Source organism: Pelophylax lessonae (genome assembly GCF_965119305.1).
Source record: "Pelophylax lessonae genome assembly, chromosome: 10".
Lineage (NCBI taxonomy): Eukaryota > Metazoa > Chordata > Amphibia > Anura > Ranidae > Pelophylax > Pelophylax lessonae.
This window is the reverse complement of record NC_138777.1, coordinates 106,606,598-106,678,686: the sequence shown is the minus strand read 5'-3', so window position 1 is coordinate 106,678,686 and position 72,089 is coordinate 106,606,598. Positions and strand designations below refer to the sequence as shown.

The 72,089-nt window shown below is 39.9% G+C and overlaps 1 protein-coding gene across 1 annotated transcript; it reads right to left on the bottom strand.

Moving 5' to 3' along the window:
• Nucleotides 1-24,613: 24,613 nt before the first annotated feature.
• On the bottom strand, nucleotides 24,614-45,591 carry SALL1 (spalt like transcription factor 1). Its single transcript, XM_082270176.1, has 4 exons — nucleotides 45,291-45,591; nucleotides 38,979-39,071; nucleotides 33,898-37,292; nucleotides 24,614-25,886 (listed from the first exon to the last, which is right to left on the bottom strand). The coding sequence occupies exons 1-4, from the start codon at nucleotides 45,364-45,366 to the stop codon at nucleotides 25,446-25,448; spliced, it is 4,005 nt and encodes a 1,334-aa protein (XP_082126302.1). The 5' UTR covers nucleotides 45,367-45,591; the 3' UTR covers nucleotides 24,614-25,445.
• Between the last annotated feature and the right edge of the window lie 26,498 nt (nucleotides 45,592-72,089).

Sequence of the window (72,089 nt, the reverse complement as noted above, 5' to 3'; positions counted from 1 at the left end):
TTTTTAGTAAGCATGGGAGGGCTAGGGATTCTGTCAGATTTGTGTTTCTTTCTGTGCCCCTGTTGCAGATTTATCCTCCATTTCTGTCTGGTGAGGTCAAACTTGTCAATTCAGCAGAACAGGAAGTGGTAGTAACTTAACTGAGCCCTGGATCGAAGGTAAAACCCAACAGGATTTATACTGTTTTATCCAAGAGAAAAAAGTTATTTAAAGAATACAAGCTTCTCTTTCCATCAGTACTTTGTGAAAGACAGACCTGGAACAAATATGTGCCTATTACATGTCCCTTTACTGCTTCCAAGCTTGGTTCAGGTTACTGACTGTAGGTATAAAAAGCAAGTATTAGAATGTCAGAAACAGAAATAACGCTATCACAAAAAAAAAAAAGGAAACTATGGCAGCTTCTATATTTCAGTTCTGACAGGTTCTCTTTAACCTTTTGATGACCGCCTCACTTACATTTACTGTGAGGCATCAGCTCCTCTGCGCAGAATCACATACCTATACGTGATTCTGCACTCCCTGGTCTGGGGCGTGCATGTGCGCAGCTGGCAACCCGCTCCCACTGTGATTTGACGCAGCAGGAGCCAATCAGCCAGTCTGGTGGACTTGATGTCCGCTGGCATCCAGCGATCATTCTGGAGGCAAGCAGAACAGCGATCTGCCTATGTAAACAAGGCAGGTCGCCGTTCTGTGATCCAGAGAAGGCTGGGATCCTGTGTTCCTTCAAAGTAGGAACACGGATCTTTGCCTTCCCACAGTAAAAGCATCCCACACAATTAGCAAGCACTCCCTAGGAACACATGTAACCCTTTGATCGCCCCTGTTAACCTCTTCCCTGCCAGTGTCATTAGTACAGTGACACCAGGGGAGGACTGGGCCAGGGGGCAGGGAGGCAATTGCCCCCTGGGCCGCGTTGATGTCCTGTAAACAGGCTGCACTGCTTCTGCTACAGACATGCCTAAAGAATTTCTGGTGAAGAGAAGTAAAAAGCCCCCACCACTGATCTACTGAGTGCGGGTTTAAGACAAGGACAGAGTGCAGGCCTCCCCCCACAGCATAGATGGTGTAAACTGTCTGAGCAGAGGCCGGTTCCATGCCCCACTGGAGACTCTCCTCCCCTGGCCAGCCCCAACCGAGCTGTCCCAGCTCCCCCCAACCGCCCCACTGTTGGCCAGGTTGGTAACCCAGATTCAGCCGGAGAGTAGAGAGTACCTGGAGCAGGGCTTCAGCCTAGAATGGGGGTCAGGAGGAGGACGGGAAGAGGGAGAGTGGTAGGGGGGCTTAGTCGCTGCACTGTGGGCTTCTGGTTTGTACTTGCCCCCTGGGCCGCAAGTTGCCAGTCTGCCCCTGAGTAACACTGCATATTTTTTAGCACTAATCACTGTAATAATGTCACTGGTCCTCAAAAAGTGTCACTTAGGCCCCTTTCACACTTACGCGACGCGATATTACCACGATTTTGCGGCGCGATTTTGCCGCGACTTTGCCGCAATTTTGACCCAATTTTGAAAGCTATGGCTCAAAACGCAATCAAATCGTGGCAAAGTAGTGCAGGAACTACTTTGAAGTCGGTGCGACTTCAAAACGCACTGATATGAATGGGGCTCATTGAAAATAATGGAAAACGACTTGTCATGCAATTTTGCGGTCCAAAATCGCGGAACAAGTCGCACTAGTGTGAAAGGGGGCTAAGTGTCCGACTTGTCTGCCACAATGTCGCAGTTCTGCTATAAGTCACTGATTACTGCCATTACTGATAAAAAAAATGAAAAAATTTAAATTCTATAAATCTATCCCATAGTTTGTAGACGCTATAACTTTTGCGCGAACCAATCATAATACGCTTATTGGGTTTTATTTTACCAAAAATATGTAGCAGAATACAAATTGGCTTAAATTTATGAAGAAATTCGATTTTTTACATTTATTTATTGGATATGTTTTTTAGCAGAAAGTAAGAAATATTGTTTTTTTCTTTACAAAATTGTCGGTCTTTTTTGGCTTATAGTGCACAAAAAATGCAAAGGTGATCAAATACCACCAAAAGAAAGCTCTATTTGTGGGGGGGAAAAGGACATCAATTTTATTTGGGTACAACGTCGCACAATTGCGCACCTGAAGTGGTTAAGCATCAGAAAATAGTATGGTTGACCAGTAGCAGCCAAAGTCTTCCTTTTCATTTGGGCATAATTTAAAGATGCCTGAACTATTTCACAAGAAATGCCATCCCTGCTCACCCAATCAGTCTGCAACCTTTTTTTCCTCAACATGTATATTTTTTTCTTTCAATGCAATACAAATGATTCTGTACGGAACATGGAGAAATCCTTTATCAGTTGCAGGAATAATCAGCCATTCATCTGATTGTTGTACTCAAGCACATTTTGCTCACCCCCTACAATACTTAATCTCAGTTGTCTTACTAGTTAACACTGTATGCATATTGTAAAGTCAGACTAAAACTAGAAAAATTCTAGAAATTTACTGGTTAAAATAAATGGTCTATTGAATAAAATGATTTGTACTGACACCAATAAGGATTCTCGAAATCCAGCTGAGTTGAAATAGCTCCTAATTATTTATTGCATGCTGTGAAAGGGACTTGTGGGATCTCTGCGAAATAGTTCATCATCCACATTTTCTATCTTCAGACATAGTATATCAAAAAACCAAAACTTTATTATGTTGCAATTTAGCAATCCTTAGATGTGGTGGCCTTACAACAACACAGTACCTGCGTTTGTGCAATGTGGTGTTATTCATTCTTAATGGCACTCCAATGAACCTTACTGATGGAAATGCATTGATGAATGGCAATGCACCTACAGTATCTCACAAAAGTGAGTACACCCCTCACGTTTTTGTAAATATTTTATTCTATCTTTTCATTGGACAACACTGAAGAAATGACACTTTGCTACAATGTAAAGTAGTGAGTGTACAGCTTGTATAACAGTGTAAATTTGCTGTCCCCTCAAAATAACTCAACACACAGCCATTAATGTCTAAACCGCTGGCAACAAACGTGAGTACACCCCTAAGTGAAAACATCCAAAATTGGGCCCAAAGTGTCAATATTTTGTGTGGCCACCATTATTTTCCAGCACTGCCTTAACCCTCTTGGGCATGGAGTTCACCAGAGCTTCACAGGTTGCCACTGGAGTCCTCTTCCACTCCTCCATGACATCATGGAGCTGGTGGATGTTTGAGACCTTGCTTTCCTCCACCTTCCATTTGAGGATGCCCCACAGGGGTGTACTCACTTTTGTAAGATACTGTATCAGTTACATATCATTTGCAATCAGTGTCGGGACAAGGTCATCTAGAGCCCAGGGTAAACATGCCAAATTGTGCCCCCCTCCTCCCCAAAGATGTATGATTATTGATTATGTGTCAGCAATACTCCAACCCCCCCCCCCCCCAAAAAAAAATATTGAGCACTAATCTGCATACTTGCCCCTAAGCATAAATCCACCTTCCTCCCAGTACAAATCCCTCCCCTATCCGCCTGCTGAAATTCCCTCTCCTGGGTCAAATACATGCCCCCACACCATCCCCCCAGCTCAAATCCTCTATCCCCATATGCCCTCAGCACAAATCCCCCCCCCCAAAAAAAAATTGAATTTCCCATTCTAGCACAAATCTTTTACCTCTCAAATCTCCCTTCCAAGCACAAATACTGTCCCCCAACTCCAAATCCCCCCTTCTAGCACAAAAAAACCCCAGTCATCCCTACTAGCATAAATCCCCCCCCCCCCCAACCCCATAAAAAACATTTAATCATAGCAAAAATCCCTCCACCCTGCCAAATTACCACAAACCCCCCCAAATCCCCCCCTCCTAGCACAAATTCTTTCACCCACCCCCTCTCAACACAAATACCCCCAAAAATCATCACTCCTAGAACAATTCTTACCCCCTGACACCAGGCCAAATTCCCTCCCCCAAATCTCCTTGTGGTGCCACACCACCTCACATGACACCACTGTGCCCAGGACAGCCACCCCTCCTGCCCTGCCCTGGCTGCAATGCTTTGCTAGAAAAGACACATTAATCTCTGTGGGTGCTGTTTAGGCAGCTTTTTCAAATAAATAGACTGCCTTAACCCAAAGCTCACTAATGTACTGCAACAGTATAAGCAAACAAATCTTGCATGCATTTAAGCTGCCCATACTCCATACAATTTTCTTGTTCAATTTTCTGTATATTTACCTTCAACTATATAGTGCAAGGGCCTGCCTGATTGCATACAAATTGAAAGTGTTTAGGTGTGACCTCAAATTATATGGTTTTGGTAAATCTAAAGGAAAATTGTACAAGAAAATTGTATAATGTATGGTCAGCCTCAGATTTATATCTTTGTCCAAGTGTTAGTCGTTAAAAGAACTCCTCCAGAAAACAAGTAAAATCAAGTAATCTGCTGATGAAGTAAAAAAAAAGAAGTTGTCAGAAGCTTCGCCTCTGACATGTTTCACATTGAAAAAGTGCTTTTCAGCACAGAACATGTCAGAGGTGACCCCTGCTACTATTCAATAAATAAGAAAAGTTGCTGCAGTTCAGAGTGAACGAATTCATTAATTTTTCTGGCTGGATGACATTTATTTTTCTAAAGTGCCATGGATCTTAATATTTTCTTCTTGAGTCTGCTTCAGCCCATACTATGTATCTACAGTACATGAATGCACTCCAGTGATGACATGTGTCATTTTTCAGGACAGACTTCTTTATGGTGACAGTGGTAGAATATGTCTGCATCTGAGTGACTTCACAAACATTTGTAGTTCCCTTTGGAGAAGAGAGCACCCAAACAAAGACCTTCATGGCAGTGTCAGTCATTATTACCTTAAAAAGATTTAAAATGACTTAATATTTTAAAGCATATTTTAGTAACTGGTTTTGGAGTCCTTTCACATGGTATAATCAGATAAGTCACATTTTTTTGTTAAAAGAAAACTGATGAATAGTGATTCAGGTTACATCTGTTTGCATACATCAGTTCAGTTCACATAATCTGACAGCTGGCCCCTTTCACACCAGTGGACCGATCGGGTCTGCCTGTTAGTTTTCCAGGTTGACCCAATGGGGCCATCCATTGTTCCCCACGGAACCACGGAAGTCAGCGGACCTTGTTAAAGGCACAATGGCACACTGGACACCCAGCATATACACTATATTACCAAAAGTATTGGGATGCATTCATGGGCATCCACAGAACTATTTTCGGGGGGGGGGGGGTAATTTCAAGGTCAACCATTCTCCGCCCCTTTTGAAAATGTCATGAAGGGGCGGGGCTTAGTCATTATCTCATAGAGCGCAGGCATTCAAAGGTTTGAGAAACCTGATACAGAAGCTTAATAGAAGAATCAAGCTGCCATTGTCTGATTAGCAATTTTGAATCTGTTTTTATGTTCACACTATTGACACTATTAAATGCACGCTGAATGTTCGCTGATCTCCCTTCCCTTCATCTGTTGGTCTGCCATGCCAGTCCCAGGTCTGCCAATAAGTACATGGAGCCCAGGAAACATGGCAGAGGTGCGCATGTGTGTGTGTGTGGGGGGTGGCTGGCACTAACAGGGGCGTGGAAGTGATCTGGTGGCTACACTGCTAATGGATTGTTTCCATATGACAGACAACACTTGGCTTGTCAGGTTTATACACAGTAAGTGAGATGCTTTCTTTTAGGCCTTGTTTTCATTTACGTTTTCAGGGCAGCAAAAATGCATTGCCAACATGGCATTGGGTATGTTTGTAAAACCCCCTGGCACCACTGTTGTACTATCTAGGACAGTGGCAGTGCCTTTGCAGCATAAAGGGGAGTGGTTGGGTGGTGGTAAACGTGGCTCAGCCATGCATTTTTACTGCCCTGAAAACATAAATTAAAACAAGGCCTAAAAAAAAGCATCTCACTTACTGTGTATAAACCTGACAAGCCAAGTGTTGTCTGTCATATGGAAACAATCCATTAGCAGTGTAGTCACCAGATCCCTTCCACACACTCCCAATAGTGCCAGCCACATCTATGCCACGTCAGTGCTCATTTGTGCCTCATCAGTGCTCATCTGTGTCACATCACTGCTCATCCGTGCCACATCCATGCCCCATTAGTGCCACTACAGTGCTTATCAGTGCCTCACAAAATTGTAATGGGAAGTCAGAAAATGATGGTGCTGCCTGCATGTTGGGCCTCTGTATGTGGCTAGGCTGTGTAAAAGTGTCACACATATGGTATCGCCGTACTCAGGATGAGCAGCAGAATGTATTTTGGGGTGTTGTTTTTGCTATGTACATGCTATGTGTTAGAAATATCTTATAAATGGACAACTTTGTGTAAAAAAAAAAGTGCGTTTTAACTTTCTTTCCACATTTTCCAAAAACTTGTGGGAAAAAAATCACATGTTCAAAAGACGCATTATGCCTCCTAGATTATGTGTTGGGGTGTTTGCTTTCCAAAATGGGGTCATTTTGTGGGCGTTTCCATTGTCCTGGTGCTCCAGGGCCTTCATAAGTGTGATAGGTTGTCAGGAAATGATACGTGTAATTTTTGCTCCTAGAACACCTGATGGTGCTACTTGGATGTTGGGCCTCTGTATGTGGTCAGGCTGTGGAAAAGTCCCACACATGTGGTATTGCCATACTCAGGAGGAGTATAATAATGTATTTTGTGGTGTAGGTGCAAGTATGCATATACTGTGTGTGAGAAATAACTTGGTAATATGACCATTTTGTGAAAAAAAAATCTTCATTTTGCAAAGATTTGTGGAAAAAAATTACAACTTCAGCAAACTCACCATGCCTCCTACTAAATGCCTTGGAATGTCTGCTTTCCCAAAAGGGGTCAGTTGGGGGTATTTGTACTTTACAGGCTTGTTATGGTCTCAAGAAATGAGATAGGCCGTCAGACATGGGGTGTGATCAATTTTCAATGATTGGCACCATAGCTTGTAGACTCTATAACTTTCACAAAAACCAAATAATATACACTTATTTGGGTTATTTTTACCAAAGATATGTAGCAGTATAAATTTTGGCCAAAATGTATGAAGAAAAATTACTAAATTTGCTAAATTTTTTTTACAAAATTTTCGGGCTTTTTTAATTTATAGCGCAAAAAATAAAAAACCCAACGATGATTACATATCACCAAAAGAAAGCTCTGCTTGTGTGAAAAAAAGGACGCAAATTTCATATGGGTACAGTGTTGCATGAAAACTGGTCTGGTTAGGAAGGGGTTTTAAGTGCCTAGTGGGTAAATTGGTAAGCATGCTGAGAACTTTTCAGAGAACATTTGTTTAAAAACCTCCAAGTGTAAGGCCAGCTTAAATCTTTCCTGAGAATGAGATTCTTTATGCTCTTTATAAATTAGTTGCGCTATTATAAAGCTTTTTACAGCATCCTTTTTGTGAACTAGTACCCAAAACTAATCTACATACTCAAGATAATGTAATAATAATAGTTTGTATATAAAGGCAGCATTTTAGTACAATAAGTTTATATTGCTCATTCTAAAAGCTGTGGCTGGTGATCTCCAGATCATTCTCCATCATTGACTCCCCCAGTTGTCACCCCCCTGGACTTCATAATGCACATCTTTCTAGCTGCCATATGCACATATTTTACTTTTATTAACATTTAAACATGTGCAATTCCTTTCGTTACAAATTTGTTTTCGGACGAAATAGGGTATATTCGTTCATTCAGGAGCATCCGAATGAATGAATGAAAGACACTTTTGACGAATGCATACAAAAACTAATGGTCAGAAAGAACGAAAATCCGGAAAAGCGAAAATATAAAAATCCAAAAGAACAAAAAACAATTCAGCCTACGAGTTTAACAAATCGATTACAATTTAGTTTTTCGTATTTTCATTCTGATTATTCATTGCTGCTGAATATAAAGAAATAATTGATTAATGCATTTGTATTTCTTTTGGATATATTCTGATTCATCTGATTTTCGTAGAGGCGATGTTGGATGTTACATGTGCAGGGATGACGCGCCTGCACCGGAAGTGACGAGCAGGGCATTCTGGGACTCCGACATCACCGAAGAGGACGCTCCAGCTTCAGCTGCCCACACAGCGCTGGACAAGATATTTTCAAGGTAAGTATTTCTTCTAAAAGGTAAGTGAAACAGTGGACAGATCAGAGGCTATTGTTGCTTAAATGCACTAGCCCTGACTGTCCCGGGGGTATTTTTATCTAAAAAAAAATGTTCAGGGTGGAACTCCACTTTAACATTAATGCAAAACTTCACACATATGCGGCCGTGGATTCAGCATGAGATTTGCAATAGTCTGCACTGCACTGCACCACACATTGCACCAATGTTTTGCTAGCGGTGATTTGCATTTTTGCAGTGTGGAAAAATGTAAGTTACCATACATAGTGTGAAAGAGCCCTTACTCATGGGCATCAAAAGGATTTCTGCGGCACAGTGTATTTATTGTAACATTTGCTTTGTGCTTATAATATTTGTTCATAGTTATTCTACAGCTACTTGTTCTTTTGAAGTGCCCCTGTACATACTATCTTACTTGGGAGTGTGCTGGAATAGACACTTTAGAGTTGAGCTCTAATATATACTAACACAAAAAGCAAGAGGCTGGACAATGAAAGAGTCTCAAGGAAATGATTGTGTGGCAATATAACAAACCATAAAAGAGGATTGCAAAAGTTGCAAAGTAAAAACCGAGAGACAAAATGGTAGCCCAATGGACTATACACATTGCCACTGATTACTAGCTAGAAGATGCAGCTTGAGACAGTGGGTGAATGCTGTGACACTGTGAAAATGAAAGGGAAAAGACAAGCGCAACCTCCATAGTGTAGTAAACAAGGTGACCAAACAAATTATTAAAAACACACTCACAAAGCAGTAAAAGTCAAAGCTGCTGCTGCTGCTGCTGCCTCTGGAGCCTGAAACCGCTATGGAATTCACCTGCTTTGGCGGTGAGCCGAGGGAGAAAAGCACAGACAGGAGGGAGCCGCTGCTGCAGGGAGACAACACAACCAGGGAGGAAAGCTGGAGCCTGGATGGAAATGATGACTGACACCGCTAGGAGCGCTGTGGCAGATAGGCACGCATTTTAAAGCATGTCGCTTCTTCTTCAGCCTCCTGTGTCTATGGGAATGTTTGACCATTCTTCCAGAAGCACATTTGTGAGGTCAGGCATTGATAATAGATGAGAAGGCCTGGCTCGCAAACTGCGCTCTAAGTCGTTCAAAAAGGTTTTCCATCAGGTTGAGGTTAGAACTCTGTGTAGGCCAGTCAAGTTCCTCCACCCCAAACTCCCTCATTTGTGTATTTATGGACCTTGCCTTGTGCACTGGTGCGCAGTCATGTTGGAACAGGAGGGGTCAACCCCAAACTGTCCACACAAAGTTGGGAGCATGAAATTGTCTTGGCATGCTGATGCCTTAAGAGTTCCCTTCACTGGAACTAAGGGGCCAAGCCCAACCCCTGCAAAAAAAACAACCCTACAACATAATTCCCCCTCTACCACATCATTTGGACCAATACACAAAGCAAGGTCCATTAAGATGTGGATGAGCGAGTTTGGGGTGGAGGAACTTGACTGGCCCGCACCTCAACCCAATAGAACATCTTTGGGAATTAGAGTGCAAACTGCGTGCCAAGCCTTCTCTGCAACATCAGTGCCTGACAACAAAAATGCCCTTCCGGAAGAATAGTTAAACATTCCCATAGACACACTCCACCTTGTGGACAGCCTTCCCAGAAGAGTTGAAGCTGGTATGGCTGCAAAGGGTGGGCCAACTAAATTTTGAACCCTACAGAATAAGATTGAGATGCCATTAAAATTCATGTGCGTATAAAGGCAGGTGACCAATACTTTTGGAAATATAGTTTATATAGGCCCAGATTGGCCATAGGGCGCACAGAGCATTAGCCAGGTGGCCTGGGGCTGCATGTCCTAACAAGAGCAGCCTGTTGATGACTGGGCCCCACAGTGGGAGTGACCACGGTCTAGAAATGGCTAAAAGAACGCAGTTGTCATTCACCTTCCGGGTTGCGACTATGCCTAGGTCTCCTCTCCCAGCTCTCCTGCTTCACCCATGATGTCATCCGATCAGCAGCGCAGGAGGCGGGAGGAACTTGAGATCTGCACAGAGAACGGAAGTCTTTTCATTATTAACAAGCAGGTAATCACCAGCTTGTTACTATGATTCAGATCTGCAGCTCCTCCCAACCCTGCCTTGCTAATAGGATGACATAGTCGGTTGAGTGGAGGATCCTGGAGAGGACAAACAGGCTGAATCCTCTCTTTGCCCTGCCGAAAGTAGGAATGGGCAGGGGAGGCAGAGAGTACAAGGGGGCGCTGTGACAAGGGGGGTTGCATGACTGCAAGGGGCACTGTAATGGGGGCTGTGATTGCTAGGGGCACTGTAATAAAAAAGGGGACTGCACTGTAAAGGGGCACTGTAATCATTACAGTGCCGTCCCCTTTATATTACAGTGCCCCTTTACATTACAGTGCGGAGGACTGACTCCCATCCCTGGAAAAAAATGTTGCCTGGTCTAATGAGTCTCAATTTCAGCAGGGACATTCAGATGGTAGGGTCAGAATTTGACAAAAACAACATGAAAGCATGGATTGATCCTGTCTTGTATCAACAGTACAGGCTGGTGGTGGTGGTGTAATGTGTGGAAAATATTTTCGTGGAACTCCTTGGGCACCTTAGTACCAATTGAGCTTTGTTTAAATGCCACAGCCTACTGGCGTATTATTATCCAATATGGTGACACCTCTGTGTGTGCTATTCCCTCACCTTACAGCTGTAAGGTTACAGTATAGATTGATATCTTTAAGCTGGATAGCATAGATTGATATCTTTAAGCTGGATAGTGTTATCTTACCAGGTGCCTCCTAAATGGGGATTCGGTATATGATGTCATTGTAGGCGAAACCTTGGGATCCAGTGATCACCAGTCAGTGTGGTTTAATATAAGAACTGTGAAAGAGTCACACCACACAAAAACAAAAGTTTTAGATTTTAGAAAAACAGACTTTTCAAAAATGAAATTAGTCATAAATGAGTCCTTATCAGACTGGTACGGATTACATGGAGTCCAGGAGAAATGGGACTACTTAAAAGGTGCATTATTGAAGGCAACAGAAAATTGCATTAGACTTGTCAGTAAAAGCAAAAAAAGGAAGAGACCACTGTGGTACTCAGCAGAAGTGGCCCAAATCATTAAAAATAAAAAGCTAGCATTTTGTAATTATAAAAAAACCCAGAGCAATGAAGATAAGGAAATCTACAAGATTAGGCAGAAAGAGGCCAAGCAAGTTATAAGAACTTCTAAAGCGCAGGCAGAAGAAAAACTAGCTCAGTCTATGAAAAAGGGGGATAAGACATTCTTCAGATATATAAATGAAAAAAGGAAATTAAAACAAGGAATAACTAAATTAAAAACAAAGGACGGAAGGTATGTAGAAGAGAATAAAGGGCTAGCCGACTGCCTTAATGAATACTTCTGTTCAGTTTTTACAGAAGAAAAAGGAGAAGGACCTCCACTTGAAAGGATGACTAATGAATCGTTTGATGCATGTGTCTTTACAGAGGAAAACGTTCTAAGATTGCTGTCTAAAGTGAAGACAAATAAGTCACAGGGTCCTGATGAGATACACCCAAAATTATTAAAAGAGCTTAGTGGTGAGCTGGCAAAACCATTAACAGATTTATTTAACCAATCATTAGTAACAGGAGTCGTCCCGGAAGATTGGAAATTGGCAAATGTCGTGCCCATTCACAAGAAAGGTAGTAGGGAGGAATCGAGCAACTATAGACCAGTGAGTCTGACATCAATAGTAGGCAAATTAATGGAAACCCTATTAAAGGATAGGATTGTGGAACATCTTAAATCCCATGGATTGCAAGATGAAAAACAACATGGGTTTACTTCAGGGAGATCATGTCAAACAAATCTTATAGATTTTTTTGACTGGGTGACTAAAATAATAGACGGTGGAGGTGCAGTAGACATTGCATATCTAGATTTTAGTAAGGCTTTTGACACTGTCCCACATAGAAGACTTATCAATAAACTGCAGTCATTGAGCATGGACTCCCATATTGTTGAGTGGATTAGGCAGTGGCTGAGTGACAGACAACAGAGGGTTGTAGTCAATGGAGAACATTCAGAACAAGGTCATGTTACCAGTGGGGTACCTCAGGGATCTGTACTGGGACCAATTTTGTTTAATATCTTAATAAGTGATATTGCAAAAGGCCTCAATGGTAAGGTTTGTCTTTTTGCTGATGACACAAAGATATGTAACAGGGTTGATGTTCCTGGAGGGAAACGCCAAATGGAAAAGGATTTAGGAAAACTAGAAGAATGGTCAGAACTCTGGCAACTGAAATTTAATGTGGATAAGTGCAAGATAATGCACCTGGGACGTAAAAACCCAAGGGCAGAATATTTGACACAGTCCTGACCTTAGTGTCTGAGGAAAGGGATTTAGGAGTAATTATTTCAGAAGACTTAAAGGTGGGAAGACAATGTAATAGAGCAGCACGAAATGCCAGCAGAATGCTTGGATGTATAGGGAGAGGTATAAGCAGTAGAAAGAGAGAAGTGCTTATGCCGCTGTACAGAACACTGGTGAGACCTCACTTGGAGTATTGTGCGCAGTACTGGAGGCCATATCTCCAGAAGGATATAGATACTCTGGAGAGAGTTCAGAGAAGAGCTACTAAACTAGTACATGGATTGCAGGAAAAAACTTACCAGGAAAGGTTAAAGGACCTTAACATGTATAGCTTGGAAGAAAGAAGAGACAGAGGGGATATGATAGAAACTTTTAAATACATAAAGGGAATCAACTCGGTAAAGGAGGAGAGCATATTTAAAAGAAGAAAAACTACCACAAGAGGACACAGTTTTAAATTAGAGGGGCAAAGGTTTAAAAGTAATATGAGGAAGTATTACTTTACTGAGAGAGTAGTGGATGCATGGAATAACCTTCCTGCAGAAGTGGTAGCTGCAAATACCGTGAAGGAGTTTAAGCATGCATGGGATAGGCATAAGGCTATCCTTCATATAAGATAGGGCCAGGGACTATTCATAGGATTCAGATATATTGGGCAGACTAGATGGGCCAAATGGTTCTTATCTGCCGACACATTCTATGTTTCTATGTTTCTAAGGCAGCCTCAATGGATGACCCTCTAAGTAGGTGATGTCTGGTCAGCAGTGGTCCATATACTGCCTCAATATGAATGGTGTATAAAAAGAGGAAGGCTCCACATAGTATGATACTGTTTCCTAAATTTATTAAAACAGCTAAAAACTCTCACTTTTACGAAATAGTAAGCAGGACGAATAATCCTGTCTACTATTTCAAAAAGTGTGTTTTTACCTGCTTTAATAAAATTTGGGAAACAGTATCACGCTATGTGGAGCCTTCCTCTTTTTATACACCATTCATATTGAGCCGATATCTGGACCATGCACAGACCACCACTGAGCAGACATCACCTACTTTAGAGGGTCATCAGTTGAGGCCACCTTGGGAGACCCCCAGAGGCACCAGGAAAGAGAACACCATCCACCTTAAAGATCTCAATCTATGCTGTAACCTTACAGCTGTAAGGTGAGGGAATAGCACCAACAGAAGTGTACCCATATTGGATAATTGAGACACCAGTCACCTTCTTTATTTGGTGTTGGGATTTCACACCGATTTGAATGCAGTTTCTACCATTTCCCTGTTTTGTACATGGACATGTTTTAATTTTTCTAGCAATGGACACTCATTGATCATTAGATGGTTTTATATGATTCTGGAAGGGCGATTGGAGTTTTTGTTTATGGTTTACTATTTTCACTGTAATCTATCGCCCGAACTTCGATTTATTGCACTTACCTAGGGCACTTTTATGTATGTTATCTGATGTTTATTTATACTTCCTTTTGCACACAATTGTATGCACGTTTTGTCACAGATAATATTGTTTATTGATCACTTTTATTAGTTGTCATTTGACAGCGCAGAACCAATACTTTATTATTTTGATTCCTTACGGCTACAGATTTGCTGATCGGTGCATGCGGCAGTCGGCCATTTGATTACTCCTTAGTGATAGCGCAAGAGTACCTTTTATATACTCATCATGGATGTGCAGCCAACAAAACTGGAGCAACTGCGTGATGCGTGAATCTCTGAGGAATGTTCTCAACACCTTGTCGAATGCCACAAAGAATTAAGACATCTGAAATGGGGGTCCAACCCAGTACTAGCAAAGTGTACTTAATAAGGTGGCCCATTAGTATATATAAATACACACACCCACACTATTTTTATATAGTTTTGGGTCAAAGCGACCCAAATGACCTTTTTTGAATACCAAGTGATTCTGCTGCTGTCAACACTATCATATTACAGTAGAATCAGCTATATACAATATGCAGCACTGTTTACAAAAAAAACAAAAAAAAAAAGATTTTTTGATTTTACTTTGGATTTATTATCTGGGGGGTCTAAAAGGTGTGCATGTGAAGTTTCAGCTCTGTAGCATGTCCAGAACCAGAAAAAAAAAAAAAGATTTTACTGTAAATGATTTCATTAGCGCAAGCATTTATTTCTGCTACTATCACACCTATATATGTCTAGGGGTATATATTCAGACATATATGTCTATATATACCCCCTATACACATGTTCAGATGTCATGTCTGACATCAAACATGTCCTCAAAAAAGCACTGGCAGTGGCAGCCCCTGCAGCATAAAAAATGCTTGGCTGGTGAGAAGCCATATGGGTGTGATGAAGCTATTCAGAGAAACGATCTTTTCTCTATAGCGGTCACCCTGCTATGGAAGGGTTTTGTCACCCTGTCATAGCAGTCACTGCCAGTTAACCCTACACTACACTACGGTCCCCTTACACTTAACACTTTCCCTACAGAAACTGAATTTTTGAAGCTAACTAAAGTGTAAAGGAGCACTCTAACTACACTATATATCCCTTTCCTCACACTAATAAATGCTAAATGACACTTTTAAAGTAAAATTCACAGAACTGCTTCCACTCTCTTCCATGTCCAGTATAACAATGCTAGGAATATGGCAGGGGCGATCTTATATACTGGGGGGCGTATTCACTAATGATTGGTCTAGGGACCCCCTAGTCACTCCAATCACATTCCTAGCATTCTCCTGCCCCCTCAATTGGCTTTTGCTAATGGTTCTGGTCCAATCACGGGCTTTTAAAGCCCATTTCCTGAAGCATTGCATTTTGGGCGGTTCTGGTTGCCGAATTCCGAACTTTTTGGGCAAAAAGTTCTAAATTCGGCCGAACCTCGAACACCCAATGTTCGGGCCGAACCGATGGTCGACCCTAACCATTCGATCATCTCTACTAATGACAGCGAGCCATGGATCTTTATCCTTGGAAAGAAAAAAAAAAAATGGGGCCATACAGGGCTCCGCCCACCTGGCCACATCATTAATTCACAGAGGGAAGCACTACAAGTACCAACAGTGTTTGCGGCTGTCACTGAGGATCTGCTTATCACAGGTGCAATACATTGCAGGCTCTTAGTTTAAAAAAAAAAAAATGTATACACCTCTTTAAAAAAAAAAAAAAAACTGCAAAAACATGTTCCATTTACTTTTTGACACAAAAAGGGGAACTTTAAAGCCTTAGACTTGTATCTGCTTTAAAGCCTAAAGCCCCATACACACGATCAGATTATGGAACGATCTGTCATCCATTTTTTTGTGGCATGCTAGTCTGATGTAGAAAGTGAAGAGGTTATTTTCATACGAATTTTCCCGAACGACAGAATTCTACTTCAGAAGTGATGTCATGTGTTGGATTGTTTTGTATGTGTTCTTTCGTCTCTGAGCATGCCTAGTCTTGCTCTTAAGTTTTTTTTTTTTGCCGTCAAAATCTGTACTAATGAGACGAAAATCGGACGTTGTTTTGACGGACGACAAAAAATTATATAGCCTGCACATCAGGATTTTGTCAGCCGAAAAGTCGGAGTTGGCTGTCGAAAGCACCATACTAACAATCCGAAAATCGACAGATCGGTCGTTGGACAAAATTTCCCTTCAGATTTTCTTATTGGGTGTACGGGCCTTTAGACTTGGTCTTTCAGGCCATTCCACTTATTGTGACCTTGTATCCACTTTACACAGGCTCTTTGCTTGAGGTAGGAAGTAGTCTTAACATACAGGGGAGTCTATAGGGAGGAAAGCGAAGAAAGGGAGGGGGGGGGGGGAACACAAACATTGTGTGCGTTGGGCTTTTTTTTTTTTTTCAACCCCCACTAATATTAATAAAATAATTAGTCCCCCTACATACACACACATTATATATATATATATATATAGTTTACTGTGATGGGGTGGTCTGATCGAGGAAGAAGAATGTCGATAATCTTCCTTCTTCCCCCTCAGTTCTCTAGAGATTCTGTCTTCGCTCCCTGATTCTCCACCTCCAGGCTGGTGAATTCGGGAGTGTGAATTCTGGCACAGATCGCCAGTGAAGTGCAGAGATCGCAGCTTCATAACCTGGCTGTTTCTGTGTATGTCAATGACAGATTCTCTGTGTGTGGAGATGATCAGCAGAGAACATGTTCTCTCCCCCGATCATCTCGGTTTCATAAACCAATAATGATCTGAGATGAGCTGCGATCAGCATGATCACTGCTCATCTCAGTTTCATAAACGGACACCTATGTCCAGATTTCTGTGCTAAAAGTGGTACATTCTTTTGCCTGGAAATCTGTTGTTTTATATTTAAAAACTCACCTTACCCTGTGATCCCCCGCCGTCCTCCCAGCCGATGCCTGCACCTGTCTGCCGGTTCCCTTCCCTGCGAGCATTAAGACGCAGGTGGGTGAAACAGGCAGCAATTTAAAAAATGTAAATACACTAAGACATGATACAAAGCTGTGATCCTAAGGGTCCTTTCACATGATGCGCCGCCTGGCATGGTCCGTTCTCTACTCAGCGGGGATCGATTCGCCAAGCAGGCAGGTGACAGCTCTGTCTCCCCTCTGTGTGCAGAGACAGAGCTTGTCATTCCCCCGCTGGAGGAATCGGATGAGAACGGACCGCCTGTCCGTTCTCATCTAATCCCATCCGATCCGATGGACAGATGGAAAATAGGATTTCCAATCCGTCCGGATTTCACGGACAGGATCAAAATCAAATAGCAGCAGGTGTCAGCGGACATGTCTCCACTGACATCCACTGCCCCATAGGGATGCATGGAGGATCCATTCAGGTCCGCCGAAAAAGACAGGCGGATCTGATCAGATCCTTCGTGTGAAACGGATTACACTGCATCATGCCATTTCTCCTGGTGACTTTCCCAGTGCCCTGCCTGTGCTTTTCCAGTTCTTTGTGGCTGGAAAATTGATAATCATGGCGTCCAAAAAGCATTTTTTGCGCAAAAGCTCTTTTAGCTGGCGCTGTTTTCCAGTTCATCTAAAAGCGCTTTTGCGCAAAAAGAACGCTTTTTGGACGCCAAAGGTCGCTTAAAATTTTCCAGGCACAAAGCACTGGAAAAGCACAGGCAGGGCACTGAAAACGTCACCAGGTGCAATCCTGTGCTGAAATGGCATGATACAGTGTAATCTGTTAGGATCACAGCTTTGTATAATGTCATTTGTGTATTTGCCACCAGTTTCACCCCCCTGCGTCGCAACCCTCGCAGGGAAGGGAACCGGAAGGTAAGTGCCAGCAAGCGGCCGTGCACAGACCGGGAAGGGAGTATGAGGATGCCAGGGCATACCACTAAGGAGGTTAAATGACCATCACTTATCCTTTAATGACCATCGTTGATCCTGCCTGAAAGTTAGAATCTGATTGGTGAGCCATCTAGTGGGAAAAAGAGCAAGATGCACAGCACATGCTATAAAGCAACCAATCCTTCAATAGGGGAGAGGTTCTGTCTGCAAAGGATTGCAGAGTATTCATATTAAAGTCAATTTAAAAGAAGCTTGTACTGAGAAAAGTACAGAGGCTGCCATTGCTGACCTCCTTCTGAAAGCTAGTTTCCTGGCATTAATACATTTTAGATCCCGACATAGAACTAGAATGCAGATCAGGAACATTGAAGTCCAAATCATTTCATTGCAAATGAATCCCTTACACAGTGGTTTGAAGTGCTGAAGATTATGTACTAGAATGACAGCCAGGGGACTAATAGTTTTAGGAGAAATCAACACTTTGTAGTACAGGACTCCATCTTTCACTTGTCTCTTTAACCTCCCTGGCGGTAATCCCAAGTGTGGCTCATGGTTAATTTACAGTACCAAACCACACTGGGGGATCACACTGTAGTGAAACGTTCCTTGTTCCTAATTCCCCGATGTCTGCCGGTGTTCCATCAGAATACCGCCACCTATCAGATTCTGCAACCGGAAGTGACGGGCGAGAAAACTTACTGCGGATTCACCATGCGTTTCAACATGGGCACCGTGTGTTCCAATAGCTTTCCTACTGTAACAGAACACGAAGCAGCAGATATGTTCTTACAATCACACAACTCTTGAATTTCAGACTTATTTTTGCAGTAAACTTACCTTTTATACTGAAATAGTCCATTTCACTATATAATCAGTTTCTCGCTGAGCAGTGCGGGGTGTACCAAGATGGAGGTTGTCACTTTCTACCCGCAGATCACTTGCTATATTTACTATATACCAATAATAAAAGAAATAAAATACTGTTATTCAGTCTACTAGTACAATAAATCTAACTTCAAGACTTGTATAGGTGTAAGAAGATGTCCGCAGTTGCTTCATTTTTTGTCACATTAGTAAAGCTATTGCAACGCATAGCGGCCATGTTGGAAAGCACAGTAAGTTTCTCTTTCCGAAAACATCATTTCTGGTTGCAGAATCTGATAGGTAGCCGGTATTCTGATAGAACCCTCTTACAGGTTCCCTTCCCTGCGAGCGCCACGACGCGGGGGGGGGGGGCAGAAAAAAGTACACAAAACATGACATGATGCAGTAATGTAATCCTAACAGATCACAATGTATCAAACCATTTCACCTCAGTTTTGTCCCTAGTGCCTTGTCCAGTGCCCAGCCTACACTTTTACTCCTTTTGTTTTTAATAACATTTTTTTTTTTTTTTATGATTCCATTTATTTTTATTCCCTTTTATGGTTTTATTCCTAAGAATTACAGGCCTACAATATAAAAAGACAGATTACCATGCAAAACAATGTACCGCTTTGACATTCAAAAATACTCACATGATCAGAGCGCCAGGGAGGGTAAAGCTCCTGCCCACTATACTTCACTTGATATTGCACTCGCACCTTTCCATCGCAGCTAACACAGACTATGCATTTCCTCTAATTATAGAGGAAGTATGTGACGCCCCCCATGTTGCAGTGCTCTGAACTAATGGCCCATCCCCAAGATGGAACCCTGGTACATGCTAGCATAACAGTTTTGCTCTCTGCATGCAATTTTAGCATACCACAACACATAGCGCTGTACTATAACAAAGTTGAACTTTGCAATCTGGTGTATGTACAGTAGTTGCATTGACACTATAGCAAATCAAGCCTATTCTTATGCATTACTTTTTTCTTTTGTTGCAATGGATGTGCAACTTGTTAAACATTACTTCTAACTTTCAGGGCCATTTTAAAGCCCACTGTACTTTTAAAAACCACCAAAACAGACTTTCAATTCCACCTCCACCTTCATCAATTTCAATACATTTAGTGAAATGTCTGCGATGCAAAAACACAATTTCGCACATCCTTAGCTGCTATTACCAACCTCCGATTTTGTCATGTACGCAGCACAAACAGTGACTTTTCTTTTGCAGGTTTGAGTCATAAGCACTTAGGACAGATTGCAATCATTTCAAAACTAGACCAGCACTGGCAGCCTAGGTTCTCTCATGACAAGTGTATTTTAAAACGACCGTTAGTCGGGTGGCTCAACACCCCCTAACTCCCACCAGGCCCGCCATTACGGCCCGTGTGCCGAAAGGCTATGTCTGGCCTTTGGGTCTTGGTGGAGCCCTTTGGAATATATCTGCTTGCACAGGTGCAAAGATAGCAAAAGGCTTGAAACTCAACTAATAGCCACTCTAAAGCTGGATACACACTATACAACTTTTGGTGTTAGATTTCCTTTAGATTTACCTTCAACTATGTAGTGCAAGGACCTGCTTAATTGCATATAAAATGAAAGTGTTTAGATTTGACCTCATATATGTTTTTTTTTAAAAAATCTAAAGACACAATTGTATAGTGCATACACACATTGTCAGGTAAACCCACATATGTGCAGCTCACTCAGGACCTGGCCCAGGGGTCAGGGAGAAAGGGGGGGGGGGGGACACCCCCCCCCCCCTTTATTAGCATCCATTTCAGAAACACTAAAGTGCCTGCTATAAACAAAAAATTACTTCATATCTTTATCCAATTGTAAGAGGGAGGGCAACTTTACATCTTTTAGGATGATAGTCTGCTAAAACTTACTTCAATAAGCATTAATGTCAAAGTATCATATTGAAAACAAAAGCCTCTCTAATTATTATATCAATATCTACAACACTCAAGTAACATTTGCTAATGGAGTTATCCTATCACAGCATTAGCCAACAAAATTTCCAATACCCAACAGCACACCATTTGTATTCATTAGATATATGGGTATATAATGGAATAGAGAGAAAGCTTTTGAGACATTCAGCTCCAACAACAGGTAGTTGGCATAGACCAGTCTCCCCCTCCCCCCCAAGCATTGAACCTGTACTTTGGGTAGTATTTAGACTAATGGGGGTTGGACACTAGGATGCCCATCGAAAGAATATATTAAACATGTTAGCTACAGCAGAAAACAACATTCTAATTGGCTATTCAGAATGCATGTGAGGACACATGGACAATTTTTAAAATGGCAGGTGAGACTATGCAAAGGTTGGGAGAGTCATACACAACTAAGAAAAATGGTAAAGTGAATACGTATAGAACACACATTGACTGGATCAATGCATAAAAAAGTCCAGTAACAGAGGGGTTGATTTACTAAAACTGGAGTGTGCAAGATCTGATGCAGCTGTGCATGGTAGCTTCTAACTTCAGTTTTAAGCTTTGACAGGAAAAAAAAAAAAGGCAGAAGTAGATTGGTTTCTTTGCCAAGCTGCACCAGATTTTGCACTCTTCGGGTTTAGTAAATCAACCCCCGAGTGTCTAAATCTAGCCTGACTAAGCACCCCTTCTCCAGGTCCCTGCCATGCTAGAACAAACTTGAGACACTGTAAGACATGAGTAATGTAACTATATGGCTGCAGGTAACACTCAGAACAGGGGATAAAAATATACAAAGACTCTCGCAAGGTAAATAAGCAGTTTAAGATCTGAAAATGGTACCTAAAGCCAAGTGGTATCGGGATTTTAATAAACACTGCCTAAATTTAAATCCCATGTTCAGCTTTTTCCTTGTAACCAACCCTAAAGTGCAAAATACATTCCTAATCAAGGCTGTCAACATCAGGTTCATTTTTAAGTTAGGAATCTTGGCTACCTAGGGAGGCAGATAATTGTGGGGCAGATTCCAGTACTCGGCCCTGCCCTTCCCATATATATATATATATATATACTATTGGTCAGTTAGTCCCATCACATTAATGGGCCAATAGTGAGGCTTGGAAAGCAGGAGAGTTGGTGCCAAGTGCTCAAACCCTCTGATCCAAGAATGATACACCAAGTATTCGGAAAAAAAAAAAAGTTAATTCATAGTCCAGTCTGCCTTTGTGGCAAGATTTCATTTTTGCACCTATTTAGGGCGTAGCAAAAAGGTCACATTCCAGTCTCCCAACCTCAAGCCACACCCACCTAACCCCAAATCACAAGGTTCTTCGCCCTGTACACACCAATTTGGTTTTAAAGTTGGTGTGGCTGTGTGTAGCCCTCTGCCACAGCTGTATCAATTCACATTGAATTGAAAAACTACAAATCCCACGTGTCACTGTGGCAGGAATACTCCTAGATTTCAGTGGAGCACAAGTGCAGTGATAGCACCCGGCCACAAAATACTAGCACCAGCAAAGAAGATCGAAAGCTACAAGAAGATGATGCACTTTTGGCAAAAAATATAATAAAATCAAGCCTGTCCTTTCATTGTCACACCAAGTTGAAAAAGGCTTAGTTCTTGTGACAATTGCTAATAAAAACTGTCACATTTGTAGCAGAATGAAAGTTGAAATTAAGCCTCTATGTAAAATTAGTAATTTTAAGAGGTTTAAAAAAAAAAAAAAAAAAAAATGTATAATACATTTTTGAACATTTTCCATTAGATTGCCCTAGAAAACCTGCCATTTTAGACAGGTGAATAGGTCTGCAAAACATTTTTAGGCACATCCATACAGAGAATTCACTACAAAAACAGCTGGTACTAAGTAGCAAGAAAGAATCCAGAAAAAAAAAAAAAAAGTTAAAAGCATTATAAACTCAGCTTTGAAATGATAATTATTTTGAGTAAAGGCAAGGTTTCTCAGCATACCTCAAATTGTAAGCTCCCCCCAAGTAAATCTGCTCCATAATGTGAAGGATGCAATGATCGTTTGCAAGCAAACAATGAACGTGCACCAATACAGCAAATCAATCAGCTACATTTATCTTTCTACCCACTAACAACTGCCCGCATAAAAACATTAAAGTAGTGAGGCCAGGGGTGGATCATGTGATATCCATCCAAACTCCTGGAATCACATCTTCTATAAAAAGGAGCAGCTTTGAGTTCTAAGGAGTCCATGTGTGTTTTATACAGAGAAAGCTAGCAGTTTATTTTTTTTTTAAACCAACATCTAACTGTTAGATTACATTTATTTATTTTTCTTTCTTTAAATCATTAACTAGGACACAATTCCAAATTTAAATTAGCCAGTGTTAACTTTTGTTGGGGGGGGGGGTGGGGGACTCCCTCTGTATTTAAACAGATAAAATATGTATTCATGCAGGTGTGTTAAAAATAAATCCAATTGATACGCGGGATACACTCCACCTGTTAGTCCTTCAGGGACATGGAAGCTGCACACAATTTCAGCATTTTTCAATAGCTTGTCTAAGCTTTAGTGTCATTTATAAATCTAAACAGCTGACCACACACACACACAAAAGACCTCAGGGGGCTTAGATTTGTCCTTGCTATACATGCAAATGCATCACAAAAAATAGCAAATTACAGTACGATTTGACCCAGTCTAATGGACTGGATTCGCTTTGTGAAACTCAATGTGTCATTGATACCCGTTAGAAATCTGTTTTGTTGTAGAGTGACAAATGATGCAACTTGCTACAGTTTCATGTATGTGTTTGTAAGATGCAAGTAAATCTGTATTAGCCTTGTCGGACGGATACAGCAAACCTACTTAAATGCAGGGCCTGATGTACTTCATAACAGAATAACCTTATTTTGGTCTACTTTCCTTATCACCAATAGGGTGGCATTTTTTTTTTTTTTTAAAGTTTGTGTCACAATAGCGGCAGACCACAAAAGTTTTGCAAATAAGAACCACATGAATTTGCCACACATAGTACTAATTAAAATGTTGCACAGGTTTCATAAATTTGGTGCAAAACTTCAGACTACATTCTTACTGGCAAAAAAAAAAAAAAAAGTGTTGCAAATGTCTTATTGAATTACTTGGCATATTGGCCACACATTCCGGTTAAATCATACCATAACCTTCATATTTCTATGGAGGTGCCACCTAATATTGAGCTTTTACATTTTGAAACCTAACGGTATGTTGAATAGATTAAAAAAGATATAGAGAGATATAGATATATATATTCTATATATATATATATATATATATATATATATATATATATATATATATATATATAGAATATATATATCTATATCTCTCTATATCTTTTTTAATCTATTCAACATACCGTTAGGTTTCAAAATGTAAAAGCTCAATATTAGGTGGCACCTCCATAGAAATATGAAGGTTTTGGTTATTACATATACATATACATATATATATATATATATATATATATATATATATATATATATGTGTATGAAGTAGAAAAGTTATAAATGTATGGTTTAGAAATGATAGGGGTTTCTCCATACTTGGAAATTAAGGGTACTTTAGAATAGGGTAAAATAAAAAAAAGTAGCAGTGTTCTGTCTGCCAAACATCAAGACAGGATTATTCTTGCTCATATGGTACACTGGGGTAAATTTTAAAATACATAAGAAAAAATTTTATATAATCTCCAGTCACGCTGAAATCATCACACAACACCAAACCTTAAAAACACACATGTTGGAAAATTGATGTATTTGAGTAATGATTAAAATTACAGTAAATTTTTCCTATCAGTAAAACATCACTGGTAGTCGGACGTCAAACTTTCCAAAAGAAAGTGTATAAAATGTCCATTTCCCCTTAAAAACAAACAAAAAAAAAAAAAAACGAACTCATGAACCACAACTCACTTTGTTCTGCTATTAGAGAATAAAGGGACTTTTTTGTTTAAATTTTTTCACTGCTAAAGAACTGCAATGCATTGAACTTTTTACAGGCCCAAGAGGCTTAAAAGATCACAAAGCTTATTTACAATCAATGAAAATGAATATTTTCTCATTTATATATTTATATATGTACATATACACAAGCATCTACATTTTTTTTTCTTCATTTTGAAATGGAAGGTTAAGATGCTATATTTAGCAGCAATTGTGAAATTCCAGCACATCTCCTATGATGAACATACCTACAAATGGGGATGGGGAGGGAGGAAGGTGTCTGTTGCAAAGAATAAAATTGCATCCTGTTTCATACAGCCTGCATTCTTTTCACTGTACACAAGTCTATAGACATTAGAAACCATAAAATGCACAGAACATCTATTGGTGAACATGTAAGGGTTTAAATTTAAAAATTAAAGTCCTCTTCAAATAAAAAGTGGAACAAAAACCCAACAGCTGTTCAAGATTACATTGTACAATCCTAAAAATCAGTCCTTTTCATAGTCCATGCCTTTCCATTCCAAAAATGCAGGTGAGAAACATCTCATTAAAATTTAAAATTCACTTATGGTCATAAAGTCAACTTTCCCACATTACTTTATGCATTAACACCAGGGACCATGTTAAAAATATATAAAATAAGTTAATGCCAAATGATCAACGGTCAAGGCTTGCAAGTTGCCATAAATGTTACAGCCTGTTTACAACTCCAGTCTATTAGTATTTAGTTTCAAATACAAAGACCAAAGTTAATGCTTGCATTTGTATGCAGAGCAAAAGTTAGTATCACTAATAAATACACTCACTTAAAACTCTACAACTTGAACATGATACAAAAAAAAAAGTCTCAATGGTGCAGTAAGAAAAAAAAAAAAAAATTAAACAAGCAACCTCTGGCTGCATACACTGTCCTCGAGAAGAGACGTGCTAATTTGTGGCAATCTCTTTGCTGTCCTCCACAAAACGCATAAATCTGAAAGCAGTCCCATTTTCACTGCTTGCTAGTTTCTCCAGACCAGCTAGAGGTGCATTTGGTTCGGAGTTTTGCAGTTTTTCTAAGTTTCCAGTCATGCCACTTACAGGTGAGCTCCCACCATTTCCCAAACTTCCAGTCATTGGAGTAATTCCACCATTCTGTATAACCGAGATTTCATTTGTCTTCATGGCCAATCCATTTGACAGTGCTGCAGCATACTGGTTCCAGAAAGTTGATGGATCCCCATTTCCTGTCCTGGCAACCAAGTCTTTTGGGAAAATTTCTGGAAATTTAACTGGATTCCCTCCTAAAAATGCCATGGGTCCATCCACAGAAAGCCGCCTTCCTCTCCTTGCAGGTGTACTGTTCCACATGTGAGTGCCCATATGAACCTGAATTAAAGTAAATAAAAAGGTTAATTTGTTTGGCTGGAACAACTTGGATTGTTTAAGATATACAACAATTGTTTTACATATTTAATAGGTCAATTGCAAAATAAAAAACCAAAACACACAACACCCTTTGGAAATGAACAAAAATGGAAACTGAAGTGTCAACCCACTTCTAAAAGGTCAAAATACAATTTTTTGCAAATAAATCAGGGGGGCAATCCAAACCAGTATCCCAAATTGTTTTAAGGGTTAGAGAGCCCCCCTTCATTGGGGTTTGATTGACAAATGTGAATAGACCAGAAGTGAACTATACCTTTAATGTGGTTATTTGTAGAAAGGAGATCATGAAAGTAGGGTTAGTGTTAGGTAAAGGTGAATACCTTTACCTAATACTTACCCTGTTTTTGTGTGCATAAAAATAGCAATAAAAAAGGTAAATTTCTAAAATTCAAATCAAGCCCTGATGGAGGGGGGACTTTATTGGAGTAAAGTTGTATCTGAACTTCTTAGCAGTGGTATGGCACTTCAATGCATTTCTGGCACATGATACTACAATCCAAGGACACCATGGAGATCCTCTGGGTTGTAGAAGTTGCCTGCTCAGGAACTAAATCATGTACAACATTAATACTGTAAGATAGCAAATGTTACCACTTTTCTCATATAGACTACTTGGAGGTCTTCAAACATATGGCACCCATATCCTCTAGCTTTTCTTTTAATATATGCACAAAATTGGAAAAAAATAAAAAAAAAAATAAAGAAATGCATCAAGTGCAAACGCACATGCAAAAGCGCAATACAACGTGTCAAAAAAGCCTGGCAATACAGGTTAACCTAAGAGTATGAATGAGCCCTAATGGTTTTGGTATTTTTTTTCCCCCCATGTTTACAAGCTGATCATCTATTTCAATCTTTAATCTAGTTTACAAGTAAACATATACAGGGTGCTTTCATTGCCATTTTGTTTGCAGACGATGCTGGATTTTCTATTAAATCTTCAGTGCCAGCTTACTTTTGGACTGAATCTCCCAGAATCTGTATAGAGCTACAGCAAGACTCTTCAGCTGTGAGATGTTATGAACAGAATAAAGAGGATATCAAAGTGAGGCACTCAGACTTAACAGAAAGACTGCTTCAACTGCGTCCCTTAGTGGCCGCAAGTGGTAAATGTTTCAAACCAATATTTTACATGTATAAAAAAATAAAACAAAAAGGAATACACACACTAACATATTAAAGAGGGGCTTGCATATACAATTGAATGACCCAACTAATGGGATCACTTTAACTACATAAATGCTGCTTGCATGGTCAGCCAATGTAGCACAAATAAAGTCATAATGATGGATGCAAGTTTATAGTTTTTGTAAGCTGCGGTCTTCATTTAGCCTGTGATACGATATACCTCAGCAAACCTTAAGAAGGTGAGGGGGAAAACAAAATGTGTGGAGGGCAGGAAAAAGGGACAATCATGGTTTTCCGATTTATCAAACGCTTTTCACAAAAGCATTATCAGCTCAGTTTTGCAACTTGCCACTTTTTATGGGCATCTTGGGTGTGAGGACTGATTTAGAGAAACATGGCATTGAATACATTTTCTGTGATGCAACTGGATTGTGTGTATGCTTTTTAAAAAGTTAATCTCAAATCTGAAGGAAAAAAAAAAAAAAAAAAACACACACACACACACACACACACACACACACACACGTTTTCAGGGTACAAAATTAAAGGCACTGGGTCCATACAAGAGATTGACAAGCGATTTCCAGTGTAAAAAATTGCAGCAAGCCGACAGCCTGCACGTTTGATGAGATGGGGGGGGGGGTGCACTACGCAACTACCTCTTCAACACTATATTCCTTATGCTAAAGGGTTGACAACACACATGGCATCACATTGTGTTGTGTGATGCTATGTTACTGGACCATCAACTAGCTCAATGGCAAAGGTTATAGAACACCAATCTAATTTGCACCTAAAATCTGGGGAAAAGGGTTAAAAACCTGGGGTATAAAAATAGATAAATAAAATAGGGAAGATATTTAGCACAACGTTTACAGATTCCAACATTTAATCGCGTCCACAGACTGCATGACCTAAAAGTCATTATTCATCTCACATTTCTGACAGCAATCTCTAGAGAAATTCTCTGTCAACACTGAACAAACGCAAGGGCTTAGCTACTTTTTAAGAACCTGAGTCATCCATGCTTCAGATGAATAAACATCTTGGTTAAGCACTTAAGGGTTGCAGCAGATAAACTCACCTGTTCAAAAGTCAATAGAATAACGGTTTCACATAAGAATGAAGCTGCGTGTCGTGTCAGGATAGAGTAGTAGGCCCCCCTCCCCTTCCCAATTGCTCCCTTATGTGCCTACTACAAAGCTTATAATACCAGCATATTCATTGAAAGCTGTATGTTGTGATCAGAAACACAGGTTATATGAGGAAACTGGTATGACTCAAGTCCTATAGAGGAGGACATGTTAAACCACCATCACCGCTTTCAAGGTCTCTGATTTAGGGAGCCCAAGCATACCAAAGGGATACTTTCAAAGGGCAGTGAAGGCCGATGAACGTATCTGTAGTTCTTCAGCCAATTCAAAATGCCTACGTCATGTCTTACAGTAGTTAAGATGCAACCAAGAATTCTGGTAAGAACATGCACATAAATTCGGCATACATGTTGAGCTATACACAGTGCCCATCAATAGTTACCAAAATTAAATTTGCAGCTTTTCCAGCTAATTTTCGTGGTCCTGATTAAAAGTTTATAGCCCAACAAAAAGGGACTGATAAATGCTAGCACTTCAGAAGGGGGCTACACAAATGCCTAACTCCTAGCAGCACATCTTCCTTAAATACATCTGCCAGACTGGTCTTTTTCCACAGTTCTCATGTATAATTAAAACACAAAAGATGGGTTATTTATTAAGTCAAAAGATATATAAAAAAGCAAAATCATGTTGCCACACATTACTCCTGATTAAACAAAAAAATAAAATAAAAAAAGCACCTGAATTGCTAATTAAATTTCCAGGTCAGTCAGTGCCTGGATTAAGGTTAAAATCCGACAACAATCCCTCTAAGCATGGCCATTTTGAATAATTATCTACCGTGTTTAAATATAGAGCATTCACAATTTCCCAAACAGCCTTCTACTACTAAGAGACAAAAATAGGCTGCAGATTTGCTGCCTTCTAGCAATAAAAAGCATTTCTTATATTTTTTTTCCAGGCTGTGCTACAACACAGTGATCTTACTTCACATGCTTGTGACCCAAGCAAAGTTACACTTTGTGTCACAAACCATTTTCAAAGTGTTGATAGCGTATAATCTCTTCTATAAAAAGACCCCCCCCCCCATTTTTTTTCCCCAATTTCGAAAATGAAAAATTACACATATCATTATATATATATATATATATATAAAATACAAGGTTTACTTCCGATTGCCCAGATAAAAATGGGCAAAGTTGAGGGACATTTACATTAAAAAAAGGTCTGTATCTATGCACATCAAACAGTGCAGTTCCCATTTTCTGTATATCAGTCTTGTTCTGTCATTTCTGGATAACACCCACACCAAAAAATAAATATAAAAAGGATATCAAAATTAGAAAAAAAAAAATTCACTACGTTCAGAAGTTTCCTGACAGATTTAATAAATTGATATGTATTAGGAATAGCCATTGTTCTGCCATTGTCAAAGGATATGGTAGAGCAACTATAAGAACTGTCTACAGATACAGAAAATATACCATAGAAAAAATAAATAAATAAAAAAAAACACTAGCCCTAGCCCATAACTTCCTGGCATCATTGAAAAATCATTCAGCTGCTATCCTTTTGTAAAAAAGGTACCCATAAACATGAGATGGCTGTCAGAAGGTCAAACTGAACAATCTTTCTTTAGAAGTATCGAAGCTTAAAACATGCATGCCTACTGGCTTAGTGTACATATTTATGTACAGAGCATCCCTGAACTGTCATAGGAGAATAGTGAACAGCTGGGGAGAGGCAGAGGGTGGGAATCAGCTCAGCCACTTAATCTCTACCCCCCCCCCACCACCACCACTGAAAGCCCTGGTTGGCCAAGCAATGTCTGCTTGGGTTGAAGAGTGCTCACAGACATACAATCATTTCCCGAGCTGGCTGTAATCTGTCAACTGAGGTGATAATCATCTCACGTCAACAGGCACCTTAGGAATAAATGCGAGAAACAGAAGAACTTATTCCATCAGAGATACTAGAATTGCACTTATATTAAAACACTTCTACTACAAAAACTTAACAAAAACAAAGTTACCAAAAAGGGGGTTGCTAAATATTTGCCTCAAATAGGATATACTTAATGAAAACAATATTTAATGAAAATAATATTTAGCAGATTTAAAAATTCTATACGTTTAGAAGGTAAAATGTGTTCTATTCTTTGAAGTACATCTGAATTAAAATGGGAATTTCAGCTACAGACCATTCTCAATTTCCCCATCAACCCTAAAGGGTCCCAAAAAACTTGGTTTTTACATTGCTAGTAAAAAAATTATGAATACACCTAGTCACTTCTAGTAAAGTCTATTACCTCTTATGGGGAGATAGACTTTACTAGATGAGACTAGGCCATTACCTGTTATGGGGAGCTTTGTAGTTTTTTTTTTTTTTTACCCCAGAGTTGTTCAGTTTTTCAGATGGGAAAACTCGATAGAACAATCTAATTAACACTAGTTACCATCAGAATACGGAGCAACTTTCCACCACCTAGTGATCTGCTTTTACCACTGCTATCAACGGTCCATTCTTTCAAAAACTGAAAACAATTTTCCCAGTAAAATGGATTGTTAAAAACCACCATTTTTCTGAAAGTAAAATAAAAGAATTATTCTAAAAGGAGGACAAATCATTAAAGGTCGACAAGGTATAGGAAATTCTAAAGCAGGCTTCACGAGCATTGCTGTATATCAGCAGAAGGAAAATTTGATTCATCTCATTTACTAAAACTGGTTTTGAAACCGTGTTTAAATTTATACAAAGCCAGATAATATGATGCTATACTGTAATTTTTTTTTTTAGCACACAAAAAAAAAAAAAAAGAAGAAGATTTAGCAAAATCAATGCTCTGCAATAGTGAGAACATTTTTTTTTCCTTCTTTATACTCGAAACTAGCAATGCAAAGAAATGAAAAATAGGTTTGTGTTAAACAGTCAAACCTACAGGATTGCAACCTAAAATGTGTGAATTGCAATCGCTAAAAAGTTGTCAATCAAATTAAGAAGATCAGGGCTTTTTAACAAAATTAAGATTGGGGGAGGGGGGGGGGAAAGAGAAAGAAAGGAAAGAGGGAGGAGGGGGTAATTGGAACGTTTTCCATTATAATTTTGCAGTATGAATTGCACTTACGTCACTTTACTATGTCTGATAATTATTCAATATGGCTGCATTCAGAGAAAAATGTACCATTTCCTCATAACCCTGACACAGCTGAAAAAGAGGCCATTGAACTGTTGCCTGATAGATTACAGTTTTTATAAAAAACCTAAAATATATATTTTAAAATACTCTAAAAATGTAAAATTATATATATATATTTATTAAGCAAAAATAGAATCAATCTTATTACTAGCATAGTTAATAGAAGCCAAGTTATGCATCTTATCAAGCACTCATTGGGTTCACTTTGTTACGCAATGCTAGCGCAACTTTATATAAAATTACATACATTTAAATAAAAAAAGTAAAAGGAGGGGGGGGGGGCACAAGTTACAACAGTAATACAGACATGATAAAAAGTAGAAATGTTTCACAATGTGCACATTTCCAGGGACATTTTTTCAGCCTAGTTGAATTACAACATATACTGTAAGAGTTTGTGTATTTAACTAGTGCAGTTCCAAGCACCAGACACATTTGAGCAATTTGCTAAACTCTGGCTGTGTTTGACCTGTTAGTAGGGTGTTTTTTTTTTTTTCCTATGTCCAGGAGAATTTCTATCTATCCAAAATATAATTTATTGTACAAACAAGCATTATAGTGGAATGGTTGGTACTGAAATTCAGCAATAAAAAGCACTGTTCCCTGTACATGTAGTGAACAGTTTCATAACAGGATCAGTTTAGAGGCCAAATAAATATTCTGGGAAAATGGCAGCAGAATGAACATTGAAAGTCTTTACTGTTCAGGCATTTAACAAAAATAGGTAAGGGAAGGAGTTTTAGTTCATAGACCATAAGATACCCATATGGTGCACGTAAGAAAATAAGATACTTGTGGTGCATGTCATTTTTCAGGAAACTGTCAACCAGAAGCTCTTATGACGACATACTATAGGCATTGTTTAAGCAACCTCTGCACACACAGCATTCGTTTTTGCTGCAATGTGCACTTCGTTATCTTCTGGTATAATATGGGAAAGGAGAGTACAATAAGTAAGTAGAACTCTCCTCCATGTCCTGTCCTAAAGACTCCCTATTCTTTGCTGGCAAGTCTCTTTCATCTTTTTCTGGAGGATAGACCTGGACCAACCAAGAAGGAGACCAACCATCCCTGTGGGCTAATGGGCAGCCTGTATATCCTTCACTCGTCCTGTTCTGCATTTGACAAAAATTACCCAAATCAAAAGTATAACTGACTGCATACTTTAAAAAAATAAATAAATAATGGCCACCACCCTCCAAGACTGTGGTGCCAAACAGGTTTGTAATGTGCTGCTGTTCACCCATCTACTGCAAAAAAAAAAAAAAAAAAAAAAAAAAAAGAAATTCTTTCAGAAAACAAAAATGGTGACCAGTTGATCACAACAGACAGGAGAAAATAATGTCAGAGTGCTCCATTTCATTAGGGTGCACTCCAAACATTATCCACTAAGCTTGAAAACTGTATTAGAGAAGACTTTCTTTACAAAGAGGTTGCCAATCAATTCTGAGCATCAAATTAATGTGCCAAGCAAGAGTTGGCATATTCTTCACGATCAAAGGATTAATTACCCACAAATTAGGCCTAGGTGGCCTCAGGTAAAAGTGACGTGCCCCGACTGGCAAAAGTATAAATGCCAGGAAAGCCTTTCAGCTTTGAAATGTTGGCTTGTGCAAAAGAGGTGGACTATTAAGTATAACCCTTTAGTGAAGCAACCATTGCTTACATGCTATCCTGAAACACTTGTTCCCTGGTTTTATTGCCGATCCAATTAGCTTCCTTGATTTCCAACTAGAATTTGGAATAAGTATGCAAATAAATTTTATAGGTCAGAGATCCTCAAGGCAAAACTGATCAGTTTGTTTTATTCCCACTTTACTTCTGGTCCGGTATACACAAAATGGAAAGGAAGCCCTTTCAGAATCAGGGAAATCCCCCTTAGACAGTCGACACCAAAATTTTATATATATATATATATATATATATATATATATATATATATATATATATATATATATATATATATATATATATATATATATATATATATATATACACATATATATATATACATACATACACACACACACACACAAGATTTCTCCTCTATGTTAAGTACCACAAATGCCTAATGGGAACACAGACAGCAATGAAAACCTGATGGAGGTTTGGCTTAAGATAACCAATCTACTCTTCTGATCTGCACGCTTGTTCCAGGCCAGAGACAGCTAGGAACTAATAGCTTCAGAAGGCAACAGCAGCATTTAGATTTCTCTCAATACAGGTTTCTCATGCTGTCACCAGTATTCTAGTCTAACTGAATTCCTCCAGCTGCTCAGGATTTTTATTGGTTGCATCACTCACAAAAACGTTATATTGCTGAATGGCAACATTTTAACCCCCCCCCCAAAAAAAAAAAAAAAAAAAAAACACCACTTTGGAAGCTTGAGATGAAAAATGTAAAAAAAAAAAAAAAAAAAAAAAAAAAAGGGGGCTTAAAAAAGGTGGAGATTAGCATGCCAACACCTGTTGGCAAAAAATAATAAATAATCCTCATATTACATCAGTTAAAAGTATAAATAAATAATTTTACCTTAAGATTCCCTTTTGTAGTAAAGGCTCTGCCACATATGGTGCAAGCAAATGGTTTTTCACCAGTATGGGTTCGCTCATGGATTTGTAAAGCGCTGGAAGATGAAAAAGACTTGCCACAAGCATTGCAGTAGTGCTGTTTGGGAGTCCTTCTGGCCAATGATGGAAGGAGAGAAGGAGATGTGGCTGAAGATAATGATCCTGAAGGTGTAATACTTGAAGGTTGCTCCTTGGTGTCCTGAGGTGAGCCATGTATAAAACCATTAAACTCAGTTTTTATGATGGCGGCTAGAGGATTCGTAACTGGGATTGCTGTTGAGCTAGTGGTGGTGGTCGTCAAATTGGAGTTAGGCTCGAAAAGTTGGGATGGTAAATCTCTCATTTGATGCGTAAGCATATGCTGTTTCAAATTGCCTTTAGTTGAAAAGCCACGGTTGCAGACTGTGCAAATAAATGGTCTCTCTTTGGTATGGCTTCTGTAATGAATGTCCAAGGCACTCTGACATGCAAATGTTTTGCCACATATATCACAAATTGTGTTTTTAAACTTATTCCTTTCTCTGAATGGAAATAGCACACCCAAAGGTTCTTCTTTGACCATTTTATCAGTGTTCGTGGAAGTCAAATCAAGGGCACCACCATTGGCAGGGGTTGGAGACATTCCATTAGGAAGATCAGGTGGTAAAGCTTTTTGCTGCCTCTCTTCTGGGTTAGGGAATTTCATAAAGTCATTTGCGCTATTAGGTGACAAAGCATTCATGGAGTATGTAGATTCTGAAGCTGCTGGGCTTCCAGCACTCTGACTTTCTATATCTCCCCCGAAAGATGAAGAGTCATTAGTCATATGATCACCTTCAATAGACCCATTTTCTGTTGACTTCAGACTGGCCTGGAGCTGCTCTACTAGTCCAGCACTAATCATCTTCATTTGATTCTCTAAAGCAGCAATGCTTGAGACTTCAATGGGCACTGGGGAGGATGAGCGACTATCCTGGGACACATCTGCAGATTTGGGGGTATCAGGGACACTGCTGTCAGGACAATCTTCCATGTTTTCATCTGAGAAGTTGTCTAAATCATCAATAGTTTTCTCATCAAAAGAACCAGTATCAGATTCCATAGAGTCAGGATAGTTTTCAGCAACAGGAGTATTAGGAATTTGTCCACCCATATGCATTCTGATATGCTGTTGCAGAACAACAGCATTGGTAAACTTCTTTTGACAAATGGGACATGAATGCTGTACTCTAAGTGGTGGCATGGCACGGTGAACACTGTAATGAGTCTTTAGGTTACCTTTTGTGGTAAAAGCACGGCCACATATTTTGCATTTGAAGGGTCTTTCGCCAGTGTGAGTGCGGTAATGCATTTTCAGGGCACTCTGACAGCTCAGTACCCGGTGGCAAATGACACACTCATTGGGGTCACTAGACTTTTTGTCAATGTTTTCCACAAGCTGTTGCAGTTTGGAAGTCTCCGATGCAGGGGCTGCATCTAAAAGACCTCCAAATGGAAATTTTGCTTTGAACTGCTCTGACATTAATGGTAGAAGGGGGTTAGAAAAATTTACAGTATTGGTAAAACCAGAATCACCCACAGGAGAACAGTCCTCACTATTATAATTTTGAAAGTTATTTGACTGCTGTGAACTTTCTTCACCTTTCTCTTCTGAGATAGGCAAGTCACTGGGTTCAGCATCTTCTGGAAGACTGTTATTTTTTTTAATTAGTGGTTCTGTAATTGTCAAATCACTTTTTACTGAATCTGATGGGCTAGCTAGTGGATGACTAATAGCAATAGGCTGGGAATCTTCAGTCTTAATAAAAGGTGTCAAGTTAGGAATGGTCGGTGGGAGGGGCATCCCAACAGAAGTAGTCAGTGTGGGCAACACTGGTTTAGTGTCCAGCCAGTTGGTTACAGGTTTTTCAGGTGGTATTGACATCCCATAAGGGATTCCTGTACTTGTAGGAATGTTGTCTAAATGCTCTGGCACTGGATATGGATTCATCTGAATGTGAGGATATTTCTCTTTGTGACGTTGAAAGTGAACTTTTAGATTCCCTTTAGTGGAAAATCGGTTTCCACAAATATTACATTTAAATGGCCTCTCACCCGTATGAGACCGAAGGTGGATCTGCAAGGCACTATCACTGCCAAAAACCTTTGCACAGAACCTACACTTGTGTTTGAAGAATGCCTCATCAGATGCGCTCTTTGCTTCAAAAGAAGTTACACTGGGTGGCTTGTTTTTCCTCAGAGAATTTAAGTCCTCTGCTGTTGTTCCAACATTGGGCAATGTACTAGGAAAAAGTGTGTTACTTGGTACAGGGACAGGTTGAGGTAGTAGTGGGTTAGCTGTGGGGCTCAATAAACTGCTTATTGCAAAAGCTGGTGAAGATGTTACAGGTGCTGGTGGATTAGTGACCTGGGAGCCACCAGTGGTTGAAGGTACTCGGTCTGAAGGTGGTGGAATTATTGGTGTCGTCAATGTATTTAGATTTGGAGAGGAACTACTGCTGGATGGGATAGTGTTGTTAGGACTGCTCTGAGGTAGCTGTACTGGGGGTAGTTGCTTTATACCACTAATGCTAGCAGATTGACTAGCAAGATTTTGTGCTAAGCCAGCTGCTGCAGCGAGCTGTTGAGACAAGTGGGAGCTCAATGTGGTCAGTGGAGTAGCCGATAATCTCAGTGTCCCTTGAGGCCCACTAGAAGATGTAGGTACCTCTGCACTTTGTGAAGCCAGCAGTAATATTTGGTGCCGAATTTGCTCAATCAGGTGCAGCTGATGTATTTGTTGCTGCTGTAATGCCAAGAGCTGTTCCATTAGGGCAGGTACAGCCAATTTATTGTTGGTGACCCCTTTAGATTTTGTTTCTTGTGAAAACTGTGCTACTGCCACCCTAGTACTCTGAAGGTTTTCAATGATAACATTGCTGTTAATAACAGAGAAGTTGCCCAAAGTTGTCAGATCCCTTACTTGAGGTAGTGAGGTTGTGATAGCTGAGGTACCCAATGTGGAATTATTACTGCTTGAAACTGCATTGTCCACTTGGTTGGAACCACTGCTGCTATTGCTAGCTTCCATCTCCACCTCCATGGATTCTTCTTTGTCAGGCTTATTAGATTCTGAAAGGTCACTACAGTCTGCTTGATCTGTGTTATTAACTGTGTCATTCATGTGCTCGTCAGGATTATCTGAGGGGGGACTTGGAGAGCTTGTTTCAGCAGGAGGTGGTGGATTTTCATTCACAATTAGAACCAATTGATTTTTAGTGCAGTTCTTCTTATGCTGCAACAAATCTGATAATTCAAAGAACTCAGCACAGCATCTGCTACAGACATGAGCCTCCTTGTTCTTGGGTGTCCGATGAGTTTGACCTCTCTCTGCAACTCCTACAGAAAAAAAAAAAAATTATATAAAATTAACGGATTAAAAAATAATTTCTGAAGATACACATTCTTTAAACCTCAGACTTTACAACACTTTCTCTTGATTGTCATTCATAGTAAATACGTTTTTGGGTAGGAAAACAAATCAATACCACAACTGTCTCTTTTATTCTTCCGTAATCCTAAAAGGAAATATAATAAAAAACCAGTGTCTTACATAACCATTTACCTCAAAAATAAGCCATCAAAAAATTTAAATACCACAAGAGACGTCATCATGCAATTATGAAATGCCATAGCAGATATGGATTTTCAATATTGCATGGTCATCAAAAGAAAAAAAAAAAAAAAATGTAATGACTCAGACATGGTAGGCCCTGTAACTGGAAATGACCCAGAGGTCTTCAAGTAGACAGGACAACTTAGTCTGGCACCACTGAACTAACTTTAGCCACAGCTTGTGATGACAACTGTTGCGTACAATAAAATCTGCATTGTATAAAAATATAAATAAGTAAAATATAAGATGTTGTACAAACACACACCTTATTTTCTCTAAAATACAAAGTCAATAAAAACAACAGGAAAATAGCATAGCAATTGTTTTAGTGATCAACAATGTAGGCCAATGAAGGTGAATGGCTCCATTTTGGTTGCTCACCAAGTTGCTTTTCCCACTAGTTGCTCACATGTTTTATCACAACCAGTGCTATATTTGAAAAATTAAAATTCCCAACTACCAAACCAACGGATCCTATTGTTCACCCAGTGTGAAGACAAACTTCTGTCGTTATCTTACAAGGCTAAGGGGGGGGGGGGGGGGGGGGAAGAAAAAGAAAGAAAAGAAAAAATACAAACCACACACCAAAACTAATTCAGGGATTACCTCCCTGCATGTTTTACTGCAATCCTAAAATAATCAATCACACAATGGAGTTTCCATGATACCACCCCTGTATAACTATATTAAAAAAAAAAAAACCCACAAACAATCCCCCCCCCCCCCAGAACAAGTTTTACTATAAAATATGCTTATACATTTGTCTATGTTTATAGGGCATTACCGTGAATGCTTTCATGTTGTGGTGTTTTGACAAGCAATATATGCATTTTAGATGCAGCTCTTTTCCCATGAAAATTCATCATCTAATATATTCAAGAGAAATCTTGCACATTTCCATATGTAATGGTTATGTCCCCATCTACTTTTACAGCCAATTATGAGGGAACAAAAAGCCATTCTGTTTGTGCACACATTTTGAACAAAATGCATTAAAACTATTATGTCAGCATGTTCATTTAAGCTCCACATTCAGTGGAAAATACTTTTCAACCAGATCACATTTATCAAAACATAATGCCACTTTAAAACACAGTTTTGCTTGGTCAGCTGTGCTTAGGCAAAGAATAGCAAATACACGACTAAACAGCTTGTAGAGGGGGCCAAAGACTTGTCTCTCAACTAAACGGGATGCGCTTTCCCTAAACTTCTAAAGGAAAAAAGAGCTATTAAACTTAAACTTAAAAAATCGACCGCTTACAGTCACAAAAGCAGTGATCAAGCTTTGCCAAGGGTTGGCCACACATTTTATCATCACATAGCAAGCAAATCAACTGTTTTAAAATAGGCATATAAAACATTAAGCCAAAAAAAATAAAAAAAATAAATAAAAAAAGGTGTATACATACTTTCATTTTTAAAAACAAATTTCATTTCTTTCACTTCAGATTTCATTTCTTCAGATTCTTTATTTATCCTCAGCTGCAACAAATCCAGTGTACCTAGAAATACAAAAATGCAGGTGTAGGGAAGTTTAAACAAAAAATACAAATAAGTAGGATTATAATTACAATCTGGACAAACTGAAGTCCACGTTTTTGTAAAACTGTATAGCTACAAGATATGTTGAGATGCCCAATTCCCTTCATTTAATATGCATTTTATGTTTAATCAATGGTATTAAGTGGAAAAAACACACACACACACACACACACACACACACACACAGCAGATCAGAGAACCCATTAAAACTTTGCAGCTCTGCTGATTTAAAAAATATTAGTGTGTCAAATGCTTTCCCTAAACACATAAATTGCATTTAAGTATTAAATAAAAGGCTTTCCAGATGTATATCATTTTACAGGATTTTTATATTTAAAAACTACTATTAAATTTAAATAAAATAAAAGTTGTATAGTGGCATAAAATAGCATACCAGTATACAAAAAAAAAAATACAATTCTAAAAAGATTGTTTGATTAAACGTATAACACTTTGAAATGAATTACTGTATATTCCCCAGTGCGAAACATGATGAAATTCACATTTTATAATACTGAACACTAGGTGGGGATCCAGATGCAATGGTTTCAAGGGAAAAAAAAAAAAAAAAAAGAGTGAATGACAATCCCAGTATCAGTGAAAGAAAGGCTCCTGGAGGCTACATCTACACTTTGGCTACATAAATATTGGCATTGAGACAAGAAACTAAATCCCAGTTGTTTTGGAGAACACTGCTCTATGGGAAGCACTTGTCAATCCACTATGGGTTTCTGTTGTCTGAGGGCAGGAAGGGGGGAATAGGGTTAGAGAAAAAGTGGTGCTGATAAGGTGTAGTTAGTTTGTTAACTCCCTGCTAGGAGAGATCAGGAGGGGGGGGGACTGGATTCTGGTGAAACAAGGGAGAATCTAAAAACATATTGCAAGTCTGAACTGTGTCACCTTCTCCAGAGAGAGGGCCAGCAGAGGTTAAGAAAGCACAATAGTTAGATTGATGTACATGATGATTAGAGTTAGCAGACTACACTCTCTTCATTTTGCATAAATAATCACACACCTATAAAAAAGAAAAAAAACATTTTTCACAAAAAAAAAAAAAAAAAAATTATATAAATATATTATATACATTTTTTTGTGCAATTTGTTTTCTTTTTATACACACACACACACACATATACATATATATATACATATATATATATATATATATATATATATATATATATATATATATATATATATATATATATATATATATATATATATATATATATATATATATATATACACACACACACACACGTTTTAAAACATTTAAAAAATAATATTTAAAAAAGTGTGTGTGTGTAATTATATATATATATATATATATATATATATATATATATATATATATTACACACTTTTTTAATTATTATTTTTTAAATGTTTTAAAATGTATACATTTTCTCCCCCTCTTCTAGGAGTTTTACATTCATACAGTAAAATGGATTTAGGGATAAAATATTTTCAAGCTTAGTTTCATGCAGCCTAGCAGCAGGCATTCAGCTTCCTACATTTTCAGGAGGACTGCAAAATAAATGCATCTCCACCCTTCTTTCTGCAACGGAAGGACCTGTTGAATTTCTTACAAGATAACACTGTTTGCAAATACTGAAGCCCTGCACTATAAAAAGTAAAATAAATAAATAAAAATACCAAAGCAAACCTGCAGCTGATACAGACTTGAGAACTCACAAAACTAAAACCACAATTGCGACCATCCACAGAACATTAAAAAAATAAAATTAATAGATCTACACCACATATTACAAGAAATTAACCTCAAAGCTTACCACCCAGCTTCATTGAGAATATTACTTTAACCAAAACGTAACGATTTAAAATGCAACTTTCAGTGGAAGTTGCTAAAATTAAAACGTAACGAATCTATGGGTTATGTAAACTATAGTTAAAGAATTGTAGCCCTCAGAGGCTTTAATGGAATACTAATATTATTACAAGATAATCCTCCTCTACACTATTACAAACATGTCCTGCAGGCAGATTTAACCTTATTGTTCGAAACGTGGTGTAAAAGCTATGTTAAAAAGATTTAGATGTGATTATAATAAAATTGTATATATATATATATATATATATATATATATATATATATATATATATATATATATATATATATATATATATATATATATATATATATATATATATATATATATATATATATATATATATATATCTCAATATCATCTATCTCCTTATTGCCTGCATCCAGTAATATACTTTTTTGGATTAGGTGTGAGGCAAAATTAAAGAAAAATAATAAATAAATAAAAAAAATTTAAATGTTACTAATTTACTGCTTTGACGATTTAAAAAAAAAAAAAAAAAAAAAAAACTTGTCTGAGCACGGTGAAGGCTAAAACAAAGTAATTATGTTGCAAATGTCTAGATGTTATTTAGAAGCAAACAAAAGACTTCTTTGATGTAGTTTGCATTCAAGCCATAAAAGTTTCCAAGGAGACAAAATACGAAACGGGTGGTGGGGTGGGGGCAACTTTTTTTTTTTCTTCCTTTTAATAAGAGCAAACAAGTGTAAAACAATTGGGTAAAATTAAAATATATATATATATATATATTTATAACTCAATCGTATAAGATTAATAAAAAATGTAAATTTTTTTATAAAACTCCTAAAATCCTAAAAATTATAGGTTACTGCCGCAAAGTTATATTTAGGAGCTTCAAGCCAGCCTGGCCTCAGCTGTATGGATTTTTATTTTGGATCTGAAGCAGGAGATTTTTTTTGTACTTTTTGGGGGCTAGCTGTGGATTAATGAGTAACCATCTCATGCTGGATGTGGTTAATCTTTTAGCCGCATGGGAAAGGGACATGTCTAGGGTCACCTTTGTGGAGGACTCAGAAGGCCAACCTGCTAGTCACCCTTATTGCTTTTTTTAAAAGGGAAAAACAAAGTCAAGGAGCACAAGGAGTTAAGTCTTGAGAACAGCACTACTTAAGAAGTTATCTACAGGAGTCAAAAGGTGCTTCCTTCAGTGCAAAGCAATCATGGTACGTTAATTCCTAGAGACATCCAGAAACAGATTAACCTAACCAGATATCATAAATAAGAAGGGAGAAATCCTGGAGAAGTTTTTTTTTGCCCCCTCTCTCTCCCTTTTAGCCCATGTGGAGTGCATTGTTTGTTAGTGAATAGCTCGGAAGGTCTGACCCTAAATGTTGCAGGATTTCACAAAAGGGCATGGGGAGAAGCCTGCTATTCCTCTAGGATGTTTGGCATAAGGGGACAAATCGCTTTTCAATGGGGGTCTGGTGTAATGAAATGGGGATTGTCACACAAGGTGCATCCACTGGATTAGCAAGATAGAAGGACAGCAGCGGAGAGGACATGGAAGTGGCTGCAAAGGTCCCATCTGCCCTACAGGGAATCCACAGCCAGCTATGCTCAGGCTCTGCTACAAACACTAAATAAAGTCCTTCTTACGCCATCCAATAAGCAGACTAATAATAAAACCACGTTTACAAACAGCCTAATCCCTTAAGAGCATTTCCACATATTGCAACAACTCAAACTCCCATGCAACTTACAGGGGAAAAAGGATTTAAATGGGAATAATTTATAAAAGTGAGGGAAAAAAATAAAAACTCTTGATAGTCTAAAAAGCAACAAAAAATTGCACATCTGCAACATCAACGTAGCACATACACACATTGGTAGTCTGAGTGTAACAAAGTTGCAGATTTATACCTATAAAAAAATGGTAAGATATATAGAGAATTAGAACTACAAAATTGTATCTCTGACATCTACAAAGAGACACTGTATTCTATACAGGATTTATAGAACTATTGGTAGTCTGAGAGTAAGGCTGGACACACACACAGTACAATTTCCCTTTAGATTTACGAAAACCATATAATAGGAGGAGGTCAAACGTAAACATTTTCAATTTGTATGCAATCAGGCAGGCCCTTGCACTTCATAGTTAAAAAGGTAAATCTAAAGGAAATTAAAAGAAGAACATTGTAAAATGTATGGTCAGCTTTACATAGTTGCATTTAAAATGTCATATCTAAAAGGGAAAAAATTTAGAAAAAAAAAAAAAAAAATTATATATATATATATATATATATATATATATATATATATATATATATATATATATATATATATATATATATATATATATATATATATATATATATATATCTCACAAAAGTATGTCTAGCATCTACAAGGTAACAACATAGCCCATAAATGATCTATAATATTATAGATAAAACTGCATTAACTGTATCTCCAACATCCACAAAGTAACCCATACATGAGCTATGGAATTATTAGTACTAACCGAACAACTGTATCTCTAAAACACCTACAAAAGTAACAATGTAGCCCATAATTAGTAGCCAACTACATATTTATCTCTCTAACATCTACAGAATAACAATGTAATCCATACACGATCTATAGCATTCTTGGTAGCCTGAGTGTAACAGTTGCAGATGTGTCTCTAACAATTAAAAAGAAACAACGCAGACCATATAGATATACAATTAGTACTAGCCTGGGAGTAACATCGTTGCAGATAAAGTACCACTGTAGCCCATACACGATCTATAGAACTCAGCCTTAGGGTAACGTTTATGGATCCTTAACACCTATAAAGAAACTATAGAATTCTAGGCAGCCTGAGAGTAACATAGTTGTAGATTCGGATCTCTATGTAAAGTAACAATATAGCTCGCACACGATCTATAGAATTCTTAGAAGCCTGATATAACAGTTGCAGATTTAGATCTTTAACATCTATAAAGTTACTCCATACACGATCTAAAATTCTTCAGGAGTATCTCTAATATCTATAAAGTAACAACATAGACCATATAGATATAACCTAGTTGCAGACTTGGATCCCTAACATGTATAAAGTAGGAACAGCCTATAAAGATAGAAAATGTTTGGCAAACTAGTTGCAAATTTGTATCCCTAACATGTATATAAAAGTAACAGACCATATAGATATAAAAGGTTTGGTAGCCTAACCTAGTTGCATATTTGTATCCCTAACATGTATAAAAAAGTAACATAGATCATATTGATATAAAAAGGTTAGAGTAACCTAGCTGCAGATCTGAATCCCTAATATGCATATAAAAATAACAGACCATGTTGATATAAAAGGTTTTGGTAGCCTAAGAGTAACCTAGTTTCAGATTTGGATCCCCAATATGTATTTAAAAAAAATAACATACAATATTGATATAAAAAGGTTAGAGTAACCTAGTTGCAGATTTGGATCTCTAATGTGTATATAAAAATAACAGACCATATTGATATAAAAAGGTTTGGTAGTCTAAGAGTAACCTAGTTGCAGATTTGGATCTGCTAATATGTATAGAAAAGTAACAACATAGACCATATAGCTATAAAATGTTTGGTCTAAGGAGTAACCTAGTTGCAGATTTGGATCTCTAATATGTATAGAAAAGTAACACCATAGACCATATAGCTATAAAATGTTTGGTCTAAGGAGTAACCTAGTTGCAGATTTGGATCTCTAATGTGTATATAAAAATAACACCATAGACCATATAGATATAAAATGTTTGGTAGTCTAAGAGTAACCTAGTTGCAGATTTGGATCTCTAATGTGTATATAAAAATAACACCATAGACCATATAGATATAAAATGTTTGGTAGTCTAAGAGTAACCTAGTTGCAGACTGGGATCCCTAACATGTATAAAAGTAACAACATAGACCAAATAAATATAAAATGTTTGGCAGACTAAGAGTAACTTTAGTTGCAGATTTGGATCCCTAACAAGTATAAAAAGTAAGAATGTAGCCCATACACGATGTATAGAACTCCTAGCAGTCAGAGTAAGCTAGTTGCAGATGTGGATCCCTATTATGTATCCCATAGACGATGTGTAGAGTTGTTGCTAGTTTCCGATCCCCATGTATAGGGGAAGAATGGAGCCCACACACTAGGTATAGAGGTAAGATCGTCCTGCGAACAAAGTAGGAGAGTGACAAAGTGAAAGCAGTGGGTGTCAGCAGCGTGGAGCCCACTGGTGTGAAAGTTTTGGTGGGACGAGCGAGGACGATGGGTCCGATATCTCGGTGTGTGTATGCGGAGATCGGTATTGGGATAGATCCGGGGGAGGTGACAATCAGGATCCCACTTACCATGACTTCCAGGCGGCAGGGCCAGGCCAGGCTCCGATTGGAAATGCTGGGGCTTCGCCTGCTTCCTCCGAGACATGCTGGCTCACACATCAGCTGGGGCAGAAGACAAATAATTTACTCCCAAAATGTGCTCCCAATTCCGGGCAGGGAGCCCCAGCCAGCGCGCATGTGTCCTGCCATAATTATGATGATCAATAATGCATTGCGATTAATCATAGGAGAGGGCTTAGTAACGGGAGGGGGGCGGTGGGGGGGTTGGCACATGGCCAGCTCTATTCAAACCAACTCGCCCTAATCAATGAGCCTGTGATTCGCTGGAGGCTCCTGTCTTTCTCAGCTGCCACCCAATAATAAGGGGGCCGGCTTATAGGGAGGGAGGGAGGAGGCAGGGACTTGGGCTTTGGAGACACTGTTAACCCTCTTAGCAACAACAATTTGCTTCTTGGACGGGATCTGCTCTCTGACCTCCCTCTCTACACATCCGGATCGTGCTGATCGCAAGCTCTGCGGGCCAGTGGCTTCCCCCTTAGGTAGCCGCACTCACCTAAAACCCCCCCCCCCCCCCCCTTGTCCCTTTAATGTCACACGATCCCACTATCAGATCGACCTAAAAAAAAAAATGTCACTTGAGCTTGCCTGTCTTGTGTATCTGCAGAGCGCAGTACAACACCCCCAGCTCCCTGCATCTAATGATCACACACCATCTGATCAATTCTCAAAGTCAATCTGACTTTCTTTTCACTTTCCAACTATCGATCGCTGGCTATTAGGAATTAAAGAAATGGCATAGGAAGTGGTAGTGCTGGCAGAGCCTGGTGTACCTGTCATTACAGCTGTGATCATTCCATTAGATCCTACCAGGAATGGGATTTATTGGTACATAGCACGATCCTCAGCTGTCTCACTGCCCACTAATAAAGAAATCTGTAGAAAGTAAGGGATTAGGAAAGTTGTGCTGCAGGTCTGCCCCTGAGCTGGGACTGGTGGCTGCTGCTGTCACTCAAGAGGGCTCTGCTGTGCTAAGAGCTGGAGGAGCAGGAGCAGGGGGACTAATGTTTCCTTCTTCCAGCAGAGTACAAGGGATGGTGGGATGGCTGGAGGAGCAGGGGGACTAATGTTTCCTTCTTCCAGCAGAGTACAAGGGATGGTGGGATGGCTGGAGGAGCAGGGACAGGGGACTAATGTTTCCTTCTTCCAGCAGAGTACAAGGGATGTTGGGATGGCTGGAGGAGCAGGAGCAGAGTACAAGGGATGGTGGGATGGCTGGAGGAGCTGGAGCAGGGGGACTAATGTTTCCTTCTTCCAGTAGAGTACAAGGGATGGTGGGATGGCTGGAGGAGCAGGGGGATTAATGTTTCCTTCTCCCAGCAGAGTACAAGGGATGGTGGGATGGCTGGAGGAGCAGGAGCAGGGGGACTAATGTTTCCTTCTTCCAGCAGAGTACAAGGGATGGTGGGATGGCTGGAGGAGCAGGAGCAGAGTACAAGGGATGGTGGGATGGCTGGAGGAGCAGGGACAGGGGACTAATGTTTCCTTCTTCCAGCAGAGTACAAGGGATGGTGGGATGGCTGGAGGAGCAGGGGCAGGGGGACTAATGTTTCCTTCTTCCAGCAGAGTACAAGGGATGGTGGGATGGCTGGAGGAGCAGGGGGACTAATGTTTCCTTCTTCCAGCAGAGTACAAGGGATGGTGGGATGGCTGGAGGAGCAGGGACAGGGGACTAATGTTTCCTTCTTCCAGCAGAGTACAAGGGATGGTGGGATGGCTGGAGGAGCAGGGACAGGGGACTAATGTTTCCTTCTTCCAGCAGAGTACAAGGGATGGTGGCATGGCTGGCAGCTCCTGGATGAGGCTGATTCACATTAAAAGGAAAAAAAAAAAAAGGCAGATCATCATACCTTGGAGGTCTGCATCCTCCCATCTCCTCCAAGCCCAGGAACACCATCCATCTGAACTGCCCCTTGGTTCCCAGACTTGACCTTAACACCCTTAACGATGACGGCTGAATGATGGTGGCGACCAGCTGTAGTGTCTTAATCTTACCTTTTATTTATGTTCTTCTCATTGTTCTGCTGTTGTCAATTCAAAATAAAAATTACATGTCTATTATTAAAAAAAAAAAAAATCTTTTTTTGGACTTTGATTTTATTGTTTCATCTGTTGTGTGACTTCTATGGGGATCTGGGTCCTGTTTTGATATGTAACAAACTTTCATTTTTTTTTTATAACTTTTGTTTTAAATATTGACACTTTTCTTCTTTCCTTTTTTTTTTTTTATTGACTCCAGCAGTTTTGCATTTTTCTTGCTATTTTAGGGTGGATTGCACATGAAGCTCAGTTGGGGGCTGAGTTTGAAGGATGGACATAATAATCTTCCTATAAGTGATACTGAACAAGTCATTATTTTTCACTGAATATTTAAACACATGCCTTGGCAGAGATTGATATATAGCTGCTAGAGACGAGATGGGGTAGGCTTTGCCTGTCTCCGTATATGTGTGGGTGTGTGTCTTATTTTCCCTGTACAATGCACAATGTAATACATGGAGAGCACAATGTACCATGATGGATCTGAACATTGCCATGTTATACATTGGAGGATGCCAGCACACAATAGAAAAGTTTTGGGGCACATACTTGGCTTTAACCTGGAAGTACCAGGTAGAGAATTCTTAGTAGGATCAAATGGAAAGGTATAATTATTATCTATATATAGGTTAAACTGTACATATCTACTGTATGTACACATATAGCATGTCTCTCTATACATATATATATATTAGAGAGAGCGAGAGAGAGACATGCAGAATAAATATATTTAGAGAGAGAGATATACTTTTGTACATTTCCAAAGCCACCTCTGTATCTGCAGCGCTAAGCTTAGGTATATATGTCTCTAATGGGGCTGAGAACTGGTTCGATCTCCTGTTGATGAGAATACATTAATTCCATGTCATTATATATGTGATTTGCACTGTTTGCACATTTTATGCATTAAGCATTATTTTACCTGTTTCTACCGATGTTAAAGTAATTTTAAGCTTCAAAATTTGAGTTTTTTTTTCTTTCCATTACGCTCTTCAGCTAATAAAAACACGTCTAACGTAACGATCTAAGAAAGACCTATGGGTTATGTAGGGGGTTCTAAATAGCTACTACAGCCTAATCACTGCAAAGGGTTAAAACATGCATGAGAAGTAGTCATTATTACTCTTTCACTGAAAAGGGCACCAGTAACACAAGGCATTAACTCTGACAAGCAAGTTGCATCTAAATTAGGGTGCATCCTCACTTGTAAGATATAATAAAAAAATTTATATATATATATATATATATATATATATATATATATATATATCACACACACACACACACATATATATATATATATATATATACACACATATACATATACACACACACACATTATATATATATATACATACATACATACATACATACATACACACACAGTGTGGATGTCAAAAGTGATGATACATATACTTCTAGATAAAACTTGTCTGTGGATATAATATAAAAGCAGGATGCACCTTTACATTTGAGTTTTAATATTTTAATATATGTAAAAGCAGGATGCATCTTCATTTTTGAGTTTTAATATATGTAAAAGCAGGATGCATCTTCATTTTTGAGTTTTAATATATGTAAAAGCAGGATGCATCTTCACTTTTGTGTGTGTGTGTATATATATATATATATATATATATATATATATATATATATATAATGCATCTCCACTTTTCAGATTAGATATATATATATATATATATATATATATATATATATATATATATATATATATATATATATATATATATATATATATATATATATATATTTAGTTTGTCATATTTCAGTCTCAATGTCTTTCTCTGTCTCTCTATACATTTATATATTAACCCCCATGCTTCCAGTATCACTCCAAGCCTGCATTTACATAGTAATATACAGATGAAATCTGCAGTTCTATCCATATGCATAGCTTGCTTATGTAAATGTAAATCTTGTTAGAATCTGTTACTCCTCCAAGGTGTTTTTCCTCTTTGGAATTGATTACAACATCGTCCCTCTTTGTCTTTCAATCTAGTCCCCACTCCACCCAACTCCTTTGCCACTGTAGAGTCTTCAGCCCTTGGGGTCCTTCCACTTTTTTTTTTTATTTTTTAGACAATAGGAACCCATCACCTCCCTAGTTTAGATTTATTTCCAGATGATCAATACACAGCATAGAAGCCCCAGATTTAATCCAGATCCATTATTTCTGACAGCACATAATTGATCAGAGGTCAAACAAATACATATAATTAAATCATAAGTAATATGGGGTGACTGAAGGCGAATCTTTAAACAGGAAGCAAAAAGAAAGGAGGTGAAGGAAATGAGTACATTTATTTCTGTTTTGTTGTCTGTTCTATGCCTTTTGGCATTTGATGACCACTTGCCACACTTCAATGTGTCCTTTTTGTGTTAGTGTTGTAACTGTTTATGATACTGCTGGACAATTCACAGCTGCCAGCCCTTTAAACTGAAAGACCATTCATCAAGGTAGAACAAGAAAACACAATTTTACTAGGAAAAAAAAAATGTCCAAAATAAAAACCTGAAATAAAATTACTTTTATATCATACATATTATAAACTCAAAGCCTTTTAGAATAGAAAAGGTAGCAATCAAAGTTAAAATTGTGTTTGTCATATTAGAATTATTACAATTAATAAGCTTGCTTTGTGATGTATCTAAATTCTTGGTTTCTTTTCAAATCTATAGATAATTCTAAGATTGGGGCATTGGACATTGTTATTGATGTTTCTGGCCTTCTGTTTAAAATTTCAGTGTTCCCAATAAATGAGAGAGGGGAGGCAGAAGATCTATACATTTCCTTTGGAGTGTATCCTTTTTCTTTCCTAGGTTGTTTGTTAACCCTTATATGTTAATTTTGTATTTCTCACATCCTGCTGTACAGATAATGCCGCTCTTGCTGTCGCTATTACTACTACAAATACAGAATAGATTGTATTGTAAATATACTATTCTATGGCACATTACATATTTTAAATACTCTCAGACAATAACAAACTTCAGAAATTATTTTTGGTATTTTATATTTTATAATGACATTTATAGGCAATATTCTAACACAATACAAGGATATATGCTAATTTTGGGATCATATAGGATATGACATTTTTGGTAAGATACCTAGTTATTGGTAGCAATGTATGACATGCCATTGATTTGAAAATCATCATTCACACATGCATTTCTGCTAATGACCTAACAGCCTATACCATAAAGGGCAGGTGCATGCTTTAGATACTATAGATTTATTTGTGATTTGATTTTGGTCAGCATATAATAAGCCAATGTCTGAAACTGTAAAAGATGTGGATTTTGCTGCAGTTTCCTGTTTCTTTTCCCATTACCAGTCATTCTTTGGAATGTAAAGTCACAGGACTCCAGCGAGGTACTGATATTAATGGATACAGCTGCATCTACTTGTTTAACAATGGAGTCAAATTTTGGTTTGCAGTTAATGAAATGTATATTTTAGCACTGCAATTTCTCATATCACAAATAAATGCAAGACCAGCAACTATAAAACAGACTACAAATACAGGTGAAAACTAGAACACTTATTTTCAGCATCTCATTTTAGCAAAAGTCATTTTATTTCTGGATAAATGTGTGCTGCTGCCATTCAAAAGAAATGCTCACGTTGGAGTGATCTATTGACCATTAATCAATAATCCATTAGCATAATGCAAGTTAAGAAAGTGCATTATTATGTTATAAGATATGTGACACCTCTGATTAAAGATACACTCCAGTTTAACATGAAGATTTTGCATGTAGACTGACCCAGAGGACACAATCTACCTGCTCAATGGGTCTGATTTTTATTCTGCCATTTGACTTGAGCGGTTAATTGCCCTGTTAGTTAAATCATCGTGTTTGCTGGTATCCTCTACTCCTAAATTATACACTGTCTTCTGTTTGAGCCCGCCGTAGCCCCTTGACACATTGGAACACTGGGGGGAGGTTGAAGAGTACAGAACCATGTAATAGTGGCCTGCACCCTGTCCAGAAGCACTGTGATAATCCTGCTGGATCTGGCTGCATTGGATTTTTATTAAAGATTAGGATAACTAAGTGAAATCTTTAAGCCTTTTAAATTATGTTTACAAAATAATTTATTTAGGAAGGTTTGAAGTCAGGTGAAGAGCCTGTGTTCATCTGAACAACCAATCATGAGCTGTATTTTTATTCACTTCACATGATTGAATAATTGTGCTCACTTCACTTCAACTCCTATCATACTTAAGGCATATCTAAACCCAAAAACAAAAATGTACTTAAAAGTCCTTATATGTGGTTGCATTAGTTTGCTTTTTTTCTGGCCTTTTCTCTTTATTTTTACCTGGTGATCCTGCTAGTAACACTTCCTGTTCCAGGTGACAACAATTACTTGCTGTCTCTATGGAGAATCAGCATTTCCACCCTAGCCACCTCTCCTGATTTGGCTGATGCCTCATCCTCTTATCTCTGTTACAGAGGGAGGAGGTGTCTTGTAGTTCACAGAAGATAGCTGGAAAGGATGAAAGGACTGTTTGTTTGATATTTCGGCTCAGTGCAAGGGAAGCTACAAGCATTCAACATTTTTTGCAAGGTCAACAGGATTCTTTTTGTACTTGCAGAAAATGTACGTAGTATGAAAAAAAGAAAACAAATGCAGCCAACACAGCCAAGGACTAATAGGCTTCAACATATGCATTGTTGTTTGTGGATTTAAATGGACTTTAAAGTATTACCAAACCCACAACAGTAAATTCAGTCTGTATATGCAGTAAGTCAGGGGTCTTCAAACTATGGCCCTCCAGTCGTTCAGGAACTACAATTCCTATCATGCCTAGTCATGTCTGTGAATGTCAGAGTTTTACAACTCCTCATGGGATGTGTAGTTCCACAATAGCTGGAGGGCCATAGTTTGAGGATCCCTGCAGTAAAGCATGCTTGTTATACTCACCACTAAAGAGTTAATCCTCTGCATTGTGTAAAAAAGCTGTTTAATCCTGTTTTCTCTTCTCTAATCTTCCAGAGTCTCCAAACCATCTCCAGATAGTACAGAGGCAGGGGACAAGCTGCACATGCTCAGTTTGATGTGTATTGTTTTTTTCTTGGGAGAGTGCATGTGATCAGCACAGGGCCAATCAGCACTGTCCAGACAGAGGGTCAGAGGTCATGCCTCCCCATATGACAAACATGGGAGGATGAAAACTCCTTCTATAAACTTTAACTAGACACTGATAGAAGTCACAAGACTGCTCTAACTGCTGATGAGAAAAGGTGTTTAGCTGTTTATATTTACTGAAATAATTGCATTTCCATGTTCTGTGTACTGTGGGAGACTGGATATAGTGAATTTAGGCCTGGGGTTAGTAATACTTTAAGTATATCAGGCCCAAATTGTAAGAGGGTCTTAACATATTTTGTCATTTTTGGACAATTTATTTCAGGTACCTATATAGTGCTGACAATGTATGCAGTGCTTTAAACTGGATACACACTATACAACTTTTGTTGTTAGATTTCCTTTAGATTTACCTTCAACTATGTAGTGCCAGAACCTTCCTGATTGCATACGAAATTTAAAGTGTTTAGGTGTGACCTCATATTGTATGGTTTTGGTAAATCTAAAGACAATTGTATAATGTGTATCCAGCTTAAGATTTACCATCAACTATGTAGTGCATGGGCCTGCCAGATTGCATACAAATTGAAAGTGTTTAGGTCTGACCTCATATTATATGGTTTTATAAGGAAAGTTGTAGAAGAAAATTGTATAACTTATAACCAGCCTAAGGTCCTTAACACCCATTCATACATACACATATGAGGGCCAATTTAGACAGGAGCCAATTAACCAACCAGCATGTCTTTGGAGTGTGGGAGGAAACTGGAGTAACTGGAGGAAACCCACACAGGCACAGGGAGAACATGAAAACTCCAGGCAGTAAAGGCCCGTACACACGTACCGATTGTCGGCCGCCGAACGATCGGCCGATTTTCGGCTTGTTAGTATGATGCTTCCGACAGCCGACAGCGCACTTTCGGCCGAAAAGAATCTGTCTTGCAAGCATGAAAATTTTTGTATGCCGACACCAGAACGGCCGATTGTTCGCCAGTCAGTACAGAATTCGGCCGACAGACAGCAGATTTGCAAGACTGGGCATGCTCAGAAAAGAAAAAACACAGGGAAAGTTAACCATTACATGACATCACTTCTGCAGTCGGCTGTAGTCGGCGGACAAAATTCTTGTGCAGTCTTTTGCACTTTTCAACAGACACCGACAGCCCTGGACAAAAGACGGCCGATCGTTCGGCCGACGATCGGTACGTGTGTACGGGGCTTTAATGCCATTAATAATGACCAGGTGAAAGTACTAACCAATTAACCCACTGTGCTGCCCTACAATGATTAGCAGTTCAATATTTTTACCTCATTATTATTATATACAATCATATTATTATAATGTATAATCTTTATGGGTAAGTATTGCTTTGCATGCACTTTTTTTTAGGTTTGCATTGCCCTTTTAAGCATACCACAACTGTTTGGTAATTATGAAGACTGTTGTCGGTTTCTTTGAATCTTCTCTAGGTAGAACAAAATAATAAAGCTTTTTTTCCTGGCTTGAAAAAATCCAGGATGCTGGAAAATGTATTCAGTTTAAATTCCCCAGACCGCTGGGACCATACCTTTAGTATAATATAAATATAGTAAAACACACCAAAACATTGGTACTATGCCATGCTAAAGTTGTATTATATTTAGCTAGAGGTTAGCACTGAGGGCCTTCGCTAAAGCCAGTATGTGTTTTTAGGTAAATACAAATTTATCTCAAAAAGTAGATCAGCGTCTGTTTTTTCTAAGGCCCCTTTCACACGGGCTGTCCAATCAGGTCTGACTGTCAGTTTTTCAGGCAGACCTGATCGGATGCTCCATGCACCTCTATGGAGCGGCGGATGTCAGCGGTGACGTGTCCACTGACACCCTCTACTATCCAATCCGATCCTGTCTGGGAAATCCATACAGATGGAAATAATATTTTCCATCCGTCTGGAGGATGGGATCGGATGAAAACGGACAGGCAGTCAGTTATGATCCGATCTCTCAGAGGAGAGCGGAGATCTGATGCGGTCTGTCTCTGCAAAGTAAGTGGAGATGGACCTGTCATCCGCCTGCCTGGGATTGGTGGATCGATCCCTGCTGAGCAAAACTAAGTCCGCCGGGTGGAAAGACCATGTGAAAGTACCCTTAGTTTGGGATGATGTGTTGTAAAAGTGAGCATCCTCCTAATTCTATTGCATGTTCAGCCAGTTTGTTGAGACAGTACTTTCAATTAACAAGCATGGAGATAGGCTTGGTTCCGAAACGATGTGTTCAGTGCGACCCACTGCTGTATTTGCAAGGTGGGCTGATATATACAGAAAAAAGGTCCTTGCACCTTTTTAAAACCACAGCTGCAGGGAAATCAGATGGTGATGGTACCTGCAAACGCAATGTGTATTTAGATGTATGGGGGTGCCATTAAGAACAAATGGCAGCCCTGCAAGTCTGTAGAAAATCAGCATGCTTTGGCTGTGGGTTGTTGTAGGTGTAGGAACAAGTGTGATTCCTATACCTAAAACCACTCCCACAAATGTGAACCTAGCCTTAAAGTGGTTGTAAACCCAAAAAGTAAAAAAAAAAAAAAAAACCTGCAAGACAAAGGCATAATGAGCTAGTATGCATCGCATACTAGCTCATTATGTATTACTTACCTTAGAACGAAGCCCCGACACGGACCCCCGGACATCGCTGCGGGCGCTGCCATGATCCCTCGCCGTCTCTTCCGGGTTCGGCGGCTCCGGCGCTGTGATTGGCCGGAGCCGCGATGACGTCACTCCCGCGCATGCGCGCGGGAGTGTTTTTTCGCCAAGCTCCCGGCAAGCGAAACTGAAGGTCCCCCCGGACCTTCAGAGCGCATGCGCCGCTCGCGTGAGCGGCTGCATGCACTGCAAATATCTCCTTAACCGTGCCGGTTTAGGAGATATTAATTGTACCTACAGGTAAGCCTTATTATAGGCTTACCTGTAGGTAAAAGTGTAAAAAAGCGGGATACTACCGCTTTATGCCTTGTACACACGATCAGATTATCTAAAGATCTTTCGTCTGTTTTTTGTTGCATGCTAATCTCATATGGAAAGTGAAGAGGTTACTTTCATATGAAAATTCTCGTATGACAGAATTCCACTTCAGAAGTGATGTCATGTGTTGAATTGTTTTGTATGCGTTCTTTAGTTTCTGAGCATGCCTAGTCTTGCTCTTATGATTTTTTTCGGACGCAAACTGTACTAATTAAGTGAAAAATCAGACGTTGTGTTTATGTACGATAAACATTTTATAGCCTGCACATCCAGTTTTTGTTGTCCAAAAATTCGTAATCAGCTGTCAAAAGCACCATACTAACAATCCAAAAATCGGGAGATCGTTAGTTGGACTAAATTTTACTTCTGATTTTCGTATCGTGTGTACGGGCCTTTAGGCCCTTTTCACATGAGCTGTCCAATCAGGTCCACCTGTCAGTTTTTCAGGCGGTTCCGATTGGACCCTTCAGTCTCTTCTGTGGAGTAGCAGATGCTGGCTGACACTCACCGCATACTGATCCGATCCCGTCCACCAAAACAGACGGATGGTGGTCCTATTTCTCATCCCTCTGGCAGATTGGATAGAAACAGACCACCTGATTGTCCTAGAGACTAGAGTAGAGCAGGACTGTGTCCATGTCCTCTCTGAGCGGACACGTACCTGTAATCTGCCTGCTCAGCAGAGAGATCCCCCACTCAGCAAGCAGATTCCGCTTCATGGACCGGTCAATTATTAGGATCCTCCATTGGTACCTAGCCTTATCAATGTCAAGTTTTTTCATCAAAGAGTACGTTTTTGGTATAATAAATAATCCTCAGCCTTTCCCCTTAGCCCTTATTATTAATTTGTATCTCCCATTAGGTGATCCATAAATACTCCTCTCTCTTGGTTGGCCTATCTTGTCTATACCTAATTGTGTGTATTGGGCTGGCTATACATGGAATATTTTTTTTTTTCCAGAAGCCCAAAAAAAAATTAAAAAATATTAAAATGGTTTCCCTCAATCCCAGAATGGAGGATTGTTCCCTACTGTGCTGTGAGAATTCACTGATCAGCGCTGTAGCTGATTGGCTGCTGCCACTGACTGAATGAAAATTCACAAACATTCCTGTTCGAAAGAAGTTGATCAATAAATTGACTTCTGTCAAGGGTAAACATTCTTAGATGGATCTAAATTTGGCTGGCCCCTCCTGAACCGCTCAAATTTCAATCCATCTATAGCCAGCTTTTAGATAGTAAACTCTTATGAGCAAGGCCCTCTCATCCCTCTTTTATTGAATTGTATTTTAAATCTCTTTGGTAAAGCACTGCACAACTTGTTGATGCTACGATATATAAATCCCGTCTAATAATGATAATAATAATATTACAGGCAAAACCCTCATCACATTGCTGTGTTTTGCATGGATCCTAGCAGTTTTGTTCACCTCTTTCTAGATTGATAGGCTAGTCATACACAGCCGCAGGCTAAATAAAAAAATGATTTGATTCCTCCATCTATGCTCTGCACCATGGATGGACAAATTTCCTGCTGTGCCTATTGTATTTTGGCAACCTCCACAGGTGGATACAGCCACTGTTCAGCTCCTTTAGTTTTTCAATCGCAGGATTCCTTATGGGGGGGGGGGGGGATACAATAGGGCTAATTAGGCTGCACTTACAATTACAATTTATGGCCTGTCCACACTAGTGGGATGCCAGACATCGCAAGTGATTCGCACCGCATTGCTGTGCAGATCACATGCGATGTCTATGCAATGCAAATTCAGCTATAACAACTGTATGGCTGAATTTGCATTGCATTCGGACCAAACCCATGCAGGAACCTTTTTTTTTTTTTCGGCACCAGAATCCGATCGCATGGCGATCCGATTCCTGTCCGATATCACAGTTTGCACTGTGTTCTGCAAACCTATTTGGGGGTGTCATTAACTTTATATTGACACCTGCAGCGGTTCGCAGAGCATAGTGTGAACTGCCTGCGATACTGATGCGGCGCTGAAACCGCAGTATATTCTTTGCAGTCAATTTGCACCGCATCCAGTGTGAACCAGGCCTAATGCTGGCCATACACTATACGAAATAATCGTTCAAACTAATTAAAAAAAACAACAACACTCAGCCGTGAGAGCAAACGATTGTGCCTTCATGTAATGACCGAATTTTGATCGAAAATCCTTCAATGGACATAAATCAATCAGTTTTTCATTCATTTTGTCACATATGCCTAGTGCAAACAGTTCGGGCGAGAAACACATTTCAATTTATCGTTAGTTCGGCAGAATTTCCCATACTGTTCCTTAGATTTTTCAGTTCTGAAAAGTTAAAACCAATTTTCTATTCGTACTCATTAAGGCCCCTTTCACACACGCTGTCCGTTTGTCCGTTTTTCATCCATCTGTTGACGGATGAAAAACGGACATCAATGCATCTCTATGTAAAAACGGATGACAACGGATGAAAGACGGATAACAACTGACGAAAAACGGATAACAACTGACGTTGTGTGAAAGGGGCCTTACTCGATGAAGAATGAACCAAATGACAGATTTTCAAACTAATTTTCAGCTAGTGTTTGGCCAGCATTGGACAGGGTGGGGTTGATTTACTGAAACTGGTACAGCTGTGCATGGAAACCAATCATCTTCCAGGTTTTATTGTCAAAGCTTAATTGAACAAGCTGAAGATAGAAGCTGATTGGCTACCATGCTCAGCTGCTCCAGATTTTGCACTGTCCAGTTTTGGTAAATCAGCCCTTCTATGCCCAGCTTTAGAGGAAAGTGGAACTCGTATCAGATTTCAGGTTTTATTGCTGTCTGTTTCCTTGGTAGGGAGATTCACCCTTAGGCCCTTTTCACACAGGTGATCCCATCCAATCCGCCTGTCAGTTTTTCAGATGGACCTGATCAGATGCTCCATGCATCCTTATGGGGCAGCAGATGTCCGCTGACTCCCACTGCTCTCCGATCCGATCCTGTCCGTGAAATCCGGACCCATGAAAACCCTATTTTCCATCCGTCTGGAGGATCGGATCGGATGAGAATGGACAGGTGGTCCGTTCTCATCTGATCTCCCCATAGAGGACAGCGGGATCTGACAGCTCCATCTCTGCACACAGAGCGGAGACGGAGCTGTCATCCGCCTGCTCAGCGGTGATTGGCGGATCGATCCCCTACTGAGCAGAATGGGCTCCGTCGGGCGGTGCTCCCGTGTGAAAGAGGCCTTATTCTGATAATTGTGGTCTCCGGTACAGAAAGTGATGGGACCAGGATGAGGGTAAATCTTCCAACTGGAACACTTGTTCCAAAATGTACTGCCTTTGTCATCTTCTGCAAGTGCCAAAACAATGTTATCAGCAACCCAAATGCAGAAAGCAAATGCAGCGGGCACCAGATTGAATGGTACTGCAGTAAAGCGATTTGGTGCTGCATGGTTTTCAAAAGTAGTACTACTGTCTGTGCGTTCTAATGCAACTTACAGCCCATTCATTTGAATGAGCTGCAAAATCATGCAAGGGAATGTGCAGGAATCACACAGGAACGTGGACCATGTATTGTGCGATTCTGCTGTGAACTGGACCTGAGGTCACAAAGCAGCAGGAGTGGGTTGGGTTGTGGGAGATCATTTTGTTAATAGGATCCATTTCGTAGGAGAGTTTTTGCAATGACTATTTAAACGTTGAAGTTGCTGTTTTTGTGTTTCTGCTGTTGTACCTGTTACCATATATTTGTATAAAGGAAACCATGGTTCCCGGGATGGTGTAAACAATTAATCCATTTGCCCTGCAGCATCTGAATTCAGAACTGTCTTTTGCTGGGAGTCCCAGCAGACCAGAAGTCACCGGAAGGTCAGACAGTAAAGATGTGCAGTCTACAGTCCAAATGGACAGAGAATTATTATTTCATTTTTATAAAAGTCTCGTAAGGTATTTTTTAATTTTCATCTATTAAAAAAAAAAAAAAAAAAGTGGTGAATAAGATTGGAAAAAATAAATAATCTAGATAAAAAATAAATAAATAAAAAATAATAAATAATAAAAAATATCTATCTATCTATCTATCTATCTATCTGGACCACATTCATTATTTTTTCCATATCGGACACGTGTTGGGTTTTGCATCAATGAACATTTTGCCCCTGTAAGCTGTGAGTTTATTATACATCTTTTTATAGACAGATATGGCTTTTACTTGGAAGCAGATTTAAATACATACATTTTTACTTTTAAAGTTGTAAAGCTCCAGTCCAGACACAAAAACTTTTACTTAAATATATTCCTCAACAGCCACAAGAGGGGTAAATCCACATTGTGTGCACAAATGTCTTTGCACACCCAGATATTACCTTGTAAAAACAGTGAGGACATTATCACTCTGTAGTTTACAGCCTGTGCAGAGAACAGAGTTGTGGACTATAGGTTGCCTGCAAAGGACTACAGGAGGGGAGGGAGACAAGACCAGTCACCCTGAACAAGAAGAAAGAGCAGCAGTAAGGCTGGATACACATGTGTGCGAATCGGATGTGAATTTCCCCACATCCAGTTCACATGACATGCGACTGTGACCGGCTCTCAATGGAGCTGGTTCACACAGGTCCAAGGGGGCCGTGGCCCGCATCCTGAAAGGGTCCTGTGTGTGTTTGGGTCCAGTTCAGTTCCATTTCCACGTCGCACCTGATTCGCACCTGAACCGGTGAACAGGAACGCACCGGACCCCGTGCTGGGAAGCATGGACGCACATATGTGAACCCCATCCTACAGGTCTTAATACAGAAAGTTCCTATACATAGACAAAGTTTCATACTGGATTGGATTGCTGCACAATCTGTAAAAAAATCCACAAAGTAAACCAAGAAGAAATATACATTTCTTTTGCATTTAGAGAATATTTGTTTATCCTGGAGCTCTCTCAAGTATCCTCAGCTTTAATTAGGAAGAAAGAGAAATGCATCAGATAAAAATACAGAAATAGTTATTAACCACTTTGCCGCTGCTCACTAGAGCTCTACTGTGGCAAAGTGGCTCGATAACGTCTGGCGACGTAGACCTACGTCGCCAGACATTCCCCTCTCGCTCCCGCTGTATTCAGTCACAGCGGGAGTCGGGCCAGGGGAGGAGCGGCGGCGATCGCCGCTGCTCTTCACCGATCGTCGGGGAATTGAGTGTAGAGATCCGCTCGCTTGTAAACACAGCGGGCGGATCTCCTAAGCGACAGACAGGGTCAGATTGCAGGGTTCAGCGTAGCTGAACCTGCGATCTGTCCTTGTGTCACATAGTCCCCTCCCCCCACACACCTCAGTAAGCACCAGGCATACATTAACCCCTTGATCCCCAATAAAAATTAACCCCTTCCCTGCCAGTGTCATTTTGACAGTAACAGTGCATATTTATAGCACTGACTACTGCAGTAATGTCACTGGCACCCCCAAAAGTGTCAAAAATGTCAGTCACGGGTCCGATCTGTCCGCCGCAATGTCGCAGTCCCGCAAAACAAATCGCAGATCGCCGCCATTACTCGTTAAAAAAAAAAACACCAAAAATAACAGAAATCTTTCCCTTAGATAGTAAACGCAATAACTTTTGCGCAAACCAATCAAAATACGCTTATTGCAATTTTTTTTTTTTTTTTTACCAGAAATAGGTAGCAGAAAACAAATTGGCCTGAAATGATAAAAAATGTTGATTTTTACATTTTTGGGGGGGGGGGGGGGGGAATTTCATATAAAAAAAATGTGAAAAATATTGTTATTTTTTCAAAATTGTCGCTCTTTTTTTTGTTTATAGCGCAAAAAATAAAAATCGCACAGGTGATCAAATACCACAGAAAGAAAGCTCTGTTTGTGGGAAAAAAAGGACGTAAATTTCGTTTGGGTACGGTGTTGCATGACCGCGCAATTGTCAGTTAAATTCGCACAGTGCCGAATCGCAAAAAGTGGCCCAGACGTAAGACAGCAAAATCCTCCGGTGGTAAAGTGGTTAATGTAACTTTCATGTAATTTGCATAATCCCAAATATTCACCCTAAATATACTTTTTTAAGTTTCCCCTTTACAATACCATATAAGTATTTTTTTTTGTTTGAAACACTGTAAAGCTCAAAGTGAAACTTGAAGCGGAGATAAAGCCTGCATTAAAAAAAATAAATAAAGTCAGCAGCTACAAATACTGTAGCTGCTGACTTTTAATATTAGGGCACTTACCTGTCCAGGGAGCCCGTAATGTCGTCACCCCAAGCAGATCCATCCATCGGGTAAGGGTGCAGGCCCTGGCATCCTTATTTAGGGAAACAGGAAGTCAAGCTTTGCCTTTCTGAATGGTCCGGCTGTCTTTGGGGACCTGTGTGTGTCTCCCAGAAGGCAACGAGGGGAAAGAGGCGGGGCTGTAAATGAAGTAGATCGCTGCAGCGACTTTACACGGAGGAAGTGGGAGTGGGTGTCTGTTTTTGGCAGGTATCCCCCCACCCCCGAAAAGTGTCAAATGTGGCACTTGGGGTGGGGGGGGGGGTGGAAGCAGATAAGTGGAGATTCCACTTTTGAGTGGAACTCCGCTTTGATGAATTCAGCTGATTGAGAACTGGGCCTGAGCTCTGGTCCCTTGCTGTCATTATAGCAGAACTAAGGGCTGTTTCCAAACAAAATCACACATCTGGTAGACATTGAATTTTAAAATGGTGCTGTGGTTGGGAGCAGTTCCTGCAATACTATTTTGAAAGCCCCCCTTGTCTAAAAGTTAAGATGTGAGGATCCCTTTTTTTGTACTAATGTAGCACAAATGGAACAGGAATGAGATCCTAAAGTGGTAGTAAAGATTTGATAAAAAAAACAAACAAACCAACAAAAAAAAAAAAATACTTACCTGCTCTGTGCAATGGCTCCTCTTCTTCATTGGGTGCCCCCACCAAAAGCTGCTTTAGATGTGTGCTTCCAACCAATGATACCTTACTACACCCCCATCCTGATAACAACTAGTTTCCAGGGAATTCACTACTTGAATCCAACCTGAGCACATTCATTATAGTCTTGGACTTTCAGGGATGGAGTCTTTCAGGTCTCAATGACACCTGTTTTCCACATTTGTGGCTGTTTTTCCACAAAAAAAGTCTAAAATGACAACTCCCCACCATTGTTTTCCTATGAACAAGCCTCATATAGGGTGTCAAAAATTGGGTGGACAAATAGAAGCTTCAGATTTTGTTTTTAAGAGGATACATGTAATGCTACGTGCAATGCCATGTGATTGACTTTAAGTGACACCTCCCATACCCCTGATGAAGGAGAGTTTTTGCTCTCTGAAACACGTTGGTTGGAGGAAGCTACAACTTCATCATTGCATCCTTCACAGTTGGTGTATTCGATGTCCATCATAATATGTATACATTGTGTGAACATTGTCATGTATTTTTTGTATATGTAATAACCAATTTTTTAACATGTATTAATAAACTATATCATTTTTTATAAACATTTTTTCATTTGTATGATCAAACATAAAAGTGCCTAAAAAAGTCCCAATATTCAGGGCAAACAATTTTGTAAAGATGGAGGCACCCGTGCATGCTTTCTCCCAAGTTTTGCTGCTGCGGCCATTGACACAGACAGTGGGACTTGGCTCTGTCCCCCACTCCCATGCCACAGCTTTTAATTGGCAGCAGCAGGACCCAACGGCTGTTCATCTGTACAATGAGGAGGTGGACAATGGCTGGACTCACTGCTCTCTTACATATCACTGGATCAGATCGGGCTTAGGTAAGAACAAGGAGTTCTGGGGGGGGCAGCTGCAGCACAGAAGGTTTTTCTTCTTAATGCGTAGAATGCCTTAAGGCTAAAAACCTTAAACTTTTACAACCACTTTAAAGACCCTCCACCTGTTCTTTTTTCAGGGGTCTCAGTTTACTTTTAGGAGGAACTTCACCCCACCATTTGCCATCTTATGAACCCCTCTTAACCGTTATGCAGGAATTTCTTCAGAATACATACTCATCTGCTCAGAAAATCCAGCATTGTCTCGTTGCTCCGCTAGCACAGGTCTGGTCCTATGTTGCTATCCCCCCCTTTTTTATGTCATCTGGAGCTGGCTATCTCTTCCAGATTCTTAAAGCGGTTGTATCACGCTTTTTTACACTTTTACCTACAGGTAAGCCTATAATAAGGCTTACCTGTAGGTACAAATAATATCTCCTAAACCGGCATGGTTTAGGAGATATTTACAGTGCATGCAGCCGCTCGCGCGAGCGGCGCATGCGCTCTGAAGGTCCGGGGGGACCTTCAATCTATTTGCCGGGAGCTTGTCGGAAAATCACTCCCGCGCGCATGCGCGGGAGTGACGTCATCGCGGCTCCGGCCAATCATCGCGCCGGAGCCGTCTCTTCCAGCCAATCACCGCGCCGGAGCCGCCGAACCCGGAAGAGACGGCGAGGGATCATGGCAGCGCCCGCAGCGATGTCCGGGGGTCCGTGTCGGGGCTTCGTTCTAAGGTAAGTAATACATAATGAGCTAGTATGCGATGCATACTAGCTCATTATGCCTTTGTCTTGCAGGTTTTTTTTTTTTTTTTTTGAACTTTGGGTTTACAACCGCTTTAAAGCTGGTCCCTGAGGATATGCTGCCAAGTTCTCCAGCCATCATGTTTCCCTACTTGTCCACCATCCTGGGTATGTGATGAGATTGCCATAACGGACGGCAGGAGCAGAACATATTCTCTTCTTGGTGAGAATTGAGGGAGGGAGGGGGGGCAAGTTGGATTAAAAAAAAATTTGCTGTCCTAGTTTTGTGGAAGGGTTGTTGGGTGCTCAATTTTGGCAGTGAAGGTCTGCTATTACTTTTTGGGGCAAGAAGGTTCAGCCCAATTCCTGCACCTACTGAACTCCTGTGCATTGCAGATATAGAAAATCCCGGTTCCATTAGCAAACAGTACCAGTATTTTGTGATTAGGGTTTTTTTTTTTTTTGGGAGACCCTAGCTAAAGTTTATCTTATCTGAGGCTGATTAACATACACACTGGTGTCAGAACGGATAAGGATCAAACATTTGCTTGGGTATACCAACATAAATGGCTGTTTGCTGTGCAGGTGACACAGTGCACAGTCTATTTTCCTTTAGTAAATCAACCCCATAGTATTATTGGTGCTAAAGTAGTCATTTAATTTAAAAAATACATAAACCAAACATAAAAATGATTTTAAAGCTTAGCACTGCTCTCACGGTTTTCCGCAGATCACCTCGGATGAAAAGTTAAAATTTGCTATTTTTCTCACAGAGATGTTTAAAACAACTGTAACTTTTGTTCTTTCAGGAATATTTATTGCAGGCATAACATGTGATGATAATGCTTGGAATGACAACTAACAAAGACAACATGAGTTACTGCATTTTAATGTATCCAGCCTGTGGGTGAGAATCAATGCAGGTTTTCTCAACCAGCTAAACAGGTAATACTCGTACAATGTCCATGAGATGTCAGTGGACTTACACTTATTATTCTTTAATGTGTACAGGGTCCTCAAAATGTATTGGGACTTCTTCTTATCAATCAGCTTAGCCATGGGTAAACCCATTTTTATTTAGTTGGAAGACCCCAAAAAACACTTCTACACTCTATGAGGTTGATTTACTAAAACTGGAGCACACCACATCTGGTGCAGCTGTGCATGGTAGCCAATCAGCTTCTAACTTCAGCTTTTTAGAGCTGCACCAGATTTAGCACGTTCCACTTTTAGTGAATTTTCTTCAGCAGGCTAAGCAACTTAGCTTCCAGCACTTCTTTTTTTTAAGCTGAGCTGCAGGGTGGACCACAAGAATATTCTTGCAATGAGGTCCCCCTGCACTACAAGGGTTAAATTGGTATTAGTTCTAGGGGGTAGGGTATGAGGCTCTATTAGTTATCCTATTCCCTATTCTAGCAGGCTCCATTGCTGTTCTCTTCTCCCAGAAGTGGATTGTGTCTCTGCATCATTAAATACAATGCAGGGCTATTTATCCTGCATTGTATGTGGAGGGGGCAACTGCCCTTATGAGCAGCTTGGAGAGGCAGCAGTGCTGGACAGGTTGCATAGATAAAAGGACCCCGCTGGAGCGTGAAATCAGGTAAGCATGTCTGGCACCCCTAAACATAATGAGCGTTTAACCCTTAAAGTAAAGAAGTTCCCCACTGCCAGGTTTTTTTTTTTTTTTTTTCTCCAGCCCAGAGTCCAGCTTTAAGATACCTGGCCAGAAAGTAGTCTTTTTCCTGTCTCTAATACTTAAAGTAACTCTAAACCCAATCCCTAAAACCTAATTTAGGTTTCAATATTTTATTGTAAAAGTTGAATCTTCCTAAATCTGCAACTTTCTTCAAATCAATATCTGGTGATGCCACTATAAAGGTCCTTGTTTAACCAGTTCTGGACTGAAAGGATTTGCCCCTTTAATGACCAGGCTATTTTTTGTGATTTGGCACTGCGTTACTTTAACTGACAATTGGGCCGTCGTGTGACTCTGTACCTATATAATATTGATGTCCTTTTTTTCTCACAAATAGAGCTTTCTTTTGGTGGTATTTGATCACTTGTGCGATTTTTTTTTTTTTTTGCGCTATAAACAAAAAAAGAGCGACAATTCTGAAAAAAACAAACAAACAATAATTTTCACTTTCTGCTCTATAACATTCCCAAACAAAAAAAGGTGAAAGTTTAAGAAATCTATTTTGTTTTCATCCCTCTGCGCCAATTTGTATTCTGCTACATATTTTTGGTAAAAAAAATTGCAATAATCGTATTTTGATTGGTTTGCACAAAAGTTATCAGGTCTACAAACTAGGGTAAAGATTTATTTCATTTTTATTTTTTGTTTTACTAGTAATGGTGGCGATCTGCAATTTTTAGTGGGACTGCGACATTGTGGCGGACAGATCGGACCCCTAACTGACATTTTTGACACTTTTGGGGGGACAAGTGACATTACTACAGTAATCAGTGCTAAAAATATGCACTGTTACTGTAATAATAACACTGGCAGGGAAGGGGTTAATCTAGGGGTGATCAAAGGGTTAAGTGTGAGCCTAGGGGAGTGTTTACTAACTGTATGTAGGAGGGACTTGTGAATTGACCACAGAGACCTGTGATCGTTTCAGAGAGAACAACGGTCCACTGTGTTTACAACAGCTGACCGCCCTTCTCTCTCAGCGGGGAGCGATCGTGGGTGAAGAATCCAAAAAAGTAGACCGCACTCAGGAAAAGTAAGATGAAAACAATCAAAACTCCTTTATTCTTCTTCGGTGCAACAGACAGACAGTACAATGCACATAACAGACGTGCCGGGTTGACGCGTTTCACGAATTGGATCGCTTACTCATAACCATACACTTATGCGATCGTGGGTGCCTGACAGCAATCGGTGCTGCCGGTCCTATGGATTGGCACCCCCGCTGCCTAGTGGGGGTGGGGGGTGGAAGCGTGCTGCCGGAGGCGCACACGCGCTCGCCCCCAGGAGCGCTCCCACGAATCACCGTACAGGTACGACGATTCGCGCAGCTGAGCCAGCCTGTCACACTATATATGCGGCAGGCGGTCGGCAATTGGTTAAGCACTTCCTCTTATAGATTGACAACGCTCTGTGCTTGTCTCCAAAATTTGCTTCTGTGTTATGTCCTTGATGAAGACTATAGGTTTCCCTAGACATGTTCCACTGTTGTCACCATCAGGGAGGTAGTCCAGAGAAATATTGTGCACCTGACTTAGTAGACAGGAAGTGGCTGCAAAGAGGAGGAGGAGATGGAAACACAGGAGTTCCGCAAGCACTGAAATGTAAAAAAAGTTAAAAAAATGTTTTATGACCACTGACAGGTAAGTGAATAGTATTGATTATTTCAGTTGCAATGGCATCTGAAAGTCAGTGGGATATATTGGGCAGCAAGTAAACATGTTGTCCCTGAAATTGGTGTGTTGAAAACAGAAAAAATGGGCATCACAGTTTATTGTGTATGGGGTTGCGTATCCACAGACCGGTCAGGGTGCCCCTGCTGACCCACAGCCAAAAACACCTACAATTGTCATGGGAACATCAGAACTGAACCATGGAGCAACGGAAGAAGGAGATCTTGTCTAATGAATCACTTTTTTTTATATCATGTGGATGGCCCAGGTGTGTGTGTACCTTGATGAGGACCTGTGGAAGAGATGGTACCAGGATGCATTATGGGAAGATGGAAAACCAGTGGAAGCAGTGTGATGCTTGGGGCAATGTTCTGCTGGGAAACCTTAGGTCCTTGCATTCCTGTGGATGTTACTTGACACATATCACCTACCTAAACATTGTTGCTGACTAAGTGCACCCATTAACAGAAACCGTATTCCCTGAAGGTCGGGCCACTTTAAGCAGGATAATGCACCCTGCTACAATGCAAAATGGTTCAAGAATGGTTTTCAGAACACAACAATGAGTTTGAGGTGTTGACTTGGCCTCCAAAGTCTCCATATCTCAATCCAATCAAGCATCTGTGGGATGTGCTGAAAAAACAAGTCTGATGAATGGAGGCCTCACCTCACACTTACAGGACTTAAAGCATTTGCTACTGAGAGCTTGGTGCCAGTCCATAGCTTACCTTCAAAGTACTAGCAGTGTCCTTAACTCCACATGTCAGGGCTGTTTTGGTGGTAAAAGATGGGCCAACTCAAAATTAGGTGGGTGGTCATAAAGTGCTGATTGATCAGTGTATTTTACAGCACTATGTGTAACATTTATTAAATATGAACACAAGTAAAGTTAAATACAAAACCAAACTGAAACTCCTGTACCTAAACACTTACAATCTAACTTTTTAATTATTAATAGAAGTTTTTTTTTTTTTTTTATTGTAACCTGTTTTCTACAACCATGTCCACCATTGTAAAATATATTTTTGGATTTTTAAGGATTGGAGATCACTTTTTAGATTGTTAGTGCATATCAAATGGCTAACACAATTTAAAGGCATTATGATCATTCCTACCTGAACCCTGAGTTTTTAGCCTGCATAAGGTGTATATTGATTATGTATATCATAGTGTTATTTGTCAGAATTGTATTTTTGTGTTTAAACATGAGGCATATAGCATTGCACTGCACAGATTAATGCATGGCCTCTGTCTGTAGTGTGAGAACTGTCACTTCCTAGATATCCCACAATCTTTGGGTCCCTCAGTTTAATGCTCTGCATGTGAGACCTTAATAGTAATTAGATCTGGCACAGACACAAACAGGCAGAGCAATAACAGAGATCTCACCATGCTGGAAGAAATGTATTTTCTTCACATTAGCGCTCCCACATTTGCGATGCAATATACGGAAAATAGCCAGGCATGTACTGGATGTTGTGTGACATGGAACAAGACATTGCCTGCTTTTCTGGTGAATAGAAAATTAATGTTAGGCACCACATCTAAGGAAAATATAATATTTTTGTTTTTGGGTTTAAATACTCTTTAAAATAGTTTTGGGTGGACTGCCTCTTTAGTGGGTTCATACCTAGATCTATGACAGTAAAAAGCAATAGTTAATAAACCCCTTGCAAATAAACAGATCATTAAATTTTATCTTCACGTTCCTGATAAATGTGCTGTAAAGATATGCAAAGCATGTGTATGGAGATTTCATATGCAAACTTGCCCTAAAGGTGGCTATATATAAAAAAAAAATACCATAAATCAAATTGAATAAATATAACTTCTGATCAAATTTGAATCAATACTGAGTTCATCGGGGAGGGCGGAAAATCATTGATCATTTTGCATCGATTGCCAGCCCTGAAATGCTTTGGTTATGAATTTGATTATATTTCAATTAATCAGGTTATGAGATTGCATGATGAAAATAGAGATGTGATCCATAACTTTGGTTAGTTTCTTCCAATTATCAAAATCCACTTCCCTGTGTGTGACATACTCATTTAATAGTTTGTACACTATAGATTGATTATTCCTATCAAGCAATTGGCAATTTATCGAAGTCTATGTGGCCACTATAAGATAAAATCTTGTTTGACACCTAAATCTAGTAAGCACTAATGTGATCCCTTAGTTCCAGTGAAGGGAGCTCTTAAGGCGTTAGCATACCAAGACATTTTGGATGATTTCCTGCTCCCAACTTTGTGGGATTAGTTTGGGGATAGCCCCTTCCTGTTCCAACATGACTGCACATCAGTGCACAAAGCAAGGTCCATAAAGACATGGACAGGGCCGCCATCAGAAATTTTGGGGCCCCTTACACAGTTTTAGGCCTGGGCCCCCTGGTCCCCCCATCTCCCCCGTCTCTAGACCTGACCATCTACATTCCCCTGGGCCCACCCACTGGCAGTCCCACTGAGTCCAATTCCATGTCCTCCTCCTCCAGTCTCATCTCTGAGATCCTATGTCCTTCTCCTCCTCCTCCAGTCTCATCTCCTCCATCCTACCTCATTCCTCTCTGTCCCATCTCTTCCATCTCATCTCCTCCATCCCATCTCCTCCATCCCATCTCCTCCATCCCATGTCCTTCTCCTCCTAAGTCCTCTTCCTCCTACAGCCCCATCTTCTCCATCCCATGCCCTCCTTCTCCTCCATCCCATGTCCTTCCCCTCCTCCAGTCCCATCTCCTCAATCCCATGTCCTTATCCTCCTCCAGTCCCATCTCCTCCATCCCATGTCATTTTCTTCCTCCTCCACCCCATGTCCTTCTCCTCCAGTCACTCCTCCAGTCACATGTCCTTCTCCTCCAGTCCCATCTCCTCCATCCTATGTCCTCCTCCATCTCATGCCCTGTTGCTCCTCCGGTCCCATGTCGTCCTCCTCCTCCAGTCCCATGTCGTCCTCCTCCTCCAGTCCCATGTCGTCCTCCTCCTCCAGTCCCATGCCCTCCTCCTCCAGTCCCATCTCCTCGATCCTATGTTCTACTCCATGCCGTGTCCTCTTCCTCCTCCAGTCCCATCCCCCCATCCCATGTCCTCCTCTTCCAGGAATTTAGGAATCCAGGATAATTCAGCACAGACACAATGAACAGACACATTCAGCAGTGTATGAGCACAGCGTCATATCCCAGGATCACACTATGGGGTTTTAACTCCTCCATAATTTAGCCGCTTTGGAAACAAAGTGCTTAATTTATGTATATTTTTTATACAGAACTAGAGTTTATAATAGGGTTATATCATTGCATGAGATTTCCCCTCACTTCCTGTCTTAGTATCACCAGAACAGGAAGTGGGGGAATCTCACTGTGGGGAAATAGCTTGCAATTGTTGCCTTATAATGTCCATATTATATATACAAGGAAAAAATTGCTGGCTATATCCCCACCGGAAGATTCCCTCACTTCCTGTCCCGGTGACACCAAGACAGGAAGTGAGGGGAAATCTCCTGCAATGATATAACCCTGTTAAATGTTCTAGTTATGTATAAAACTTAAGAATATACAAAGCAAACATCTTTTTTTCCCATTTTGGCTAAATTATGGAAGAATTAAAAAAACATTTGTTTTTTGTCCCATGGCTTGCAGGAAAAACATTTTTGCTTGATTCCCCCATCAACACAGACAGGGGAAACCCTCCTGCGGAGCCATTGTGTTCTCCCGGTGCCGCCCCTGCCAGGAAAACACAGTGATTATTGCTAGCGGCTACAAGAGCTGCTAGCGATAAGCGTATGTAAAATCTGACAGACTGGTTGTACGTTGTACTCAAGTTGATCGATCAATCAACTTGGGTACCTTCAGCCTGCCCATACATAGTTTAAATCTGCATTTCAAATGAATCAATCCTATCTGCCACTGCATAAAGAAGAATGGAGGGTCTGATCAGGTCTGCCTGAAAAATGAACAGGCAGACCCGATCAGACGGCTCATGTTAAAAGGGACCTGAAAAGCAATCTGCATGGATTGCTTTTCAGAGCATTGGCTAGTTTAGTGAACCTGGACTAATAACAACAGTCACTGTAATGCTACCCATACTGCTGTCCTTTTAACATGGTGACAAAAGCTAATAACTATGCTACACGTGTGTAAAGTTACTTTCACCCTGCTAAAAGGACCGCAATAAGGTTGTAAATACAGTGACTGTAATTAACAGGGCAGGGGCTATGAACTGTACATGTCTTCTAGCTAAATCTAGCAGCTTCAGCAGGAAACATTTCTTTTTAATCTCTCTTACCTCGATCTCTGCAGTAGGTTTTTTTGCAGAGGAATTCAATCCCATCAGCAGAGGAAGCACCAGGCTGTGCAGTGATGGACAGTGCACCCTGTGTACCCATTGGCTAAGGAGGCAGCAGGAGGCGGATCAGCCCGCCTCCTGTTACCTCCTCAGCCATTGAGTAGCTGAAAGGCTCTTAAGTCCCATCTCCCGAGTCCCAGCCCTGCCAGCTAGTTTACTGTGCTTACTATGCACTTATCCTTCGGCGCTTCTCCTGCCTTATGTGTCCCCTGGCTACTGTCTCCTGCACACTTCCTGGATGCCGGGTCCCGGGCCCCTCCAGGCGCTCGGGCCCCCTACATGTGTATCGGCTGTCCCCCCCTGATGGCGGCCCTGGACATGGATGAGTGAGTTTGGGGTGAAAGATCATGACTGACCTTCACAGAGTCCTGACCTCAACCCAATAAAACACCATTGGGATGAAT

What these genes read in the sequence shown, in the direction of transcription:
- SALL1 (XM_082270176.1), bottom strand. Translation starts at nt 45,366, where the DNA reads ATGTCTCGGAGGAAGCAGGCGAAGCCCCAGCATTTCCAATCGGAGCCT. An exon ending in CCTGCCGCCTGGAAGTCATG is followed by an intron (nt 39,072 to 45,290) that starts GTAAGTGGGATC and finishes TTGTATTTCTAG; the next exon opens with GTACACTGGATTTGTTGCAG. An exon ending in CTACAAAAGGGAATCTTAAG is followed by an intron (nt 25,887 to 33,897) that starts GTAAAATTATTT and finishes ACTTTAATTCAG; the next exon opens with GTTCATATGGGCACTCACAT.